This window comes from Balaenoptera borealis (assembly GCF_965194805.1).
Source record: "Balaenoptera borealis genome assembly, contig: HAP1_SCAFFOLD_785, whole genome shotgun sequence".
NCBI classification, from domain to species: domain Eukaryota; kingdom Metazoa; phylum Chordata; class Mammalia; order Artiodactyla; family Balaenopteridae; genus Balaenoptera; species Balaenoptera borealis.
In genome coordinates, this window is record NW_028123416.1 from 160,967 (window position 1) to 233,055 (window position 72,089).

The following is a 72,089-nucleotide window of genomic DNA, read 5'->3' on the forward strand; positions in this document are numbered from 1 at the left end:
ACCCTAATCCTTACCCGTACCCTAAACCGAGCCCTAACCCTAACACTAACCCTAAACCTAACACTCACCCATACCCTACGCCGTACCAGAACCCCTCCCCGAACCCGTACCCTAAGCCGTACCCTAAGCCTAACCCTAAGCCTAACCCTAACCCTAGGCTACCCTTGACTGCTTCTGCCTCCAATAGATTTCCTAAGCACTAGTGTTTTAAGGAACAGCTTAAAAAGAGAATCCTAATGTGATTTCTTTATAATGGGTGTGTTCCTTATCTTATCCTAGTGTCTAAACTCTTCTCCATGGCTGGACCCCCAAATAATATTCCTTTACGTGCTAAGGGGTTTGTAGAGAGTGGGATAGGTTTACTAACTACCCTAACCCTAACGCGTACCCTAACCCTAACCCCTACCCTAACCCTAACTCGTATCCTAATCCTAACCCGTACCCTAAACCGAGCCCTAACCCTAACACTAACCCTAACCCTAACCCTAACCCATACCCTACGCCATACCCGAACCCCTCCCCGAACCCGTACCCTAAGCCGTACCCTAAGCCTAACCCTAAGCCTAACCCTAACCCTAGGCTACCCTTGACTGCTTCTGCCTCCAATAGATTTCCTAAGCACTAGTGTTTTAAGGAACAGCTTAAAAAGAGAATCCTAATGTGATTTCTTTATAATGGGTGTGTTCCTTATCTTATCCTAGTGTCTAAACTCTTCTCTATGGCTGGACCCCCAAATAATATTCCTTTACGTGCTAAGGGGTTTCTAGAGAGTGGGATAGGTTTACTAACTACCCTAACCCTAACGCGTACCCTAACCCTAACCCCTACCCTAACCCTAACACGTACCCTAATCCTAACCCATACCCTAAACCGAGCCCTAACCCTAACACTAACCCTAACCCTAACCCTACCCCATACCCTACGCCGTACCCGAACCCCTCCCCGAACCCGTACCCTAAGCCGTACCCTAACCCTAACCCTAAGCCTAACCCTAACCCTAGGCTACCCTTGACTGCTTCTGCCTCCAATAGATTTCCTAAGCACTAGTGTTTTAAAGAACAGCTGAAAAAGAGAATCCTAATGTGATTTCTTTATAATGGGTGTGTTCCTTATCTTATCCTAGTGTCTAAACTCTTCTCCATGGCTGGACCCCCAAATAATATTCCTTTACGTGCTAAGGGGTTTCTAGAGAGTGGGATAGGTTTACTAACTACCCTAACCCTAACGCGTACCCTAACCCTAACCCCTACCCTAACCCTAACTCGTATCCTAATCCTAACCTGTACCCTAAACCGAGCCCTAACCCTAACACTAACCCTAACCCTAACCCTAACCCATACCCTACGCCGTACCCGAACCCCTCCCCGAACCCGTACCCTAAGCCGTACCCTAAGCCTAACCCTAAGCCTAACCCTAACCCTAGGCTACCCTTGACTGCTTCTGCCTCCAATAGATTTCCTAAGCACTAGTGTTTTAAGGAACAGCTGAAAAAGAGAATCCTAATGTGATTTCTTTATAATGGGTGTGTTCCTTATCTTATCCTAGTGTCTAAACTCTTCTCCATGGCTGGACCCCCAAATAATATTCCTTTACGTGCTAAGGGGTATCTAGAGAGTGGGATAGGTTTATTAACTACCCTAACCCTAACGCGTACCCTAACCCTAACCCCTACCCTAACCCTAACACGTACCCTAATCCTAACCCGTACCCTAAACCGAGCCCTAACCCTAACCCATACCCTACGCCGTACCCGAACCCCTCCCCGAACCCGTACCCTAAGCCGTACCCTAACCCTAACCCTAAGCCTAACCCTAACCCTAGGCTACCCTTGACTGCTTCTGCCTCCAATAGATTTCCTAAGCACTAGTGTTTTAAGGAACAGCTGAAAAAGAGAATCCTAATGTGATTTCTTTATAATGGGTGTGTTCCTTATCTTATCCTAGTGTCTAAACTCTTCTCCATGGCTGGACCCCCAAATAATATTCCTTTACGTGCTAAGGGGTATCTAGAGAGTGGGATAGGTTTAATAACTACCCTAACCCTAATGCGTACCCTAACCCTAACCCCTACCCTAACCCTAACACGTACCCTAATCCTAACCCGTACCCTAAACCGAGCCCTAACCCTAACACTAACCCTAACCCTAACCCTAACCCATACCCTACGCCGTACCCGAACCCCTCCCCGAACCCGTACCCTAAGCCGTACCCTAAGCCTAACCCTAAGCCTAACCCTAACCCTAGGCTACCCTTGACTGCTTCTGCCTCCAATAGATTTCCTAAGCACTAGTGTTTTAAGGAACAGCTGAAAAAGAGAATCCTAATGTGATTTCTTTATAATGGGTGTGTTCCTTATCTTATCCTAGTGTCTAAACTCTTCTCTATGGCTGGACCCCCAAATAATATTCCTTTACGTGCTAAGGGGATCTAGAGAGTGGGATAGGTTTAATAACTACCCTAAACCTAACGCGTACCCTAACCCTAACCCCTACCCTAACCCTAACACGTACCCTAATCCTTACCCGTACCCTAAACCGAGCCCTAACCCTAACACTAACCCTAAACCTAACACTCACCCATACCCTACGCCGTACCCGAACCCCTCCCCGAACCCGTACCCTAAGCCGTACCCTAAGCCTAACCCTAAGCCTAACCCTAACCCTAGGCTACCCTTGACTGCTTCTGCCTCCAATAGATTTCCTAAGCACTAGTGTTTTAAGGAACAGCTGAAAAAGAGAATCCTAATGTGATTTCTTTATAATGGGTGTGTTCCTTATCTTATCCTAGTGTCTAAACTCTTCTCTATGGCTGGACCCCCAAATAATATTCCTTTACGTGCTAAGGGGATCTAGAGAGTGGGATAGGTTTAATAACTACCCTAAACCTAACGCGTACCCTAACCCTAACCCCTACCCTAACCCTAACACGTACCCTAATCCTTACCCGTACCCTAAACCGAGCCCTAACCCTAACACTAACCCTAAACCTAACACTCACCCATACCCTACGCCGTACCCGAACCCCTCCCCGAACCCGTACCCTAAGCCGTACCCTAAGCCTAACCCTAAGCCTAACCCTAACCCTAGGCTACCCTTGACTGCTTCTGCCTCCAATAGATTTCCTAAGCACTAGTGTTTTAAGGAACAGCTGAAAAAGAGAATCCTAATGTGATTTCTTTATAATGGGTGTGTTCCTTATCTTATCCTAGTGTCTAAACTCTTCTCCATGGCTGGACCCCCAAATAATATTCCTTTACGTGCTAAGGGGTTTCTAGAGAGTGGGATAGGTTTACTAACTACCCTAACCCTAACGCGTACCCTAACCCTAACCCCTACCCTAACCCTAACTCGTATCCTAATCCTAACCCGTACCCTAAACCGAGCCCTAACCCTAACACTAACCCTAACCCTAACCCTAACCCATACCCTACGCCGTATCCGAACCCCTCCCCGAACCCGTACCCTAAGCCGTACCCTAAGCCTAACCCTAAGCCTAACCCTAACCCTAGGCTACCCTTGACTGCTTCTGCCTCCAATACATTTCCTAAGCACTAGTGTTTTAAGGAACAGCTTAAAAAGAGAATCCTAATGTGATTTCTTTATAATGGGTGTGTTCCTTATCTTATCCTAGTGTCTAAACTCTTCTCCATGGCTGGACCCCCAAATAATATTCCTTTACGTGCTAAGGGGTTTCTAGAGAGTGGGATAGGTTTACTAACTACCCTAACCCTAACGCGTACCCTAACCCTAACCCCTACCCTAACCCTAACACGTACCCTACTCCTAACCCATACCCTAAACCGAGCCCTAACCCTAACACTAACCCTAACCCTAACCCTAACCCATACCCTACGCCGTACCCGAACCCCTCCCCGAACCCGTACCCTAAGCCGTACCCTAAGCCTAACCCTAAGCCTAACCCTAACCCTAGGCTACCCTTGACTGCTTCTGCCTCCAATAGATTTCCTAAGCACTAGTGTTTTAAGGAACAGCTGAAAAAGAGAATCCTAATGTGATTTCTTTATAATGGGTGTGTTCCTTATCTTATCCTAGTGTCTAAACTCTTCTCCATGGCTGGACCCCCAAATAATATTCCTTTACGTGCTAAGGGGTATCTAGAGAGTGGGATAGGTTTATTAACTACCCTAACCCTAACGCGTACCCTAACCCTAACCCCTACCCTAACCCTAACACGTACCCTAATCCTAACCCGTACCCTAAACCGAGCCCTAACCCTAACCCATACCCTACGCCGTACCCGAACCCCTCCCCGAACCCGTACCCTAAGCCGTACCCTAACCCTAACCCTAAGCCTAACCCTAACCCTAGGCTACCCTTGACTGCTTCTGCCTCCAATAGATTTCCTAAGCACTAGTGTTTTAAGGAACAGCTGAAAAAGAGAATCCTAATGTGATTTCTTTATAATGGGTGTGTTCCTTATCTTATCCTAGTGTCTAAACTCTTCTCCATGGCTGGACCCCCAAATAATATTCCTTTACGTGCTAAGGGGTATCTAGAGAGTGGGATAGGTTTAATAACTACCCTAACCCTAATGCGTACCCTAACCCTAACCCCTACCCTAACCCTAACACGTACCCTAATCCTAACCCGTACCCTAAACCGAGCCCTAACCCTAACACTAACCCTAACCCTAACCCTAACCCATACCCTACGCCGTACCCGAACCCCTCCCCGAACCCGTACCCTAAGCCGTACCCTAAGCCTAACCCTAAGCCTAAACCTAACCCTACGCTACCCTTGACTGCTTCTGCCTCCAATAGATTTTCTAAGCACTAGTGTTTTAAGGAACGGCTTAAAAAGAGAATCCTAATGTGATTTCTTTATAATGGGTGTGTTCCTTATCTTATCCTTGTGTGTAAACTCTTCTCCATGGCTGGACCCCCTAATAATATTCCTTTACGTGCTAAGGGGTATCTAGATAGTGGGATAGGTTTAATAACTACCCTAACCCTAACGCGTTCTCTAACCCTAACCCCTAACCTAACCCTAACACGTACCCTAATCCTAACCCGTACCCTAAACCGAGCCCTAACCCTAAAACTAACCCTAACCCTACCCCTAACCCATACCCTACGCCGTACCCGAACCCCTCCCCGAATCCGTAACCTAAGCCGTACAGTAACCCTAACCCTAAGCCTAACCCTAACCCTAGGCTACCCTTGACTGCTTCTGCCTCCAATAGATTTCCTAAGCACTAGTGTTTGAAGGAACAGCTTAAAAATAGAATCCTAATGTGATTTCTTTATAATGGGTGTGTTCCTTATCTTATCCTAGTGTCTAAACTCTTCTCCATGGCTGGACCCCCTAATAATATTCCTTTACGTGCTAAGGGGTATCTAGAGAGTGGGATAGGTTTAATAACTACCCTAACCCTAATGCGTACTCTAACCCTAACGCCTACCCTAACCTTAACACGTACCCTAATCCTAACCCGTACCCTAAACCAAGCCCTAACCATAACACTAACCCAAACCCTAACCCTAACCCATACCCTACGCCGTACCCGAACCCGTACCCTAAGCCGTACCCTAACCCTAACCCTAAGCCTAACCCTAACCCTAGGCTACCCTTGACTGCTTCTGCCTCCAATAGATTTCCTAAGCACTAGTGTTTTAAGGAACAGCTGAAAAAGAGAATCCTAATGTGATTTCTTTATAATGGGTGCGTTCCTTATCTTATCCGAGTGTCTAAACTCTTCTCCATGGCTGGACCCCCAAATAATATTCCTTTACGTGCTAAGGGGTATCTAGAGAGTGGGATAGGTTTAGTAACTACCCTAACCCTAACGCGTACCCTAACCCTTACCCCTACCCTAACCCTAACACGTACCCTAATCCTAACCCATACCCTAAACCGAGCCCTAACCCTAACACTAACCCTAACCCTAACCCTAACCCATACCATACGCCGTACCCGAACCCCTCCCCGAACCCGTACCCTAAGCCGTACCCTAACCCTAACCCTAAGCCTAACCCTAACCCTAGGCTACCCTTGACTGCTTCTGCCTCCAATAGATTTCCTAAGCACTAGTGTTTTAAGGAACAGCTGAAAAAGAGAATCCTAATGTGATTTCTTTATAATGGGTGTGTTCCTTATCTTATCCTAGTGTCTAAACTCTTCTCTATGGCTGGACCCCCAAATAATATTCCTTTACGTGCTAAGGGGATCTAGAGAGTGGGATAGGTTTAATAACTACCCTAAACCTAACGCGTACCCTAACCCTAACCCCTACCCTAACCCTAAAACGTACCCTAATCCTTACCCGTACCCTAAACCGAGCCCTAACCCTAACACTAATCCTAAACCTAACACTCACCCATACCCTACGCCGTACCAGAACCCCTCCCCGAACCCGTACCCTAAGCCGTACCCTAAGCCTAACCCTAAGCCTAACCCTAACCCTAGGCTACCCTTGACTGCTTCTGCCTCCAATAGATTTCCTAAGCACTAGTGTTTTAAGGAACAGCTTAAAAAGAGAATCCTAATGTGATTTCTTTATAATGGGTGTGTTCCTTATCTTATCCTAGTGTCTAAACTCTTCTCCATGGCTGGACCCCCAAATAATATTCCTTTACGTGCTAAGGGGTTTGTAGAGAGTGGGATAGGTTTACTAACTACCCTAACCCTAACGCGTACCCTAACCCTAACCCCTACCCTAACCCTAACTCGTATCCTAATCCTAACCCGTACCCTAAACCGAGCCCTAACCCTAACACTAACCCTAACCCTAACCCTAACCCATACCCTACGCCGTACCCGAACCCCTCCCCGAACCCGTACCCTAAGCCGTACCCTAAGCCTAACCCTAAGCCTAACCCTAACCCTAGGCTACCCTTGACTGCTTCTGCCTCCAATAGATTTCCTAAGCACTAGTGTTTTAAGGAACAGCTTAAAAAGAGAATCCTAATGTGATTTCTTTATAATGGGTGTGTTCCTTATCTTATCCTAGTGTCTAAACTCTTCTCTATGGCTGGACCCCCAAATAATATTCCTTTACGTGCTAAGGGGTTTCTAGAGAGTGGGATAGGTTTACTAACTACCCTAACCCTAACGCGTACCCTAACCCTAACCCCTACCCTAACCCTAACACGTACCCTAATCCTAACCCATACCCTAAACCGAGCCCTAACCCTAACACTAACCCTAACCCTAACCCTACCCCATACCCTACGCCGTACCCGAACCCCTCCCCGAACCCGTACCCTAAGCCGTACCCTAAGCCTAACCCTAAGCCTAACCCTAACCCTAGGCTACCCTTGACTGCTTCTGCCTCCAATAGATTTCCTAAGCACTAGTGTTTTAAGGAACAGCTTAAAAAGAGAATCCTAATTTGATTTCTTTATAATGGGTGTGTTCCTTATCTTATCCTAGTGTCTAAACTCTTCTCCATGGCTGGACCCCCAAATAATATTCCTTTACGTGCTAAGGGGTATCTAGAGAGTGGGATAGGTTTATTAACTACCCTAACCCTAACGCGTACCCTAACCCTAACACGTACCCTAATCCTAACCCGTACCCTAAACCGAGCCCTAACCCTAACCCATACCCTACGCCGTACCCGAACCCCTCCCCGAACCCGTACCCTAAGCCGTACCCTAAGCCTAACCCTAAGCCTAAACCTAACCCTAGGCTACCCTTGACTGCTTCTGCCTCCAATCGATTTCCTAAGCACTAGTGTTTTAAGGAACAGCTGAAAAAGAGAATCCTAATGTGATTTCTTTATAATGGGTGTGTTCCTTATCTTATCCGAGTGTCTAAACTCTTCTCCATGGCTGGACCCTCAAATAATATTCCTTTACGTGCTAAGGGGTATCTAGAGAGTGGGATAGGTTTAATAACTACCCTAACCCTAACGCGTACCCTAACCCTTACCCCTACCCTAACCCTAACACGTACCCTACTCCTAACCCATACCCTAAACCGAGCCCTAACCCTAACACTAACCCTAACCCTAACCCTAACCCATACCATACGCCGTACCCGAACCCCTCCCCGAACCCGTACCCTAAGCCGTACCCTAAGCCTAACCCTAAGCCTAACCCTAACCCTAGGCTACCCTTGACTGCTTCTGCCTCCAATAGATTTCCTAAGCACTAGTGTTTTAAGGAACAGCTGAAAAAGAGAATCCTAATGTGATTTCTTTATAATGGGTGTGTTCCTTATCTTATCCTAGTGTCTAAACTCTTCTCTATGGCTGGACCCCCAAATAATATTCCTTTACGTGCTAAGGGGATCTAGAGAGTGGGATAGGTTTAATAACTACCCTAAACCTAACGCGTACCCTAACCCTAACCCCTACCCTAACCCTAACACGTACCCTAATCCTTACCCGTACCCTAAACCGAGCCCTAACCCTAACACTAACCCTAAACCTAACACTCACCCATACCCTACGCCGTACCAGAACCCCTCCCCGAACCCGTACCCTAAGCCGTACCCTAAGCCTAACCCTAAGCCTAACCCTAACCCTAGGCTACCCTTGACTGCTTCTGCCTCCAATAGATTTCCTAAGCACTAGTGTTTTAAGGAACAGCTTAAAAAGAGAATCCTAATGTGATTTCTTTATAATGGGTGTGTTCCTTATCTTATCCTAGTGTCTAAACTCTTCTCCATGGCTGGACCCCCAAATAATATTCCTTTACGTGCTAAGGGGTTTGTAGAGAGTGGGATAGGTTTACTAACTACCCTAACCCTAACGCGTACCCTAACCCTAACCCCTACCCTAACCCTAACTCGTATCCTAATCCTAACCCGTACCCTAAACCGAGCCCTAACCCTAACACTAACCCTAACCCTAACCCTAACCCATACCCTACGCCATACCCGAACCCCTCCCCGAACCCGTACCCTAAGCCGTACCCTAAGCCTAACCCTAAGCCTAACCCTAACCCTAGGCTACCCTTGACTGCTTCTGCCTCCAATAGATTTCCTAAGCACTAGTGTTTTAAGGAACAGCTTAAAAAGAGAATCCTAATGTGATTTCTTTATAATGGGTGTGTTCCTTATCTTATCCTAGTGTCTAAACTCTTCTCTATGGCTGGACCCCCAAATAATATTCCTTTACGTGCTAAGGGGTTTCTAGAGAGTGGGATAGGTTTACTAACTACCCTAACCCTAACGCGTACCCTAACCCTAACCCCTACCCTAACCCTAACACGTACCCTAATCCTAACCCATACCCTAAACCGAGCCCTAACCCTAACACTAACCCTAACCCTAACCCTACCCCATACCCTACGCCGTACCCGAACCCCTCCCCGAACCCGTACCCTAAGCCGTACCCTAACCCTAACCCTAAGCCTAACCCTAACCCTAGGCTACCCTTGACTGCTTCTGCCTCCAATAGATTTCCTAAGCACTAGTGTTTTAAGGAACAGCTGAAAAAGAGAATCCTAATGTGATTTCTTTATAATGGGTGTGTTCCTTATCTTATCCTAGTGTCTAAACTCTTCTCTATGGCTGGACCCCCAAATAATATTCCTTTACGTGCTAAGGGGATCTAGAGAGTGGGATAGGTTTAATAACTACCCTAAACCTAACCCGTACCCTAACCCTAACCCCTACCCTAACCCTAACACGTACCCTAATCCTTACCCGTACCCTAAACCGAGCCCTAACCCTAACACTAACCCTAAACCTAACACTCACCCATACCCTACGCCGTACCCGAACCCCTCCCCGAACCCGTACCCTAGGCCGTACCCTAAGCCTAACCCTAAGCCTAACCCTAACCCTAGGCTACCCTTGACTGCTTCTGCCTCCAATAGATTTCCTAAGCACTAGTGTTTTACGGAACAGCTGAAAAAGAGAATCCTAATGTGATTTCTTTATAATGGGTGTGTTCCTTATCTTATCCTAGTGTCTAAACTCTTCTCCATGGCTGGACCCCCAAATAATATTCCTTTACGTGCTAAGGGGTTTGGAGAGAGTGGGATAGGTTTACTAACTACCCTAACCCTAACGCGTACCCTAACCCTAACCCCTACCCTAACCCTAACTCCTATCCTAATCCTAACCCGTACCCTAAACCGAGCCCTAACACTAACACTAACCCTAACCCTAACCCTAACCCATACCCTACGCCGTATCCGAACCCCTCCCCGAACCCGTACCCTAAGCCGTACCCTAAGCCTAACCCTAAGCCTAACCCTAACCCTAGGCTACCCTTGACTGCTTCTGCCTCCAATACATTTCCTAAGCACTAGTGTTTTAAGGAACAGCTTAAAAAGAGAATCCTAATGTGATTTCTTTATAATGGGTGTGTTCCTTATCTTATCCTAGTGTCTAAACTCTTCTCCATGGCTGGACCCCCAAATAATATTCCTTTACGTGCTAAGGGGTTTCTAGAGAGTGGGATAGGTTTACTAACTACCCTAACCCTAACGCGTACCCTAACCCTAACCCCTACCCTAACCCTAACACGTACCCTAATCCTAACCCATACCCTAAACCGAGCCCTAACCCTAACACTAACCCTAACCCTAACCCTAACCCATACCCTACGCCGTACCCGAACCCCTCCCCGAACCCGTACCCTAAGCCGTACCCTAAGCCTAACCCTAAGCCTAACCCTAACCCTAGGCTACCCTTGACTGCTTCTGCCTCCAATAGATTTCCTAAGCACTAGTGTTTTAAGGAACAGCTGAAAAAGAGAATCCTAATGTGATTTCTTTATAATGGGTGTGTTCCTTATCTTATCCTAGTGTCTAAACTCTTCTCCATGGCTGGACCCCCAAATAATATTCCTTTACGTGCTAAGGGGTATCTAGAGAGTGGGATAGGTTTATTAACTACCCTAACCCTAACGCGTACCCTAACCCTAACCCCTACCCTAACCCTAACACGTACCCTAATCCTAACCCGTACCCTAAACCGAGCCCTAACCCTAACCCATACCCTACGCCGTACCCGAACCCCTCCCCGAACCCGTACCCTAAGCCGTACCCTAACCCTAACCCTAAGCCTAACCCTAACCCTAGGCTACCCTTGACTGCTTCTGCCTCCAATAGATTTCCTAAGCACTAGTGTTTTAAGGAACAGCTGAAAAAGAGAATCCTAATGTGATTTCTTTATAATGGGTGTGTTCCTTATCTTATCCTAGTGTCTAAACTCTTCTCCATGGCTGGACCCCCAAATAATATTCCTTTACGTGCTAAGGGGTATCTAGAGAGTGGGATAGGTTTAATAACTACCCTAACCCTAATGCGTACCCTAACCCTAACCCCTACCCTAACCCTAACACGTACCCTAATCCTAACCCGTACCCTAAACCGAGCCCTAACCCTAACACTAACCCTAACCCTAACCCTAACCCATACCCTACGCCGTACCCGAACCCCTCCCCGAACCCGTACCCTAAGCCGTACCCTAAGCCTAACCCTAAGCCTAAACCTAACCCTACGCTACCCTTGACTGCTTCTGCCTCCAATAGATTTTCTAAGCACTAGTGTTTTAAGGAACAGCTTAAAAAGAGAATCCTAATGTGATTTCTTTATAATGGGTGTGTTCCTTATCTTATCCTTGTGTGTAAACTCTTCTCCATGGCTGGACCCCCTAATAATATTCCTTTACGTGCTAAGGGGTATCTAGATAGTGGGATAGGTTTAATAACTACCCTAACCCTAACGCGTTCTCTAACCCTAACCCCTAACCTAACCCTAACACGTAGCCTAATCCTAACCCGTACCCTAAACCGAGCCCTAACCCTAAAACTAACCCTAACCCTACCCCTAACACATACCCTACGCCGTACCCGAACCCCTCCCCGAATCCGTAACCTAAGCCGTACAGTAACCCTAACCCTAAGCCTAACCCTAACCCTAGGCTACCCTTGACTGCTTCTGCCTCCAATAGATTTCCTAAGCACTAGTGTTTGAAGGAACAGCTTAAAAATAGAATCCTAATGTGATTTCTTTATAATGGGTGTGTTCCTTATCTTATCCTAGTGTCTAAACTCTTCTCCATGGCTGGACCCCCTAATAATATTCCTTTACGTGCTAAGGGGTATCTAGAGAGTGGGATAGGTTTAATAACTACCCTAACCCTAATGCGTACTCTAATCCTAACGCCTACCCTAACCTTAACACGTACCCTAATCCTAACCCGTACCCTAATCCAAGCCCTAACCATAACACTAACCCAAACCCTAACCCTAACCCATACCCTACGCCGTACCCGAACCCGTACCCTAAGCCGTACCCTAACCCTAACCCTAAGCCTAACCCTAACCCTAGGCTACCCTTGACTGCTTCTGCCTCCAATAGATTTCCTAAGCACTAGTGTTTTAAGGAACAGCTGAAAAAGAGAATCCTAATGTGATTTCTTTATAATGGGTGCGTTCCTTATCTTATCCGAGTGTCTAAACTCTTCTCCATGGCTGGACCCCCAAATAATATTCCTTTACGTGCTAAGGGGTATCTAGAGAGTGGGATAGGTTTAATAACTACCCTAACCCTAACGCGTACCCTAACCCTTACCCCTACCCTAACCCTAACACGTACCCTAATCCTAACCCATACCCTAAACCGAGCCCTAACCCTAACACTAACCCTAACCCTAACCCTAACCCATACCATACGCTGTACCCGAACCCCTCCCCGAACCCGTACCCTAAGCCGTACCCTAACCCTAACCCTAAGCCTAACCCTAACCCTAGGCTACCCTTGACTGCTTCTGCCTCCAATAGATTTCCTAAGCACTAGTGTTTTAAGGAACAGCTGAAAAAGAGAATCCTAATGTGATTTCTTTATAATGGGTGTGTTCCTTATCTTATCCTAGTGTCTAAACTCTTCTCTATGGCTGGACCCCCAAATAATATTCCTTTACGTGCTAAGGGGATCTAGAGAGTGGGATAGGTTTAATAACTACCCTAAACCTAACGCGTACCCTAACCCTAACCCCTACCCTAACCCTAACACGTACCCTAATCCTTACCTGTACCCTAAACCGAGCCCTAACCCTAACACTAACCCTAAACCTAACACTCACCCATACCCTACGCCGTACCAGAACCCCTCCCCGAACCCGTACCCTAAGCCGTACCCTAAGCCTAACCCTAAGCCTAACCCTAACCCTAGGCTACCCTTGACTGCTTCTGCCTCCAATAGATTTTCTAAGCACTAGTGTTTTAAGGAACGGCTTAAAAAGAGAATCCTAATGTGATTTCTTTATAATGGGTGTGTTCCTTATCTTATCCTTGTGTGTAAACTCTTCTCCATGGCTGGACCCCCTAATAATATTCCTTTACGTGCTAAGGGGTATCTAGATAGTGGGATAGGTTTAATAACTACCCTAACCCTAACGCGTTCTCTAACCCTAACCCCTACCCTAACCCTAACACGTACCCTAATCCTAACCCGTACCCTAAACCGAGCCCTAACCCTAAAACTAACCCTAACCCTACCCCTAACCCATACCCTACGCCATACCCGAACCCCTCACCGAATCCGTAACCTAAGCCGTACAGTAACCCTAACCCTAAGCCTAACCCTAACCCTAGGCTACCCTTGACTGCTTCTGCCTCCAATAGATTTCCTAAGCACTAGTGTTTGAAGGAACAGCTTAAAAATAGAATCCTAATGTGAGTTCTTTATAATGGGTGTGTTCCTTATCTTATCCTAGTGTCTAAACTCTTCTCCATGGCTGGACCCCCTAATAATATTCCTTTACGTGCTAAGGGGTATCTAGAGAGTGGGATAGGTTTAATAACTATCCTAACCCTAATGCGTACTCTAACCCTAACCCCTACCCTAACCTTAACACGTACCCTAATCCTAACCCGTACCCTAAACCGAGCCCTAACCCTAACACTAACCCTAACCCTAACCCTAACCCATACCCTACGCCGTACCCGAACCCGTACCCTAAGCCGTACCCTAACCCTAACCCTAAGCCTAACCCTAACCCTAGGCTACCCTTGACTGCTTCTGCCTCCAATAGATTTCCTAAGCACTAGTGTTTTAAGGAACAGCTGAAAAAGAGAATCCTAATGTGATTTCTTTATAATGGGTGTGTTCCTTATCTTATCCTAGTGTCTAAACTCTTCTCCATGGCTGGACCCCCAAATAATATTCCTTTACGTGCTAAGGGGTATCTAGAGAGTGGGATAGGTTTAATAACGGCCCTAACCCTAACGCGTACCCTAACCCTAACCCCTACCCTAAACCTAACACGTACCCTAATCCTAACCCGTACCCTAAACCGAGCCCTAACCCTAACACTAACCCTAACCCTAACCCTAACCCATACCCTACGCCGTACACAAACCCCTCCCCGAACCCGTACCCTAAGCCGTACCCTAAGCCTAACCCTAACCCTAGGCTACCCTTGACTGCTTCTGCCTCCAATAGATTTCCTAAGCACTAGTGTTTGAAGGAACAGCTTAAAAAGAGAATCCTAATGTGATTTCTTTATAATGGGTGTGTTCCTTATCTTATCCGAGTGTCTAAACTCTTCTCCATGGCTGGACCCCCAAATAATATTCCTTTACGTGCTAAGGGGTATCTAGAGAGTGGGATAGGTTTAATAACTACCCTAACCCTAACGAGTACCCTAATCCTTACCCGTACCCTAAACCGAGCCCTAACCCTAACACTAACCCTAAACCTAACACTCACCCATACCCTACGCCATACCCGAATCCCTCCCCGAACCCGTACCCTAAGCCGTACCCTAAGCCTAACCCTAAGCCTAACCCTAACCCTAGGCTACCCTTGACTGCTTCTGCCTCCAATAGATTTCCTAAGCACTAGTGTTTTAAGGAACAGCTTAAAAAGAGAATCCTAATGTGATTTCTTTATAATGGGTGTGTTCCTTATCTTATCCTAGTGTCTAAACTCTTCTCCATGGCTGGACCCCCAAATAATATTCCTTTACGTGCTAAGGGGTTTGTAGAGAGTGGGATAGGTTTACTAACTACCCTAACCCTAACGCGTACCCTAACCCTAACCCCTACCCTAACCCTAACTCGTATCCTAATCCTAACCCGTACCCTAAACCGAGCCCTAACCCTAACACTAACCCTAACCCTAACCCTAACCCATACCCTACGCCGTACCCGAACCCCTCCCCGAACCCGTACCCTAAGCCGTACCCTAAGCCTAACCCTAAGCCTAACCCTAACCCTAGGCTACCCTTGACTGCTTCTGCCTCCAATAGATTTCCTAAGCACTAGTGTTTTAAGGAACAGCTTAAAAAGAGAATCCTAATGTGATTTCTTTATAATGGGTGTGTTCCTTATCTTATCCTAGTGTCTAAACTCTTCTCCATGGCTGGACCCCCAAATAATATTCCTTTACGTGCTAAGGGGTTTCTAGAGAGTGGGATAGGTTTACTAACTACCCTAACCCTAACGCGTACCCTAACCCTAACCCCTACCCTAACCCTAACACGTACCCTAATCCTAACCCGTACCCTAAACCGAGCCCTAACCCTAACCCATACCCTACGCCGTACCCGAACCCCTCCCCGAACCCGTACCTTAAGCCGTACCCTAACCCTAACCCTAAGCCTAACCCTAACCCTAGGCTACCCTTGACTGCTTCTGCCTCCAATAGATTTCCTAAGCACTAGTGTTTTAAGGAACAGCTGAAAAAGAGAATCCTAATGTGATTTCTTTATAATGGGTGTGTTCCTTATCTTATCCTAGTGTCTAAACTCTTCTCCATGGCTGGACCCCCAAATAATATTCCTTTACGTGCTAAGGGGTATCTAGAGAGTGGGATAGGTTTAATAACTACCCTAACCCTAATGCGTACCCTAACCCTAACCCCTACCCTAACCCTAACACGTACCCTAATCCTAACCCGTACCCTAAACCGAGCCCTAACCCTAACACTAACCCTAACCCTAACCCATACCCTACGCCGTACCCGAACCCCTCCCCGAACCCGTACCCTAAGCCGTACCCTAAGCCTAACCCTAAGCCTAAACCTAACCCTACGCTACCCTTGACTGCTTCTGCCTCCAATAGATTTTCTAAGCACTAGTGTTTTAAGGAACGGCTTAAAAAGAGAATCCTAATGTGATTTCTTTATAATGGGTGTGTTCCTTATCTTATCCTTGTGTGTAAACTCTTCTCCATGGCTGGACCCCCTAACAATATTCCTTTACGTGCTAAGGGGTATCTAGATAGTGGGATAGGTTTAATAACTACCCTAAACCTAACGCGTTCTCTAACCCTAACCCCTAACCTAACCCTAACACGTACCCTAATCCTAACCCGTACCCTAAACCGAGCCCTAACCCTAAAACTAACCCTAACCCTACCCCTAACCCATACCCTACGCCGTACCCGAACCCCTCCCCGAATCCGTAACCTAAGCCGTACAGTAACCCTAACCCTAAGCCTAACCCTAACCCTAGGCTACCCTTGACTGCTTCTGCCTCCAATAGATTTCCTAAGCACTAGTGTTTGAAGGAACAGCTTAAAAATAGAATCCTAATGTGATTTCTTTATAATGGGTGTGTTCCTTATCTTATCCTAGTGTCTAAACTCTTCTCCATGGCTGGACCCCCTAATAATATTCCTTTACGTGCTAAGGGGTATCTAGAGAGTGGGATAGGTTTAATAACTACCCTAACCCTAATGCGTACTCTAACCCTAACGCCTACCCTAACCTTAACACGTACCCTAATCCTAACCCGTACCCTAAACCGAGCCCTAACCATAACACTAACCCTAACCCTAACCCTAACCCATACCCTACGCCGTACCCGAACCCGTACCCTAAGCCGTACCCTAACCCTAACCCTAAGCCTAACCCTAACCCTAGGCTACCCTTGACTGCTTCTGCCTCCAATAGATTTCCTAAGCACTAGTGTTTTAAGGAACAGCTGAAAAAGAGAATCCTAATGTGATTTCTTTATAATGGGTGTGTTCCTTATCTTATCCGAGTGTCTAAACTCTTCTCCATGGCTGAACCCCCAAATAATATTCCTTTACGTGCTAAGGGGTATCTAGAGAGTGGGATAGGTTTAATAACTACCCTAACCCTAACGCGTACCCTAACCCTTACCCCTACCCTAACCCTAACACGTACCCTAATCCTAACCCATACCCTAAACCGAGCCCTAACCCTAACACTAACCCTAACCCTAACCCATACCTTACGCCGTACCCGAACCCCTCCCCGAACCCGTACCCTAAGCCGTACCCTAAGCCTAACCCTAAGCCTAACCCTAACCCTAGGCTACCCTTGACTGCTTCTGCCTCCAATAGATTTTCTAAGCACTAGTGTTTTAAGGAACGGCTTAAAAAGAGAATCCTAATGTGATTTCTTTATAATGGGTGTGTTCCTTATCTTATCCTTGTGTGTAAACTCTTCTCCATGGCTGGACCCCCTAATAATAATCCTTTACGTGCTAAGGGGTATCTAGATAGTGGGATAGGTTTAATAACTACCCTAACCCTAACGCGTTCTCTAACCCTAACCCCTACCCTAACCCTAACACGTACCCTAATCCTAACCCGTACCCTAAACCGAGCCCTAACCCTAAAACTAACCCTAACCCTACCCCTAACCCATACCCTACGCCATACCCGAACCCCTCCCCGAATCCGTAACCTAAGCCGTACAGTAACCCTAAACCTAAGCCTAACCCTAACCCTAGGCTACCCTTGACTGCTTCTGCCTCCAATAGATTTCCTAAGCACTAGTGTTTGAAGGAACAGCTTAAAAATAGAATCCTAATGTGATTTCTTTATAATGGGTGTGTTCCTTATCTTATCCTAGTGTCTAAACTCTTCTCCATGGCTGGACCCCCTAATAATATTCCTTTACGTGCTAAGGGGTATCTAGAGAGTGGGATAGGTTTAATAACTACCCTAACCCTAATGCGTACTCTAACCCTAACCCCTACCCTAACCTTAACACGTACCCTAATCCTAACCCGTACCCTAAACCGAGCCCTAACCCTAACACTAACCCTAACCCTAACCCTAACCCATACCCTACGCCGTACCCGAACCCGTACCCTAAGCCGTACCCTAACCCTAACCCTAAGCCTAACCCTAACCCTAGGCTACCCTTGACTGCTTCTGCCTCCAATAGATTTCCTAAGCACTAGTGTTTTAAGGAACAGCTGAAAAAGAGAATCCTAATGTGATTTCTTTATAATGGGTGTGTTCCTTATCTTATCCTAGTGTCTAAATTCTTCTCCATGGCTGGACCCCCAAATAATATTCCTTTACGTGCTAAGGGGTATCTAGAGAGTGGGATAGGTTTATTAACTACCCTAACCCTAACGCGTACCCTAACCCTAACCCCTACCCTAAACCTAACACGTACCCTAATCCTAACCCGTACCCTAAACCGAGCCCTAACCCTAACACTAACCCTAACCCTAACCCTAACCCATACCCTACGCCGTACACAAACCCCTCCCCGAACCCGTACCCTAAGCCGTACCCTAAGCCTAACCCTAACCCTAGGCTACCCTTGACTGCTTCTGCCTCCAATAGATTTCCTAAGCACTAGTGTTTTAAGGAACAGCTTAAAAAGAGAATCCTAATGTGATTTCTTTATAATGGGTGTGTTCCTTATCTTATCCGAGTGTCTAAACTCTTCTCCATGGCTGGACCCCCAAATAATATTCCTTTACGTGCTAAGGGGTATCTAGAGAGTGGGATAGGTTTAATAACTACCCTAACCCTAACGAGTACCCTAACCCTTACCCTTACCCTACCCCTAACACGTACCCTAATCCTAACCCATACCCTAAACCGAGCCCTAACCCTAACACTAACCCTAACCCTAAACCTAACCCATACCATACGCCGTACCCGAACCCCTCCCCGAACCCGTACCCTAAGCCGTACCCTAACCCTAACCCTAAGCCTAACCCTAACCCTAGGCTACCCTTGACTGCTTCTGCCTCCAATAGATTTCCTAAGCACTAGTGTTTTAAGGAACAGTTTAAAAATAGAATCCTAATGTGATTTCTTTATAATGGGTGTGTTCCTTATCTTATCCTAGTGTCTAAACTCTTCTCTATGGCTGGACCCCCAAATAATATTCCTTTACGTGCTAAGGGGATCTAGAGAGTGGGATAGGTTTAATAACTACCCTAAACCTAACGCGTACCCTAACCCTAACCCCTACCCTAACCCTAACACGTACCCTAATCCTTACCAGTACCCTAAACTGAGCCCTAACCCTAACACTAACCCTAAACCTAACACTCACCCATACCCTACGCCGTACCCGAACCCCTCCCTGAACCCGTACCCTAAGCCGTACCCTAAGCCTAACCCTAAGCCTAACCCTAACCCTAGGCTACCCTTGACTGCTTCTGCCTCCAATAGATTTCCTAAGCACTAGTGTTTTAAGGAACAGCTTAAAAAGAGAATCCTAATGTGATTTCTTTATAATGGGTGTGTTCCTTATCTTATCCTAGTGTCTAAACTCTTCTCCATGGCTGGACCCCCAAATAATATTCCTTTACGTGCTAAGGGGTTTCTAGAGAGTGGGATAGGTTTACTAACTACCCTAACCCTAACGCATACCCTAACACTAACCCCTACCCTAACCCTAACTCGTATCCTAATCCTAACCCGTACCCTAAACCGAGCCCTAACCCTAACACTAACCCTAACCCATACCCTACGCCGTACCCGAACCCCTCCCCGAACCCGTACCCTAAGCCGTACCCTAAGCCTAACCCTAAGCCTAACCCTATCCCTAGGCTACCCTTGACTGCTTCTGCCTCCAATAGATTTCCTAAGCACTAGTGTTTTAAGGAACAGCTTAAAAAGAGAATCCTAATGTGATTTCTTTATAATGGGTGTGTTCCTTATCTTATCCTAGTGTCTAAACTCTTCTCCATGGCTGGACCCCCAAATAATATTCCTTTACGTGCTAAGGGGTTTCTAGAGAGTGGGATAGGTTTACTAACTACCCTAACCCTAACGCGTACCCTAACCCTAACCCCTACCCTAACCCTAACACATACCCTAATCCTAACCCGTACCCTAAACCGAGCCCTAACCCTAACCCATACCCTACGCCGTACCCGAACCCCTCCCCGAACCCGTACCCTAAGCCGTACCCTAACCCTAACCCTAAGCCTAACCCTAACCCTAGGCTACCCTTGACTGCTTCTGCCTCCAATAGATTTCCTAAGCACTAGTGTTTTAAGGAACAGCTGAAAAAGAGAATCCTAATGTGATTTCTTTATAATGGGTGTGTTCCTTATCTTATCCTAGTGTCTAAACTCTTCTCCATGGCTGGACCCCCAAATAATATTCCTTTACGTGCTAAGGGGTATCTAGAGAGTGGGATAGGTTTAATAACTACCCTAACCCTAATGCGTACCCTAACCCTAACCCCTACCCTAACCCTAACACGTACCCTAATCCTAACCCGTACCCTAAACCGAGCCCTAACCCTAACACTAACCCTAACCCTAACCCTAAACCATACCCTACGCCGTACCCGAACCCCTCCCCGAACCCGTACCCTAAGCCTAACCCGTAACCTAAACCGAGCCCTAACCCTAACACTAACCCTAACCCTAACCCTAACCCATACCCTACGCCGTACCCGAACCCCTCCCCGAACCCGTACCCTAAGCCGTACCCTAAGCCTAACCCTAAGCCTAACCCTAACCCTAGGCTACCCTTGACTGCTTCTGCCTCCAATAGATTTCCTAAGCACTAGTGTTTTAAGGAACAGCTTAAAAAGAGAATCCTAATGTGATTTCTTTATAATGGGTGTGTTCCTTATCTTATCCTAGTGTCTAAACTCTTCTCCATGGCTGGACCCCCAAATAATATTCCTTTACGTGCTAAGGGGTATCTAGAGAGTGGGATAGGTTTACTAACTACCCTAACGCTAACGTGTACCCTAACCCTAACCCCTACCCTAACCCTAACACGTACCCTAATCCTAACCCGTACCCTAAACCGAGCCCTAACCCTAACACTAACCCTAACCCTAACCCTAACCCATACCCTACGCCATACCCAAACCCCTCCCCGAACCCGTACCCTAAGCCGTACCCTAAGCCTAACCCTAAGCCTAACCCTAACCCTAGGCTACCCTTGACTACTTCTGCCTCCAATAGATTTCCTACGCACTAGTGTTTTAAGGAACAGCTTAAAAAGAGAATCCTAATGTGATTTCTTTATAATGGGTGTGTTCCTTATCTTATCCTACTGTCTAAACTCTTCTCCATGGCTGGACCCCCAAATAATATTCCTTTACGTGCTAAGGGGTATCTAGAGAGTGGGATAGGTTTACTAACTACCCTAACCCTAACGCGTACCCTAACCCTAACCCCTACCCTAACCCTAACACGTACCCTAATCCTAACCCGTATCCTAAACCGAGCCTTAACCCTAACACTAACCCTAAACCTAACCCTAACCCATACCCTACGCCATACCCGAACCCCTCCCCGAACCCGTACCCTAAGCCGTACCCTAACCCTAACCCTAAGCCTAACCCTAACCCTAGGCTGCCCTTGACTGCCTCTGCCTCCAATAGATTTCCTAAGCACTAGTGTTTTAAGGAACAGCTTATAAAGAGAATCCTAATGTGATTTCTTTATAATGCGTGGGTTCCTTATCTTATCCTTGTGTGTAAACTCTTCTCCATGGCTGGACCCCCTAATAATATTCCTTTACGTGCTAAGGGGTATCTAGATAGTGGGATAGGTTTAATAACTACCCTAACCCTAACGCGTTCTCTAACCCTAACCCCTAACCTAACCCTAACACGTAGCCTAATCCTAACCCGTACCCTAAACCGAGCCCTAACCCTAAAACTAACCCTAACCCTACCCCTAACCCATACCCTACGCCGTACCCGAACCCCTCCCCGAATCCGTAACCTAAGCCGTACAGTAACCCTAACCCTAAGCCTAACCCTAACCCTAGGCTACCCTTGACTGCTTCTGCCTCCAATAGATTTCCTAAGCACTAGTGTTTGAAGGAACAGCTTAAAAATAGAATCCTAATGTGATTTCTTTATAATGGGTGTGTTCCTTATCTTATCCTAGTGTCTAAACTCTTCTCCATGGCTGGACCCCCTAATAATATTCCTTTACGTGCTAAGGGGTATCTAGAGAGTGGGATAGGTTTAATAACTACCCTAACCCTAATGCGTACTCTAACCCTAACGCCTACCCTAACCTTAACACGTACCCTAATCCTAACCCGTACCCTAAACCGAGCCCTAACCATAACACTAACCCAAACCCTAACCCTAACCCATACCCTACGCCGTACCCGAACCCGTACCCTAAGCCGTACCCTAACCCTAACCCTAAGCCTAACCCTAACCCTAGGCTACCCTTGACTGCTTCTGCCTCCAATAGATTTCCTAAGCACTAGTGTTTTAAGGAACAGCTGAAAAAGAGAATCCTAATGTGATTTCTTTATAATGGGTGTGTTCCTTATCTTATCCTTGTGTGTAAACTCTTCTCCATGGCTGGACCCCCAAATAATATTCCTTTACGTGCTAAGGGGTATCTAGAGAGTGGGATAGGTTTAATAACTACCCTAACCCTAACGCGTACCCTAACCCTTACCCCTACCCTAACCCTAACACGTACCCTAATCCTAACCCATACCCTAAACCGAGCCCTAACCCTAACACTAACCCTAACCCTAACCCATACCATACGCCGTACCCGAACCCCTCCCCGAACCCGTACCCTAAGCCGTACCCTAACCCTAACCCTAAGCCTAACCCTAACCCTAGGCTACCCTTGACTGCTTCTGCCTCCAATAGATTTCCTAAGCACTAGTGTTTTAAGGAACAGCTTAAAAAGAGAATCCTAATTTGATTTCTTTATAATGGGTGTGTTCCTTATCTTATCCTAGTGTCTAAACTCTTCTCCATGGCTGGACCCCCAAATAATATTCCTTTACGTGCTAAGGGGTATCTAGAGAGTGGGATAGGTTTATTAACTACCCTAACCCTAACGCGTACCCTAACCCTTACCCCTACCATAACCCTAACACGTACCCTAATCCTAACCCATACCCTAAACCGAGCCCTAACCCTAACACTAACCCTAACCCTACCCCTAACCCATACCCTACGCCATACCCGAACCCCTCCCCGAATCCGTAACCTAAGCCGTACAGTAACCCTAACCCTAAGCCTAACCCTAACCCTAGGCTACCCTTGACTGCTTCTGCCTCCAATAGATTTCCTAAGCACTAGTGTTTGAAGGAACAGCTTAAAAATAGAATCCTAATGTGATTTCTTTATAATGGGTGTGTTCCTTATCTTATCCTAGTGTCTAAACTCTTCTCCATGGCTGGACCCCCTAATAATATTCCTTTACGTGCTAAGGGGTATCTAGAGAGTGGGATAGGTTTAATAACTACCTTAACCCTAATGCGTACTCTAACCCTAACCCCTACCCTAACCTTAACACGTACCCTAATCCTAACCCGTACCCTAAACCGAGCCCTAACCCTAACACTAACCCTAACCCTAACCCTAACCCATACCCTACGCCGTACCCGAACCCGTACCCTAAGCCGTACCCTAACCCTAACCCTAAGCCTAACCCTAACCCTAGGCTACCCTTGACTGCTTCTGCCTCCAATAGATTTCCTAAGCACTAGTGTTTTAAGGAACAGCTGAAAAAGAGAATCCTAATGTGATTTTTTATAATGGGTGTGTTCCTTATCTTATCCGAGTGTCTAAACTCTTCTCCATGGCTGGACCCCCAAATAATATTCCTTTACGTGCTAAGGGGTATGTAGAGAGTGGGATAGGTTTAATAACTACCCTAACCCTAACGCGTACCCTAACCCTTACCCCTACCCTAACCCTAACACGTACCCTAATCCTAACCCATACCCTAAACCGAGCCCTAACCCTAACACTAACCCTAACCCTAACCCATACCATACGCCGTACCCGAACCCCTCCCCGAACCCGTACCCTAAGCCGTACCCTAACACTAACCCTAAGCCTAACCCTAACCCTAGGCTACCCTTGACTGCTTCTGCCTCCAATAGATTTCCTAATCACTAGTGTTTTAAGGAACAGCTGAAAAAGAGAATCCTAATGTGATTTCTTTATAATGGGTGTGTTCCTTATCTTATCCTAGTGTCTAAACTCTTCTCTATGGCTGGACCCCCAAATAATATTCCTTTACGTGCTAAGGGGATCTAGAGAGTGGGATAGGTTTAATAACTACCCTAAACCTAACGCGTACCCTAACCCTAACCCCTACCCTAACCCTAACACGTACCCTAATCCTTACCCGTACCCTAAACCGAGCCCTAACCCTAACACTAACCCTAAACCTAACACTCACCCATACCCTACGCCGTACCCGAACCCCTCCCCGAACCCGTACCCTAAGCCGTACCCTAAGCCTAACCCTAAGCCTAACCCTAACCCTAGGCTACCCTTGACTGCTTCTGCCTCCAATAGATTTCCTAAGCACTAGTGTTTTAAGGAACAGCTTAAAAAGAGAATCCTAATGTGATTTCTTTATAATGGGTGTGTTCCTTATCTTATCCTAGTGTCTAAACTCTTCTCCATGGCTGGACCCCCAAATAATATTCCTTTACGTGATAAGGGGTTTCTAGAGAGTGGGATAGGTTTACTAACTACCCTAACCCTAACGCGTACCCTAACCCTAACCCCTCCCCTAACCCTAACTCGTATCCTAATCCTAACCCGTACCCTAAACCGAGCCCTAACCCTAACACTAACCCTAACCCTAACCCTAACCCATACCCTACGCCGTACCCGAACCCCTCCCCGAACCCGTACCCTAAGCCGTACCCTAACCCTAACCCTAAGCCTAACCGTAACCCTAGGCTACCCTTGACTGCTTCTGCCTCCAATAGATTTCCTAAGCACTAGTGTTTTAAGGAACAGCTGAAAAAGAGAATCCTAATGTGATTTCTTTATAATGGGTGTGTTCCTTATCTTATCCTAGTGTCTAAACTCTTCTCCATGGCTGGACCACCAAATAATATTCCTTTACGTGCTAAGGGGTATCTAGAGAGTGGGATAGGTTTAATAACTACCCTAACCCTAATGCGTACCCTAACCCTAACCCCTACCCTAACCCTAACACGTACCCTAATCCTAACCCGTACCCTAAACCGAGCCCTAACCCTAACACTAACCCTAACCCTAACCCTAACCCATACCCTACGCCGTACCCGAACCCCTCCCCGAACCCGTACCCTAAGCCGTACAGTAACGCTAACCCTAATCCTAACCCTAACCCTAGGCTACCCTTGACTGCTTCTGCCTCCAATAGATTTCCTAAGCACTAGTGTTTGAAGGAACAGCTTAAAAATAGAATCCTAATGTGATTTCTTTATAATGGGTGTGTTCCTTATCTTATCCTAGTGTCTAAACTCTTCTCCATGGCTGGACCCCCTAATAATATTCCTTTACGTGCTAAGGGGTATCTAGAGAGTGGGATAGGTTTAATAACTACCCTCACCCTAATGCGTACTCTAACCCTAACGCCTACCCTAACCTTAACACGTACCCTAATCCTAACCCGTACCCTAAACCGAGCCCTAACCCTAACACTAACCCTAACCCTAACCCTAACCCATACCCTACGCCGTACCCGAACCCGTACCCTAAGCCGTACCCTAACCCTAACCCTAAGCCTAACCCTAACCCTAGGCTACCCTTGACTGCTTCTGCCTCCAATAGATTTCCTAAGCACTAGTGTTTTAAGGAACAGCTTAAAAAGAGAATTCTAATGTGATTTCTTTATAATGGGTGTGTTCCTTATCTTATCCGAGTGTCTAAACTCTTCTCCATGGCTGGACCCCCAAATAATATTCCTTTACGTGCTAAGGGGTATCTAGAGAGTGGGATAGGTTTAATAACTACCCTAACCCTAACGCGTACCCTAACCCTTACCCCTACCCTAACCCTAACTCGTAACCTAATCCTAACCCGTACCCTAAACCGAGCCCTAACCCTAACACTAACCCTAACCCTAACCCTAACCCATACCCTACGCCGTACCCGAACCCCTCCCCGAACCCGTACCCTAAGCCGTACCCTAAGCCTAACCCTAAGCCTAACCCTAACCCTAGGCTACCCTTGACTGCTTCTGCCTCCAATAGATTTCCTAAGCACTAGTGTTTTAAGGAACAGCTTAAAAAGAGAATCCTAATGTGATTTCTTTATAATGGGTGTGTTCCTTATCTTATCCTAGTGTCTAAACTCTTCTCCATGGCTGGACCCCCAAATAATATTCCTTTACGTGCTAAGGGGTTTCTAGAGAGTGGGATAGGTTTACTAACTACCCTAACCCTAACGCGTACCCTAACCCTAACCCCTACCCTAACCCTAACACGTACCCTAATCCTAACCCGTACCCTAAACCGAGCCCTAACCCTAACCCATACCATACGCCGTACCCGAACCCCTCCCCGAACCCGTACCCTAAGCCGTACCCTAACCCTAACCCTAAGCCTAACCGTAACCCTAGGCTACCCTTGACTGCTTCTGCCTCCAATAGATTTCCTAAGCACTAGTGTTTTAAGGAACAGCTGAAAAAGAGAATCCTAATGTGATTTCTTTATAATGGGTGTGTTCCTTATCTTATCCTACTGTCTAAACTCTTCTCCATGGCTGGACCCCCAAATAATATTCCTTTACGTGCTAAGGGGTATCTAGAGAGTGGGATAGGTTTAATAACTAACCTAACCCTAATGCGTACCCTAACCCTAACCCCTACCCTAACCCTAACACGTACCCTAATCCTAACCCGTACCCTAAACCGAGCCCTAACCCTAACACTAACCCTAACCCTAACCCTAACCCATACCCTACGCCGTACCCGAACCCCTCCCCGAACCCGTACCCTAAGCCGTACCCTAAGCCTAACCCTAAGCCTAAACCTAACCCTACGCTACCCTTGACTGCTTCTGCCTCCAATAGATTTTCTAAGCACTAGTGTTTTAAGGAACGGCTTAAAAAGAGAATCCTAATGTGATTTCTTTATAATGGGTGTGTTCCTTATCTTATCCTTGTGTGTAAACTCTTCTCCATGGCTGGACCCCCTAATAATATTCCTTTACGTGCTAAGGGGTATCTAGATAGTGGGATAGGTTTAATAACTACCCTAACCCTAACGCGTTCTCTAACCCTAACCCCTAACCTAACCCTAACACGTACCCTAATCCTAACCCGTACCCTAAACCGAGCCCTAACCCTAAAACTAACCCTAACCCTACCCCTAACCCATACCCTACGCCGTACCCGAACCCCTCCCCGAATCCGTAACCTAAGCCGTACAGTAACCCTAACCCTAAGCCTAACCCTAACCCTAGGCTACCCTTGACTGCTTCTGCCTCCAATAGATTTCCTAAGCACTAGTGTTTGAAGGAACAGCTTAAAAATAGAATCCTAATGTGATTTCTTTATAATGGGTGTGTTCCTTATCTTATCCGAGTGTGTAAACTCTTCTCCATGGCTGGACCCCCAAATAATATTCCTTTACGTGCTAAGGGGTATCTAGAGAGTGGGATAGGTTTACTAACTACCCTAACCCTAACGCGTACCCTAACCCTAACCCCTACCCTAACCTAACACGTACCCTAATCCTAAACCGTACCCTAAGCCGAGCCCTAACCCTAACACTAACCCTAACCCTAACCCTAACCCATACCCTACGCCGTACCCGAACCCGTACCCTAAGCCGTACCCTAACCCTAACCCTAAGCCTAACCCTAACCCTAGGCTACCCTTGACTGCTTCTGCCTCCAATAGATTTCCTAAGCACTAGTGTTTTAAGGAACAGCTTAAAAAGAGAATTCTAATGTGATTTCTTTATAATGGGTGTGTTCCTTATCTTATCCGAGTGTCTAAACTCTTCTCCATGGCTGGACGCCCAAATAATATTCCTTTACGTGCTAAGGGGTATCTAGAGAGTGGGATAGGTTTAATAACTACCCTAACCCTAACGCGTACCCTAACCCTTACCCCTACCCTAACCCTAACTCGTATCCTAATCCTAACCCGTACCCTAAACCGAGCCCTAACCCTAACACTAACCCTAACCCTAACCCTAACCCATACCCTACGCCGTACCCGAACCCCTCCCCGAACCCGTACCCTAAGCCGTACCCTAAGCCTAACCCTAAGCCTAACCCTAACCCTAGGCTACCCTTGACTGCTTCTGCCTCCAATAGATTTCCTAAGCACTAGTGTTTTAAGGAACAGCTTAAAAAGAGAATCCTAATGTGATTTCTTTATAATGGGTGTGTTCCTTATCTTATCCTAGTGTCTAAACTCTTCTCCATGGCTGGACCCCCAAATAATATTCCTTTACGTGCTAAGGGGTTTCTAGAGAGTGGGATAGGTTTACTAACTACCCTAACCCTAACGCGTACCCTAACCCTAACCCCTACCCTAACCCTAACACGTACCCTAATCCTAACCCGTACCCTAAACCGAGCCCTAACCCTAACCCATACCATACGCCATACCCGAACCCCTCCCCGAACCCGTACCCTAAGCCGTACCCTAACCCAAACCCTAAGCCTAACCGTAACCCTAGGCTACCCTTGACTGCTTCTGCCTCCAATAGATTTCCTAAGCACTAGTGTTTTAAGGAACAGCTGAAAAAGAGAATCCTAATGTGATTTCTTTATAATGGGTGTGTTCCTTATCTTATCCTACTGTCTAAACTCTTCTCCATGGCTGGACCCCCAAATAATATTCCTTTACGTGCTAAGGGGTATCTAGAGAGTGGGATAGGTTTAATAACTACCCTAACCCTAATGCGTACCCTAACCCTAACCCCTACCCTAACCCTAACACGTACCCTAATCCTAACCCGTACCCTAAACCGAGCCCTAACCCTAACACTAACCCTAACCCTAACCCTAACCCATACCCTACGCCGTACCCGAACCCCTCCCCGAACCCGTACCCTAAGCCGTACCCTAAGCCTAACCCTAAGCCTAAACTTAACCCTACGGTACCCTTGACTGCTTCTGCCTCCAATAGATTTTCTAAGCACTAGTGTTTTAAGGAACGGCTTAAAAAGAGAATCCTAATGTGATTTCTTTATAATGGGTGTGTTCCTTATCTTATCCTTGTGTGTAAACTCTTCTCCATGGCTGGACCCCCTAATAATATTCCTTTACGTGCTAAGGGGTATCTAGATAGTGGGATAGGTTTAATAACTACCCTAACCCTAACGCGTTCTCTAACCCTAACCCCTAACCTAACCCTAACACGTACCCTAATCCTAACCCGTACCCTAAACCGAGCCCTAACCCTAAAACTAACCCTAACCCTACCCCTAACCCATACCCTACGCCGTACCCGAACCCCTCCCCGAATCCGTAACCTAAGCCGTACAGTAACCCTAACCCTAAGCCTAACCCTAACCCTAGGCTACCCTTGACTGCTTCTGCCTCCAATAGATTTCCTAAGCACTAGTGTTTGAAGGAACAGCTTAAAAATAGAATCCTAATGTGATTTCTTTATAATGGGTGTGTTCCTTATCTTATCCGAGTGTCTAAACTCTTCTCCATGGCTGGACCCCCAAATAATATTCCTTTACGTGCTAAGGGGTATCTAGAGAGTGGGATAGGTTTACTAACTACCCTAACCCTAACGCGTACCCTAACCCTAACCCCTACCCTAACCTAACACGTACCCTAATCCTAAACCGTACCCTAAGCCGAGCCCTAACCCTAACCCTAACCCTAACCCTAACCCTAACCCATACCCTACGCCGTACCCGAACCCCTCCCCGAACCTGTACCCTAAGCCGTACTGTAAGCCTAACCCTAACCCTAGGCTACCCTTGACTGCTTCTGCCTCCAATAGATTTCCTAAGCACTAGTGTTTTAAGGAACAGCTTAAAAAGAGAATCCTAATGTGATTTCTTTATAATGGGTGTGTTCCTTATCTTATCCTAGTGTCTAAACTCTTCTCCATGGCTGGACCCCCAATAATATTCCTTTACGTGCTAAGGGGTATCTAGAGAGTGGGATAGGTTTAATAACTGCCCTAACCCTAACGCGTACCCTAACCCTAGCCCCTACCCTAAACCTAACATGTACCATAATCCTAACCCGTACCCTAAACCGAGCCCTAACCCTAACACTAACCCTAACCCTAACCCTAACCCATACCCTACGCCGTACCCGAACACCTCCCCGAACCCGTACCCTAAGCCGTACCCTAACCCTAACCCTAACCATAGGCTACCCTTGACTGCTTCTGCCTCCAATAGATTTCCTAAGCACTAGTGTTTTAAGGAACAGCTTAAAAAGAGAATCCTAATGTGATTTCTTTATAATGGGTGTGTTCCTTATCTTATCCGAGTGTCTAAACTCTTCTCCATGGCTGGACCCCCAAATAATATTCCTTTACGTGCTAAGGGGTATCTAGAGAGTGGGATAGGTTTAATAACTACCCTAACCCTAACGCGTACCCTAACCCTAACCCCTACCCTAACCCTAACACGTACCCTAAACCTAACCCGTACCCTAAACCGAGCTCTAAAGCTAAAACTAACCCTAACCCTAACCCTAACCCATACCCTACGCCGTACCCGAAGCCCTCCCCGAACCCGTACCCTCAGCCGTACCCTAACCCTAACCCTAAGCCTAACCCTAACCCTAGGCTACCCTTGACTGCTTCTGCCTCCAATAGATTTCCTAATCACTAGTGTTTTAAGGAACAGCTTAAAAAGAGAATCCTAATGTGATTTCTTTATAATGGGTGTGTTCCTTATCTTATCCTAGTGTCTAAACTCTTCTCCATGGCTGGACCCCCAAATAATATTCCTTTACGTTCTAAGGGGTATGTAGAGAGTGGGATAGGTTTAATAACTACCCTAACCCTAACGCGTACCCTAACCCTAACCCCTACCCTAACCCTAACTCGTATCCTAATCCTAACCCGTACCCTAAACCGAGCCCTAACCCTAACACTAACCCTAACCCTAACCCATACCCTACGCCGTACCCGAACCCCTCCCCGAACCCGTACCCTAAGCCGTACCCTAAGCCTAACCCTAAGCCTAACCCTAACCCTAGGCTACCCTTGACTGCTTCTGCCTCCAATAGATTTCCTAAGCACTAGTGTTTTAAGGGACAGCTTAAACAGAGAATCCTAATGTGATTTCTTTATAATGGGTGTGATCCTTATCTTATCCTAGTGTCTAAACTCTTCTCCATGGCTGGACCCCCAAATAATATTCCTTTACGTGCTAAGGGGTATCTAGAGAGTGGGATAGGTTTACTAACTACCCTAACCCTAACGCGTACCCTAACCCTAACACGTACCCTAATCCTAACCCGTACCCTAAACCGAGCCCTAACCCTAACACTAACCCTAACCCTAACCCTAACCCATACCCTACGCCGTACCCGAACCCCTCCCCGAACCCGTACCCTAAGCCGTACCCTAAGCCTAACCCTAAGCCTAACCCTAACCCTAGGCTACCCTTGACTGCTTCTGCCTCCAATAGATTTCCTAAGCACTAGTGTTTTAAGGAACAGCTTAAAAAGAGAATCCTAATGTGATTTCTTTATAATGGGTGTGTTCCTTATCTTATCCTAGTTTCTAAACTCTTCTCCATGGCTGGACCCCCAAATAATATTCCTTTACCTGCTAAGGGGAATCTAGAGAGTGGGATAGGTTAAATAACTACCCTAACCCTAACGCGTACCCTAACCCTAACCCCTACCCTAACCCTAACACGTACCCTAATCCTAACCCGTACCCTAAACCGAGCCCTAACCCTAACACTAACCCTAACCCTAACCCTAACCTATACCCTACGCCGTACCCGAACCCCTCCCCGAACCCGTACCCTAAGCCGTACCCTAAGCCTAACCCTAACTCTAGGCTACCCTTGACTGCTTCTGCCTCCAATAGATTTCCTAAGCACTAGTGTTTTAAGGAACAGCTTAAAAAGAGAATCCTAATGTGATTTCTTTATAATGGGTGCGTTCATTATCTTATCCTAGTGTCTAAACTCTTCTCCATGGCTGGACCCCCAAATAATATTCCTTTACGTGCTAAGGGGTATCTAGAGAGTGGGATAGGTTTACTAACTACCCTAACCCTAACGCGTACCCTAACCCTTACCACTACCCTAACCCTAACACGTACCCTAATCCTAACCCGTACCCTAAACCGAGCTCTAACCCTAACACTAACCCTAACCCTAACCCATACCCTACGCCGTTTCCGAACCCCTCCCCGAAACCGTACCCTAAGCCGTACCCTAAGCCTAACACTAACCCTAGGCTACCCTTGACTGCTTCTGCCTCCAATAGATTTCCTAAGCACTAGTGTTTTAAGGAACAGCTGAAAAAGAGAATCCTAATGTGATTTCTTTATAATGGGTGTGTTCCTTATCTTATCCTAGTGTCTAAACTCTTCTCCATGGCTGGACCCCCAAATAATATTCCTTTACGTGCTAAGGGGTATCAAGAGAGTGGGATAAGTTTAATAACTACCATAACGCTAACGCGTACCCTAACCCTAACCCCTACCCTAACCCTAACACGTACCCTAATCCTAACCCGTACCCTAAACCGAGCCCTAACCCTAACCCTAACCCTAACCCATACCCTACACCGAACCCGAACCCCTCCCCGAACCCGTACCCTAAGCCTAACCCGTAACCTAAACCGAGCCCTAACCCTAACACTAACCCTAACCCTAACCCTAACCCATACCCTACGCCGTACCCGAACCCCTCCCCGAACCCGTACCCTAAGCCGTACCCTAAGCCTAACCCTAAGCCTAACCCTAACCCTAGGCTACCCTTGACTGCTTCTGCCTCCAATAGATTTCCTAAGCACTAGTGTTTTAAGGAACAGCTTAAAAAGAGAATCCTAATGTGATTTCTTTATAATGGGTGTGTTCCTTATCTTATCCTAGTGTCTAAACTCTTCTCCATGGCTGGACCCCCAAATAATATTCCTTTACGTGCTAAGGGGTATCTAGAGAGTGGGATAGGTTTACTAACTACCCTAACGCTAACGTGTACCCTAACCCTAACCCCTACCCTAACCCTAACACGTACCCTAATCCTAACCCGTACCCTAAACCGAGCCCTAACCCTAACACTAACCCTAACCCTAACCCTAACCCATACCCTACGCCATACCCAAACCCCTCCCCGAACCCGTACCCTAAGCCGTACCCTAAGCCTAACCCTAAGCCTAACCCTAACCCTAGGCTACCCTTGACTGCTTCTGCCTCCAATAGATTTCCTACGCACTAGTGTTTTAAGGAACAGCTTAAAAAGAGAATCCTAATGTGATTTCTTTATAATGGGTGTGTTCCTTATCTTATCCTACTGTCTAAACTCTTCTCCATGGCTGGACCCCCAAATAATATTCCTTTACGTGCTAAGGGGTATCTAGAGAGTGGGATAGGTTTACTAACTACCCTAACCCTAACGCGTACCCTAACCCTAACCCCTACCCTAACCCTAACACGTACCCTAATCCTAACCCGTACCCTAAACCGAGCCCTAACCCTAACACTAACCCTAACCCTAACCCTAACCTATACCCTACGCCGTACCCGAACCCCTCCCCGAACCCGTACCCTAAGCCGTACCCTAAGCCTAACCCTAAGCCTAACCCTAACTCTAGGCTACCCTTGACTGCTTCTGCCTCCAATAGATTTCCTAAGCACTAGTGTTTTAAGGAACAGCTTAAAAAGAGAATCCTAATGTGATTTCTTTATAATGGGTGCGTTCATTATCTTATCCTAGTGTCTAAACTCTTCTCCATGGCTGGACCCCCAAATAATATTCCTTTACGTGCTAAGGGGTATCTAGAGAGTGGGATAGGTTTACTAACTACCCTAACCCTAACGCGTACCCTAACCCTTACCACTACCCTAACCCTAACACGTACCCTAATCCTAACCCGTACCCTAAACCGAGCTCTAACCCTAACACTAACCCTAACCCTAACCCTAACCCATACCCTACGCCGTTTCCGAACCCCTCCCCGAAACCGTACCCTAAGCCGTACCCTAAGCCTAACACTAACCCTAGGCTACCCTTGACTGCTTCTCCCTCCAATAGATTTCCTAAGCACTAGTGTTTTAAGGAACAGCTGAAAAAGAGAATCCTAATGTGATTTCTTTATAATGGGTGTGTTCCTTATCTTATCCTAGTGTCTAAACTCTTCTCCATGGCTGGACCCCCAAATAATATTCCTTTACGTGCTAAGGGGTATCAAGAGAGTGGGATAAGTTTAATAACTACCATAACGCTAACGCGTACCCTAACCCTAACCCCTACCCTAACCCTAACACGTACCCTAATCCTAACCCGTACCCTAAACCGAGCCCTAACCCTAACCCTAACCCTAACCCATACCCTACACCGAACCCGAACCCCTCCCCGAACCCGTACCCTAAGCCTAACCCGTAACCTAAACCGAGCCCTAACCCTAACACTAACCCTAACCCTAACCCTAACCCATACCCTACGCCGTACCCGAACCCCTCCCCGAACCCGTACCCTAAGCCGTACCCTAAGCCTAACCCTAAGCCTAACCCTAAACCTAGGCTACCCTTGACTGCTTCTGCCTCCAATAGATTTCCTAAGCACTAGTGTTTTAAGGAACAGCTTAAAAAGAGAATCCTAATGTGATTTCTTTATAATGGGTGTGTTCCTTATCTTATCCTAGTGTCTAAACTCTTCTCCATGGCTGGACCCCCAAATAATATTCCTTTACGTGCTAAGGGGTATCTAGAGAGTGGGATAAGTTTACTAACTACCCTAACGCTAACGTGTACCCTAACCCTAACCCCTACCCTAACCCTAACACGTACCCTAATCCTAACCCGTACCCTAAACCGAGCCCTAACCCTAACACTAACCCTAACCCTAACCCTAACCCATACCCTACGCCATACCCAAACCCCTCCCCGAACCCGTACCCTAAGCCGTACCCTAAGCCTAACCCTAAGCCTAACCCTAACCCTAGGCTACCCTTGACTGCTTCTGCCTCCAATAGATTTCCTACGCACTAGTGTTTTAAGGAACAGCTTAAAAAGAGAATCCTAATGTGATTTCTTTATAATGGGTGTGTTCCTTATCTTATCCTACTGTCTAAACTCTTCTCGATGGCTGGACCCCCAAATAATATTCCTTTACGTGCTAAGGGGTATCTAGAGAGTGGGATAGGTTTACTAACTACCCTAACCCTAACGCGTACCCTAACCCTAACCCCTACCCTAACCCTAACACGTACCCTAATCCTAACCCGTATCCTAAACCGAGCCTTAACCCTAACACTAACCCTAAACCTAACCCTAACCCATACCCTACGCCATACCCGAACCCCTCCCCGAACCCGTACCCTAAGCCGTACCCTAACCCTAACCCTAAGCCTAACCCTAACCCTAGGCTGCCCTTGACTGCCTCTGCCTCCAATAGATTTCCTAAGCACTAGTGTTTTAAGGAACAGCTTATAAAGAGAATCCTAATGTGATTTCTTTATAATGCGTGGGTTCCTTATTTTCTCCTAGTGTCTAAACTCTTCTCCATGGCTGGACCTCCAAATAATATCACTTTACGTGCTAAGGGGTATCTAGAGAGTGGGATAGGTTTAATAACTACCCTAACCCTAACGCGTACCCTAACCCTAACCCCTACCCTAACCCTAACACGTACCCTAATCCTAACCCGTACCCTAAACCGAGCCCTAACCCTAACACGAACCCTAACCCTAACCCTAACCCATACCCTACGCCGTATCCGAACCCCTCCCCGAACCCGTACCCTAAGCCCTACCCTAACCCTAACCCTAACCCTAACCCTAACCCTAAACATAACTACCCTAACCCTTACGCGTACCCTAACCCTAACCCCTACCGTAACCGTAACACGTACTCTAATCCTAACCCGTACCCTAAACCGAGCCCTAACCCTAACACGAACCCTAACCCTAACCCTAACCCATACCCTACGCCGTACCCGAACCCCTCCCCGAACCCGTACCCTAAGCCGTACCCTAACCCTAACCCTAAGCCTAACCCTAACCCTAGGCTACCCTTGACTGCTTCTGCCTCCAATAGATTTCCTAAGCACTAGTGTTTGAAGGAACAGCTTAAAAAGAGAATCCTAATGTCATTTCTTTATAATGGGAGTGTTCCTTATCTTATCCTAGTGTCTAAACTCTTCTCCATGGCTGGACCCCCAAATAATATTCCTTTACGTACTAAGGGGTATCTAGAGAGTGGGATAGGTTTAATAACTACCCTAACCCTAACGCATACCCTAACCCTAACCCCTACCCTAACCCTAACACGTACCCTAATCCTAACCCGTACCCTAAACCGAGCCCTAATCCTAACACTAACCCTAACCCTAACCCGTACCCTACGCCATACCCGAACCCATCCCCGAACCCCTACCCTAAGCCGTACCCTAACCCTAACCCAAAGCCTAACCCTAACCCTAGGCTACCCTTGACTGCTTCTGCCTCCAATAGATTTCCTAAGGAATAGTGTTTTAAGGAACAGCTTAAAAAGAGAATCCTAATGTGATTTCTTTATAATGGGTGTGTTCCTTATCTTATTCTAGTGTCTAAACTCTTCTCCATGGCTGGACCCCCAAATACTATTCCTTTACGTGTTAAGGGGTATCTAGAGAGTGGGATAGGTTTAATAACTACCCTAACCCTAACGCGTACCCTAACCGTAACCCCTACACTAACCCTAAAACGTACACTACTACTACCCCGTACCCTAAACCGAGCCCTAACCCTAACACTAAACCTAACCCTAACCCACACCCTACGCCGTACCCGAACCCCTCAACGAACCCGTACCCTAAGCCGTACCCTAAGCCTAACCCTAAGCCTAACCCTAACCCTAGGCTACCCTTGACTGCTTCTGCCTCCAATAGATTTCCTAAGCACTAGTGTTTTAAGGAACAGCTGAAAAAGACAATCCTAATGTGATTTCTTTATAATGGGTGTGTTCCTTAACTTATCCTAGTGTCTAAACTCTTCTCCATGGCTGGATCCCCAAATAATATTCCTTTACGTGCTAAGGGGTATCTAGAGAGTGGGATAGGTTTACTAACTACCCTAACCCTAACGCGTACCCTAACCCTAACCCCTACCCTAACCCTAACACGTACCCTAATCCTAACCCGTACCCTAAACCGAGCCCTAACCCTAACAATAACCCTAACCCATACCCTACGCCATACCCGAACCCCTCCCCGAACCCGTACCCTAAGCCGTACCCTAACCCTAACCCTAAGCCTAACCCAAACCCTAGGCTACCCTTGACTGCTTCTGCCTCCATTTGATTTCCTAAGCACTAGTTTTTTAAGGAACAGCTTAAAAACAGAATCCTAATATGATTTCTTTCTAATGGGTGTGTTCCTTATCTTATCCTCGTGTCTAAACTCTTCTCCATTGCTGGACCCCCAAATAATAATCCTTTACGTGCTAAGGGGTATCTAGAGAGTGGGATAGGTTTAATAACTACCCTAACCCTAACGCGTATCCTAACCCTAACGCGTATCCTAACCCTAACCCCTACCCTAACCCTAACACGTACCCTAATCCTAACCCGTACCCTAAACGGAGCCCTAACCCAAACACTAACCCTAACCGTAACCCTAACGCATACCCTACGCCATACCTGAAACCCTTCCCGAACCCGTACCCTAAGTCATACCCTACCCCTAAGCCTAACCCTAACTCTAAGCTACCCTTGACTGTTTCTGCCTCCAATAGATTTCCTAAGCACTTGTGTTTGAAGGAACAGTTTCAAAAGAGAATCCTAATGTGATTTCTTTATAAAGTGAGAGTTCCTTACCTTATCCTAGTGTCTAAACTCTTCTCCATGGCTGGACCCCCAAATAATATTGCTTTACGTGCTATGGGGAATCTAGAGAGTGGGATAGGTTTAATAACTACCCTAACCCTAACGCGTACCCTAACCCTAACCCCTACCCTAACCCTAACACCTACCCTAATCCTAACCCGTACCCTAAACCGAGACCTAATCCTAACACTAACCCTAACCCTGACCCTAACCCATACACTACGCCGTACCCGAAGCCCTCCCCGAACCCGTACCCTAAGCCGTACCCTAAACCTAACCCTAAGCCTAACCCTAACCCTAGGCTACCCTTGACTGCTTCTGCCTCCAATAGATTTCCTAAGCACTAGTGTTTTAAGGAACAGCTTAAAAAGAGAATCCTAATGTGATTTCTTTATAATGGGTGTGTTCCTTATCTTATCCTAGTGTCTAAACTCTTCTCCATGGCTGGACCCCCAAATAATATTCCTTTACGTGCTAAGGGGTATCTAGAGAGTGGGATAGGTTTAATAACTACCCTAAACCTAACGCGTACCCTAACCCTTACCCCTAACCTAACCCCAACACGTACCCTACTCCTACCCCGTACCCTAAACCGAGCCCTAACCCTAACACTAACCCTAACCCTAACCCTAACCCATACCCTACGCCGTACCCAAACCCCTCCCCGAACCTATACCCTAAGCCGTACCCTAAACCTAACCCTAAGCCTAACCCTAACCCTAGGCTGCCCTTGACTGCCTCTGCCTCCAATAGATTTCCTAAGCACTAGTGTTTTAAGGAACAGCTTATAAAGAGAATCCTAATGTGATTTTTTTATAATGGGTGTGTTCCTTATTTATCCTAGTGTCTAAACTCTTCTCTCTGGCTGGACCCCCAAATAATATTCCTTTACGTGTTAAGGGGTATCTAGAGAGTGGGATAGGTTTAATAACTACCCTAACCCTAACGCGTACCCTAACCGTAACCCCTACACTAACCCTAAAACGTACCCTACTCCTACACCGTACCCTAAACCGAGCCCTAACCCTAACACTAACCCTAACCCTAACCCGTACCCTACGCCGTACCCGAACCCCTCCCCGAACCCCTACCCTAAGCCGTACCCTAACCCTAACCCTAAGCCTAACCCTAACCCTAGGCTACCCTTGACTGCTTCTGCCTCCAATAGATTTCCTAAGCAATAGTGTTTTAAGGAACAGCTTAAAAAGAGAATCCTAATGTGATTTCTTTATAATGGGTGTGTTCCTTATCTTATCCTAGTGTCTAAACTCTTCTCCATGGCTGGACTCCCAAATAATATTCCTTTCCGTGCTAAGGGGTATCTAGAGAGTGCGATAGGTTTAATAACTACCCTAACCCTTACGCGTACCCTAACCCTAACCCCTACCCTAACCCTAACACGTACCCTAATCCTAACCCGTACCCTAAACCGAGCCCTAACCCTAACATTAACCCTAACCCTAACCCTAAGCCATACCCTCCGCCGTACATGAACCCCTCCGCGAAACCGTACCCTAAGCCGTACCCTAACCCTATCCCTAACCCTAACCCTAAGCTACCCTTGACTGCTTCTGCCTCCAATAGATTTCCTAAGCACTAGTGTTTGAAGGAACAGCTTAAAAAGAGAATCCTAAGGTGATTTCTTTATAAAAGGTGTGTTCCTTATCTTTTCCTAGTGTCTAAACTCTTCTCCATGGCTGGACCCCCAAATAATATCCCTTTACGTGCTAAGGGGTATCTAGAGAGTGAGATAGGTTTAATAACTACCCTAACCCTAACGCGTACCCTAACCCTAACCCCTACCCTAACCCTAACACGTACCCTAATCCTAACCCGTACCCTAAACCGAGCCCTAACCCTAACACGAAACCTAACCCTAACCCTAACCCATACCCTACGCCGTACCAGATCCCCTCCCCGAACCCGTACCCTAAGCCGTACCCTAACCCTAACCCTAAGCCTAACCCTAACCCTAGGCTACCCTTGACTGCTTCTGCCTCCAATAGATTTCCTAAGCACTAGTGTTTGAAGGAACAGCTTAAAAAGAGAATCCTAATGAGATTTCTTTATAATGGGTGTGTTCCTTATCTTATCCTAGTGTCTAAACTCTTCTCCATGGCTGGACCCCCAAATAATATCCCTTTACGTGCTAAGGGGTATCTAGAGAGTGGGATAGGTTTAATAACTACCCTAACCCTAACGCGTACCCTAACCCTAATCCCTACCCTAACCCTAACACGTAACCTAATCCTAAACCGTACCCTAAACTGAGCCCTAACCCTAACACGAACCCTAACCCTAACCCTAACCCATACCCTACGCCGTACCCGAACCCCTCCCTGAACCCGTACCCTAAGCCGTACCCTAACCCTAACCCTAACCCTAACCCTAACCCTAAACCTAACTACCCTAACCCTTACGCGTACCCTAACCCTAACCCCTACCGTAACCGTAACACGTACTCTAATCCTAACCCGTACCCTAAACCGAGCCCTAACCCTAACACGAACCCTAACCCTAACCCTAACCCATACCCTACGCCGTACCCGAACCCCTCCCCGAACCCGTACCCTAAGCCGTACCCTAACCCTAACCCTAAGCCTAACCCTAACCCTAGGCTACCCTTGACTGCTTCTGCCTCCAATAGATTTCCTAAGCACTAGTGTTTGAAGGAACAGCTTAAAAAGAGAATCCTAATGTCATTTCTTTATAATGGGAGTGTTCCTTATCTTATCCTAGTGTCTAAACTCTTCTCCATGGCTGGACCCCCAAATAATATTCCTTTACGTACTAAGGGGTATCTAGAGAGTGGGATAGGTTTAATAACTACCCTAACCCTAACGCATACCCTAACCCTAACCCCTACCGTAACCGTAACACGTACTCTAATCCTAACCCGTACCCTAAACCGAGCCCTAACCCTAACACTAACCCTAACCCTAACCCATACCCTACGCCGTACCCGAACCCCTCCACGAACCCGTACCCTAAGCCGTACCCTAACCCTAACCCTAAGCCTAACCCTAACCCTAGGCTACCCTTGACTGCTTCTGCCTCCAATAGATTTCCTAAGCACTAGTGTTTTAAGGAACAGCTGAAAAAGACAATCCTAATGTGATTTCTTTATAATGGGTGTGTTCCTTAACTTATCCTAGTGTCTAAACTCTTCTCCATGGCTGGACCCCCAAATAATATTCCTTTACGTGCTAAGGGGAATCTAGAGAGTGGGATAGGTTTAATAACTACCCTAACCCTAACGCGTACCCTAACCCTAACCCCTACCCTAACCCTAACACGTACCCTAATCCTAACCCGTACCCTAAACCGAGCCCTAACCCTAACACTAACCCTAACCCATACCCTACGCCATACCCGAACCCCTCCCCGAACCCGTACCCTAAGCCGTACCCTAACCCTAACCCTAAGCCTAACCCTAACCCTAGGCTACCCTTGACTGCTTCTGCCTCCAATTGATTTCCTAAGCACTAGTTTTTTAAGGAACAGCTTAAAAACAGAATCCTAATATGATTTCTTTCTAATGGGTGTGTTCCTTATCTTATCCTCGTGTCTAAACTCTTCTCCATTGCTGGACCCCCAAATAATAATCCTTTACGTGCTAAGGGGTATCTAGAGAGTGGGATAGGTTTAATATCTACCCTAACCCTAACGCGTACCCTAACCCTAACCCCTACCCTAACCCTAACACCTACCCTAATCCTAAACCGTACCCTAAACCGAGCCCTAACCCTAACACTACCCCTAACCCTAACCCGTACTCTATGCCGTACCCGAACCCCTCCCCGAACCCATACCCTAAGCCGTACCGTAAGCCTAACCCTAAGCCTAACCTTAACCCTAGGCTACCCTTGACTGCTTCTGCCTCCAATAGATTTCCTAAGCACTAGTTTTTAAGGAACAGCTGAAAAAGAGAATCCTAATGTGATTTCTTTATAATGGGTGTGTTCCTTATCTTATCCTAGTGTCTAAACTCTTCTCCATGGCTGGACCCCCAAATAATATTCCTTTACGTGCTAAGGGATATCTAGAGAGTGGGATAGGTTTAGTAACTACCCTAACCCTAATGCGTATCCTAACCCTAACCCCTACCCTAACCCTAACACGTACCCTAATCTTAACCCGTACCCTAAACCGAGCCCTAACCCAAACACTAACCCTAACCGTAACCCTAATGCATACCCTACGCCATACCTGAAACCCTTCCCGAACCCGTACCCTAAGTCGTACCCTAACCGTAACCTTAACCCTACCTCTAAGCTACCCTTGACTGCTTCTGCCTCCAATAGATTTCCTAAGCACTAGTGTTTTAAGGAACAGTTTCAAAAGAGAATCCTAATGTGATTTCTTTATAATGTGAGTGTTCCTTACCTTATCCTAGTGTCTAAACTCTTCTCCATGGCTGGACCCCCAAATAATATTGCTTGACGTGCCATGGGGAATCTAGAGAGTGGGATAGGTTTAATAACTACCCTAACCCTAACGCGTACCCTTACCCTAACCCCTACCCTAACCCTAACACCTACCCTAATCCTAAACCGTACCCTAAACCGAGCCCTAACCCTAACACGAACCCTAACCCTAACCCATACCCTACGCCGTACCCGAACCCCTCCCCGAACCCGTACCCTAAGCCGTACCCTAACCCTAACCCTAAGCCTAACCCTAACCCTAGGCTACCCTTGACTGCTTCTGCCTCCAATAGATTTCCTAAGCACTAGTGTTTGAAGGAACAGCTTAAAAAGAGAATCCTAATGTCATTTCTTTATAATGGGAGTGTTCCTTATCTTATCCTAGTGTCTAAACTCTTCTCCATGGCTGGACCCCCAAATAATATTCCTTTACGTACTAAGGGGTATCTAGAGAGTGGGATAGGTTTAATAACTACCCTAACCCTAACGCATACCCTAACCCTAACCCCTACCCTAACCCTAACACGTACCCTAATCCTAACCCGTACCCTAAACCGAGCCCTAATCCTAACACTAACCCTAACCCTAAACCGTACCCTACGTCGTACCCGAACCCCTCCCCGAACCCCTACCCTAAGCCGTACCCTAACCCTAACCCAAAGCCTAACCCTATCCCTAGGCTACCCTTGACTGCTTCTGCCTCCAATAGATTTCCTAAGGAATAGTGTTTTAAGGAACAGCTTAAAAAGAGAATCCTAATGTGATTTCTTTATAATGGGTGTGTTCCTTATCTTATCCTAGTGTCTAAACTCTTCTCCATGGCTGGACCCCCAAATAATATTCCTTTACGTGCTAAGGGGTATGTAGAGAGTGGGATAGGTTTACTAACTACCCTAACCCTAACGCGTACCCTAACCCTAACCCCTACACTAACCCTAACACGTACCCTAATCCTAACCCGTACCCTAAACCGAGCCCTAAACCTAACACTAACCCTAACCAATACCCTACGCCATACCCGAAACCCTCCCCGAACCCGTACCCTAAGCCGTACCCTAACCCTAACCCTAAGCCTAACCCTAACCCTAGGCTACCCTTGACTGCTTCTGCCTCCAATTGATTTCCTAAGCACTAGTTTTTTAAGGAACAGCTTAAAAACAGAATCCTAATATGATTTCTTTCTAATGGGTGTGTTCCTTATCTTATCCTCGTGTCTAAACTCTTCTCCATTGCTGGACCCCCAAATAATAATCCTTTACGTGCTAAGGGGTATCTAGAGAGTGGGATAGGTTTAATATCTACCCTAACCCTAACGCGTACCCTAACCCTAACCCCTACCCTAACCCTAACACCTACCCTAATCCTAAACCGTACCCTAAACCGAGCCCTAACCCTAACACGAACCCTAACCCTAACCCATACCCTACGCCGTACCCGAACCCCTCCCCGAACCCGTACCCTAAGCCGTACCCTAACCCTAACCCTAAGCCTAACCCTAACCCTACGCTACCCTTGACTGCTTCTGCCTCCAATACATTTCCTAAGCACTAGTGTTTTAAGGAACAGCTTAAAAAGAGAATCCTAATGTGATTTCTTTATAATGGGTGTGTTCCTTATCTTATCCTAGTGTCTAAACTCTTCTCCATGGCTGGACTACCAACTAATATTCCTTTACGTGCTAAGGGGTATCTAGAGAGTGCGATAGGTTTAATAACTACCCTAACCCTAACGCATACCCTAACCCTAACCCCTACCCTAACCCTAACACGTACCCTAATCCTAACCCGTACCCTAAACCGAGCCCTAACCCTAACACTAACCCTAAACCTAACCCTAAGCCATACCCTACGCCGTACATGAACCCCTCCGCGAAACCGTACCCTAAGCCGTACCCTAACCCTATCCCTAACCCTAACCCTAAGCTACCCTTGACTGCTTCTGCCTCCAATAGATTTCCTAAGCACTAGTGTTTTAAGGAATAGTTTAAAAAGAGAATCCTAATGTGATTTCTTTATAATGTGAGTGTTCCTTACCTTATCCTAGTATCTAAACTCTTCTCCATGGCTGGACCCCCAAATAATATTCCTTTACGTGCTAAGGGGTATCTAGAGAGTGGGATAGGTTTAATAACTACCCTAACCCTAACGCGTATCCTAACCCTAACGCGTATCCTAACCCTAACCCCTACCCTAACCCTAACACGTACCCTAATCCTAACCCGTACCCTAAACGGAGCCCTAACCCAAACACTAACCCTAACCGTAACCCTAACGCATACCCTACGCCATACCTGAAACCCTTCCCGAACCCGTACCCTAAGTCATACCCTAACCCTAACCCTAACCCTAACTCTAAGCTACCCTTGACTGCTTCTGCCTCCAATAGATTTCCTAAGCACTTGTGTTTGAAGGAACAGTTTCAAAAGAGAATCCTAATGTGATTTCTTTATAAAGTGAGAGTTCCTTACCTTATCCTAGTGTCTAAACTCTTCTCCATGGCTGGACCCCCAAATAATATTGCTTTACGTGCTATGGGGAATCTAGAGAGTGGGATAGGTTTAATAACTACCCTAACCCTAACGCGTACCCTAACCCTAACCCCTACCCTAACCCTAACACCTACCCTAATCCTAACCCGTACCCTAAACCGAGACCTAATCCTAACACTAACCCTAACCCTGACCCTAACCCATACACTACGCCGTACCCGAAGCCCTCCCCGAACCCGTACCCTAAGCCGTACCCTAACCCTAACCCTAAGCCTAACCCTAACCCTAGGCTACCCTTGACTGCTTCTGCCTCCAATAGATTTCCTAAGCACTAGTGTTTTAAGGAACAGCTTAAAAAGAGAATCCTAATGTAATTTCTTTATAATGGGTGTGTTCCTTATCTTATCCTAGTGTCTAAACTCTTCTCCATGGCTGGACCCCCAAATAATATTCCTTTACGTGCTAAGGGGTATCTAGAGAGTGGGATAGGTTTAATAACTACCCTAACGCTAACGCGTACCCTAACCCTAACCCCTACCCTAACCCTAACACGTACCCTAATCCTAACCCGTACCCTAAACCGAGCCCTAACCCTAACACTAACCCTAACCCTAACCCGTACCCTACGCCGTACCCGAACCCCTCCCCGAACCCCTACCCTAAGCCGTACCCTAACCCTAACCCTAAGCCTAACCCTAACCCTAGGCTACCCTTGACTGCTTCTGCCTCCAATAGATTTCCTAAGCAATAGTGTTTTAAGGAACAGCTTAAAAAGAGAATCCTAATGTGATTTCTTTATAATGGGTGTGTTCCTTATCTTATCCTAGTGTCTAAACTCTTCTCCATGGCTGGACTCCCAAATAATATTCCTTTACGTGCTAAGGGGTATCTAGAGAGTGCGATAGGTTTAATAACTACCCTAACCCTAACGCGTACCCTAACCCTAACCCCTACCCTAACCCTAACACGTACCCTAATCCTAACCCGTACCCTAAAGCGAGCCCTAACCCTAACACTATCCCTAACCCTAACCCTAAGCCATACCCTCCGCCGTACATGAACCCCTCCGCGAAACCGTACCCTAAGCCGTACCCTAACCCTATCCCTAACCCTAACCCTAAGCTACCCTTGACTGCTTCTGCCTCCAATAGATTTCCTAAGCACTAGTGTTTTAAGGAATAGTTTAAAAAGAGAATCCTAATGTGATTTCTTTATAATGTGAGTGTTCCTTACCTTATCCTAGTATCTAAACTCTTCTCCATGGCTGGACCCCCAAATACTATTCCTTTACGTGCTAAGGGGTATCTAGAGAGTGGGATAGGTTTAATAACTACCCTAACCCTAACGCGTATCCTAACCCTAACGCGTATCCTAACCCTAACCCCTACCCTAACCCTAACACGTACCCTAATCCTAACCCGTACCCTAAACGGAGCCCTAACCCAAACACTAACCCTAACCCTAACGCATACCCTACGCCATACCTGAAACCCTTCCCGAACCCGTACCCTAAGTCATACCCTAACCCTAACCCTAACCCTAACTCTAAGCTACCCTTGACTGCTTCTGCCTCCAATAGATTTCCTAAGCACTTGTGTTTGAAGGAACAGTTTCAAAAGAGAATCCTAATGTGATTTCTTTATAAAGTGAGAGTTCCTTACCTTATCCTAGTGTCTAAACTCTTCTGCATGGCTGGACCACCAAATAATATTGCTTTACGTGCTAAGGGGTATCTAGAGAGTGGGATAGGTTTAATAACTACCCTAACCCTTACGCGTACCCTTACCCTAACACCTACCCTAACCCTAACAGCTACCCTAATCCTAACCCGTACCCTAAACCGAGCCCTAATCCTAACAATAAACCTAACCCTAACCCATACCCTACACCGTACCCGAACCCCTCCCCGAACCCGCACCCTAAGCCGTACCCTAAGCCGTACCCTAACCCTAACCCTAAGCCTAACCCTAACCCTAGGCTACCCTTGACTGCTTCTGCCTCCAATAGATTTCCTAAGCACTAGTGTTTTAAGGAACAGCTTAAAAAGAGAATCCTAATGTGATTTCTTAATAATGGGTGTGTTCCTTATCTTATCCTAGTGTCTAAACTCTTCTCCATGGCTGGATCCCCAAATAATATTCCTTTACGCGCTAAGGGGTATCTAGAGAGTGGGATAGGTTTAATAACTACCCTAAACCTAATGCATACCCTAACCCTTACCCCTACCCTAACCCCAACACGTACCCTACTCCTACCCCGTACCCTAAACCGAGCCCTAACCCTAACACTAACCCTAACCCTAACCCTAACCCATACCGTACGCCGTACCCGAACCCCTCCCCGAACCTATACCCTAAGCCGTACCCTAACCCTAACCCTAAGCCTAACCCTAACCCTAGGCTGCCCTTGACTGCCTCTGCCTCCAATAGATTTCCTAAGCACTAGTGTTTTAAGGAACAGCTGAAAAAGAGAATCCTAATGTGATTTCTTTATAATGGGTGTGTTCCTTATCTTATCCTAGTGTCTAAACTCTTCTCCATGGCTGGACCCCCAAATAATATTCCTTTACGTGTTAAGGGGTATCTAGAGAGTGGGATAGGTTTAATAACTACCCTAACCCTAACGCGTACCCTAACCGTAACCCCTACACTAACCCTAAAACGTACACTACTACTACCCCGTACCCTAAACCGAGCCCTAACCCTAACACTAACCCTAACCCTAACCCATACCCTACGCCGTACCCGAACCCCTCCCCGAACCCGTACCCTAAGCCGTACCCTAACCCTAACCCTAAGCCTAACCCTAACCCTAGGCTACCCTTGACTGCTTCTGCCTCCAATAGATTTCCTAAGCACTAGTGTTTTAAGGAACAGCTTAAAAAGACAATCCTAATGTGATTTCTTTATAATGGGTGTGTTCCTTAACTTATCCTAGTGTCTAAACTCTTCTCCATGGCTGGACCCCCAAATAATATTCCTTTACGTGCTAAGGGGTATCTAGAGAGTGGGATAGGTTTAATAACTACCCTAACCCTAACGCGTACCCTAACCCTAACCCCTACCCTAACCCTAACACGTACCCTAATCCTAACCCGTACCCTAAACCGAGCCCTAACCCTAACACTAACCCTAACCCATACCCTACGCCATACCCGAACCCCTCCCCGAACCCGTACCCTAAGCCGTACCCTAACCCTAACCCTAAGCCTAACCCTAACCCTAGGCTACCCTTGACTGCTTCTGCCTCCAATAGATTTCCTAAGCACTAGTGTTTTAAGGAACAGCTTAAAAAGAGAATCCTAATGTGATTTCTTTATAATGGGTGTGTTCCTTATCTTATCCTAGTGTCTAAACTCTTCTCCATGGCTGGACCCCCAAATAATATTCCTTTACGTGCTAAGGGGTATCTAGAGAGTGGGATAGGTTTAATAACTACCCTAAACCTAATGCGTACCCTAACCCTTACCCCTACCCTAACCCCAACTCGTACCCTACTCCTACCCCGTACCCTAAACCGAGCCCTAACCCTAACACTAAGCCTAACCCTAACCCTAACCCATACCCTACGCCGTACCCGAACCCCTCCCCGAACCTATACCCTAAGCCGTACCCTAACCCTAACCCTAAGCCTAACCCTAACCCTAGGCTGCCCTTGACTGCCTCTGCCTCCAATAGATTTCCTAAGCACTAGTGTTTGAAGGAACAGCTTAAAAAGAGAATCCTAATGTGATTTTTTTATAATGGGTGTGTTCCTTATTTATCCTAGTGTCTAAACTCTTCTCCATGGCTGGACCCCCAAATAATATTCCTTTACGTGTTAAGGGGTATCTAGAGAGTGGGATAGGTTTAGTAACTACCCTAACCCTAAAGCGTACCCTAACCCTAACCCCTACCCTAACCCTAACACGTACCCTAATCCTAACCCGTACCCTAAACCGAGCCCTAACACTAACACTAACCCTAACCCGTACCCTACGCCGTACCCGAACCCCTCCCCGAACCCGTACCCTAAGCCGTACCCTAACCCTAACCCTAAGCCTAACCCTAACCCTAGGCTACCCTTGACTGCTTCTGCCTCCAATAGATTTCCTAAGCACTAGTGTTTTAAGGAACAGCTTAAAAAGAGAATCTTAATGTGATTTCTTTATAATGGGTGTGTTCCTTATCTTATCCTAGTATCTAAACTCTTCTCCATGGCTGCACCCCCAAATAATATTCCTTTACGTGCTAAGGGGTATCTAGAGAGTGGGATAGGTTTAATAACTACCCTAACCCTAACGCGTACCCTAACCCTAACCCCTACCCTAACCCTAACACGTACCCTAATCCTAACCCGTACCCTAAACCGAGCCCTAACACTAACCCTAACCCTTACCCTCACCCATACCCTACGCCGTATCCGAACCCCTCCCCGTACCCATACCCTAAGCCATACCCTAACCCTAACCCTCACCCTAACCGTAACCCTAAGCTACCCTTGACTGCTTCTGCCTCCAATAGATTTCCTACGCACTAGTGTTTTAAGGAACAGCTTAAAAAGAGAATCCTAATGTGATTTCTTTATAATGGGTGTGTTCCTTATCTTATTCTAGTGTCTATACTCTTCTTCATGGCTTGACCCCCAAATAATATTCCTTTACGTGCTAAGGGGTATCTAGAGAGTGGGATAGGTTTAATAACTACCCTATCCCTAACGCGTACCCTAACCCTAACACGTACCCTAATCCTAACCCGTACCCTAAACCGAGCCCTAACCCTGACACTAACCCTAACCCTAACCCATACCCTACGCCGTAACTGAATCCGTACTCTAAGCTGTACCCTAACCCTAACCCTAACCTTAATCTCCCCTTGACTGCTTCTGCCTCCCATAGATTTTCTAAGCACTAGTGTTTTAAGGAACAGGTTAAAAGAGAATCCTAATGTGATTTCTTTATAATGGTGTGTTCCTTATCTTATCCTAGTGTCTAAACTCTTCTCGTTGGTTGCACCCCCAAATAATATTCCTTTACGTGCTAAGGGGTATCTAGAGAGTGGGATAGATTTAATAACTACCCTAACCCTAACGCGTACCCTAACCCTAACCCCTACCCTAACACTAACACGTACCCTAATCCTAACCCATACCCTAAACCGAGCCCTAACCCTAACCCTAACCCATACCCTACACCGTACCCAAACCCGTACCCTAAGCTACCCTTGACTGCTTCATCAAGCCTCTTAGATAGCCTCAACCACCGGAGGGCCAACAGCAGAAGCAAGAAAAACTACAATTCTGCAGCCTGTGGACCAAAAACCACAGTTACAGGAAGATAGACAAGATGAAAAGGCAGAGGGCTATGTACCAGATGAATGAACAAGGACAAACCCCAGAAAAACAACTAAATGAAGTGGAGATAGGGAACCTTCCAGATAAAGAATTCAGAATAATGATAGTGAAGATGATCCAGGACCTCGGAATAAGAATAGAGGCAAAGATTGAGAAGATGCAAGAAATGATTAACAAAGACCTAGAAGAATTAAAGAACAAACAAACAGAGATGACCAATACAATAACTGAAATGAAAACTACACTAGAAGGAATCAATAGCAGAATAACTGAGGCAGAAGAACGGATAAGTGACCTGGAAGACAGAATGGTGGAATTCACTGCTGCGGAACAGACTAAAGAAAAAAGAATGAAAAGAAATGAAGACAGCCTAAGAGACCTCTGGGACAACATTAAACGCAACAACATTCGCATTATACGGGTCCCAGAAGGTGAAGAGAGAGAGAAAGGACCAGAGAAAATATTTGAAGAGATTATAGTTGAAAACTTCCCTAACATGGGAAAGGAAATAGCCACCCAAGTTCAGGAAGCGCAGAGAGTCCCATACAGGATAAACCCAAGGAGAAACACGCCGAGACACATAGTAATCAAAGTGGCAAAAATTAAAGACAAAGAAAAATTATTGAAAGCAGCAAGGGAAAAATGACAAATAACATACAAGGGAACTCCCATAAGGTTAACAGCTGATTTCTCAGCAGAAACTCTGCAAGCCAGAAGGGAGTGGCATGATATACTTAAAGTGATGAAAGGGAAGAACCTACAACCAAGATTACTCTACCCGGCAAGGATCTCATTTAGATTTGATGGAGAAATCAAAAGCTTTACAGACAAGCAAAAGCTAAGAGAATTCAGCACCACCAAACCAGCTCTACAACAAATGCTAAAGGAACTTCTTTAAGTGGGAAACACAAGAGAAGAAAAGGACCTACAAAAACAAACCCAAAACAATTAAGAAAATGGTCATAGGAACATACATATTGATAATTACCTTAAACGTGAATGTATTAAATGCCCCAACCAAAAGACATAGACTGGCTGAATGGATACAAAAACAAGACCCATATATATGCTGTCTACAAGAGACCCACTTTAGACCTAGGGACACATACAGACTGAAAGTGAGGGGATGGAAAAAGATATTCCATGCAAATGGAAATCAAAAGAAAGCTGGAGTAGCTATACTCATATCAGATAAAATAGACTTTAAAATAAAGAATGTTTCAAGAGACAAGGAAGGACACTACATAATGATCAAGGGATCAATCCAAGAAGAAGATATAACAATTATAAATATATATGCACCCAACATAGGAGCACCTCAATACATAAGGCAACTGCTAACAGCTATAAAAGAGGAAATTGACAGTAACACAATCATAGTGGGGGACTTTAACACCTCACTTACACCAATGGACAGATCATCCAAAATGAAAATAAATAAGGAAACAGAAGCTTTAAATGACACAATAGACCAGATAGATTTAATTGATATATATAGGACATTCCATCCAAAAACAGCAGATTACACGTTCTTCTCAAGTGCGCATGGAACATTCTCCAGGATAGATCACATCTTGGGTCACAAATCAAGCCTCAGTAAATTTAAGAAAATTGAAATCATATCAAGCATCTTTTCTGACCACAACGCTATGAGATTAGAAATGAATTACAGGGCAAAAAACGTAAAAAAGACAAACACATGGAGGCTTAACAATACGTTACTAAATAACCAAGAGATCACTGAAGAAATCAAAGAGGAAATAAAAAAATACCTAGAGACAAATGACAATGAAAACACGACGACCCAAAACCTATGGGATGCAGCGAAAGCAGTTCTAAGAGGGAAGTTTATAGCTATACAAGCCTACCTAAAGAAACAAGAAAAATCTCAAGTAAACAATCTAACCTTACACCTAAAGAAACTAGAGAAAGAAGAACAAACAAAACCCAAAGTTAGCAGAAGGAAAGAAATCATAAAGATCAGAGCAGAAATAAATGAAATAGAAACAAAGAAAACAATAGCAAAGATCAATAAAACTAAAAATTGGTTCTTTGAGAAGATAAACAAAATTGATAATCCATTAGCCAGACTCATCAAGAAAAAGAGGGAGAGGACTCAAATCAATATTTTCAGAAATGAAAAAGGAGAAGTTACAAAAGACACTGCAGAAATACAACGCATCCTAAGAGACTACTACAAGCAACTTTATGCCAATAAAATGGACAACCTGGAAGAAATGGACAAATTTTTAGAAAGGTATAACCTTCCAAGACTGAACCAGGAAGAAACAGAAAATATGAACAGACCAATCACAAGTAATGAAATTGAAACTGTGATTAAAAATCTTCCAACAAACAAAAGTCCAGGACCAGATGGCTTCACAGGTGAATTCTATCAAACATTTAGAGAAGAGCTAACACTCATCCTTCTCAAACTCTTCCAAAAAATTGCAGAGGAAGGAACACTCCCAAACTCATTCTATGAGGCCACCATCACCCTGATACCAAAACCAGACAAAGACACTACAAAAAAAAGAAAATTACAGACCAATATCACTGATGAATATAGATGCAAAAATCCTCAACAAAATACTAGCAAACAGAATCCAACAACACATTAAAAGGATCATACACCACGATCAAGTGGGATTTATCCTAGGGATGCAAGGATTCTTCAATATACGCAAATCAATCAATGTGATACACCATATTAACAAATTGAAGAATAAAAACCATATGATCATCTCAATAGATGCAGAAAAAGCTTTTGACAAAATTCAACACCCATTTATGATAAAAACTCTCCAGAAAGTGGGCGTAGAGGGAACCTACCTCAACATAATAAAGGCCATATATGACAAAACCACAGCAAACATCATTCTCAATGGTGAAAAACTGAAAGCATTTCCTCTAAGATCAGGAAGGAGACAAGGATGTCCACTCTCACCACTATTATTCAACATAGTTCTGGAAGTCCTAGCCACGGCAATCAGAGAAGAAAAAGAAATAAAAGGAATACAAATTGGAAAAGAAGAAGTAAAACTGTCAGTGTTTGTGGATGACATGATACTATACATAGAGAATCCTAAAACTGCCACCAGAAAACTGCTAGAGCTAATTAATGAATATGGTAAAGTTGCAGGATACAAAATTAATGCACAGAAATCTCTTGCATTCCTATACACTAATGATGAAAAATCTGAAAGAGAAATTATGGAAACACTCCCATTTACCATTGCAACAAAAAGAATAAAATACCTAGGAATAAACCTACCTAGGGAGACAAAAGACCTGTATGCAGAAAACTATAAGACACTGATGAAAGAAATTAAAGATGATACCAACAGATGGAGAGATATACCATGTTCTTGGATTGGAAGAATCAACATTGTGAAAATGAATATACTACCCAAAGCAATCTACAGATTCAATGCAATCCCTATCAAATTACCAATGGCATTTTTTATGGAGCTAGAACAAATCATCTTAAAATTTGTATGGAGACACAAAAGACCCCAAATAGCCAAAGCAGTCTTGAGGCAAAAAAAAATGGAGCTGGAGGAATCAGACTCCCTGACTTCAGACTATACTACAAAGCTACAGTAATCAAGACAATATGGTACTGGCACAAAAACAGAAACATAGATCAATGGAACAAGATAGAAAGCCCAGTGATTAACCCACGCACCTATGGTCAACTAATCTATGACAAAGGAGGCAAAGATATACAATGGAGAAAAGACAGTCTCTTCAATAAGTGGTGCTGGGAAAACTGGACAGCTACATGTAAAAGAATGGAATTAGAATACTCCCTAACACCATACACAAAAATAAACTCAAAATGGATTAGAGACCTAAATATAAGACTGGACACTATAAAACTCTTAGAGGAAAACATAGGAAGAACACTCTTTGACATAAATCACAGCAAGATCTTTTTTGATCCACCTCCTAGAGTAATGGAAATAAAAACAAAAATAAACAAATGGGACCTAATGAAACTTCAAAGCTTTTGCACAGCAAAGGAAACCATAAACAAGACGAAAAGACAACCCTCAGAATGGGAGAAAATATTTGCAAACGAATCAACGGACAAAGGATTAATCTCCAAAATATATAAACAGCTCATTCAGCTCAATATTAAAGAAACAAACACCCCAATCCAAAAATGGGCAGAAGACCTAAATAGACATTTCTCCAAAGAAGACATACAGACGGCCACGAAGTACATGAAAAGATGTTCAACATCACTAATTATTAGAGAAATGCAAATCAAAACTACAATGAGGTATCACCTCACTCCTGTTAGAATGGGCATCATCAGAAAATCTACAAACAACAAATGCTGGAGAGGGTGTGGAGAAAAGGGAACCCTCTTGCACTGTTGGTGGGAATGTAAATTGATACAGCCACTATGGAGAACAATATGGAGGTTCCTTAAAAAACTAAAAATAGAATTACCATATGACCCAGCAATCCCACTACCGGGCGTATACCCAGAGAAAACCGTAATTCAAAAAGACACATGCACCCGAACGTTCATTGCAACAGTATTTACAATAGCCAGGTCATGGAAGCAACCTAAATGCCCATCAACAGACGAATGCATAAAGAAGATGTGGTACATATATACAATGGAATATTACTCAGCCATAAAAAGGAACGAAATTGAGTCATTTGTGGAGAAGTGGATGGATCTAGAGACTGTCATACAGAGTGAAGTAAGTCAGAAAGAGAAAAACAAATATCGTATATTAATGCATGTATGTGGAACCTAGAAAAATGGTACAGATGAGCCAGTTTGCAGGGCAGAAGTTGAGACACAGATGTAGAGAATGGACATATGGACACCAAGGGGGGAAAACTGAAGTGGGGTGGGGATGGTGGTGTGCTGAATTGGGCGATTGGGATTGACATGTATACACTGATGTGTATAAAACTGATGCCTAATAAGAACCTGCAGTATAAAAAAACAAACAAACAAAACAACTAATACTAAACTTTCATTGGGTTATTTGTATGGAAATATGTTAATATAAATGTTTCAGACATTACATGAAATTTCTAAAAATCTTATATTTGTATTTGTATGGAAATATGTTAATATAAATGTTTCAGACATTACATGAAATTTCTAAAAATCTTATAAAAAAAAATAAAGATATTTCATTTCTTACCCAGTTTGGCATTATGATATGAAATTTATCAGAGACCTGTGTTTGCCAAAATGTCCTTCACATAGATCTTCTTGAAGATGGAGCACTTTTGCAATGTGTTAGAGCACAACAATAACTATCTATAAATCACATAAAGACTTAAAAGGTCACTGTTAAACATTTGATCACAATGTAAATGACAAAAGAAACAATTATTGCTCTTACATGCAACATTTAAAAATAACTAGAATTATGACTGATAACATTTTACCAGGACATACTAGATTTTTAGGAATTCCATGTAATTTAACATACTAATCAAACAGTTCTCTCTGAGATGGCTCAAGGGCCTTCTAAAGCATCTCAAAGTTAGCTGGAGATCAAAAGTACTGTTAAAATTGGCCAAACAACACTTACTCACTGAACCAAAGTAAAGAGATTTCAAACAAAAATACAGATCACAGACACAGGCAAAGGAACTCACAAGCTGTCCACAATCAAAAGCAGCATTCCAAGAAAACTTTGGAGGGAGAAACCAAATCCAGGCTTGCCCTAACCCACTTCCAACAAAATCCAGCTTAGAAAATCCTGGTCATGCACAACTCTTTCCTCAGTGTTCTCTTTTCACAAATATTCATCACCTTCTGTACCCATCTTACTTTGCCCCTTATTTTTTTCCGCATTCAGACACAGCCAGGTCTAGTACAAAGTGACTTTCTTTTCTCTTTGTACCATCAGCCTGTTACCTAGCTGCTCACTTTGTTTATTATGTAGCTTCAAAAATGCTTGAACATATGGAACTTCTTTTGTCTTTCTCTTCCTGTGACAAAATAACTCTAGCTGAAGGATAGTATAGTCATTTAGGCTACCTTTCAAAGACCACCTTTCCTCCTTTTTCAAGAATGTATCCATACATTGGCCAGACAAAATTACAATAGAATTTCATTCTTTTCTTAGTCTTAGGTTTACAACTATAGGTTGACCAGTCTGCCAGGATTTTGCCCACTGGCTATCAGATGGAACTGAAGAAGCAGCACTTCTTATGTTTGAACCATAGAACACTCACACGCAGACTAAGAATAAAACAAAATCCGCACCACCAATGGAAGCCTCAAACCAAAGGAACCAAAAACTAAACAGAAACCAAAAACCAAACAGCACAAGACTAAAATCAGCTTCCAAGTCTCAACTTAGCTTGTGACCTCTGTTCAAGTGATGCACCTTCCAAATGAGATTTCCTGGAATGAAAAGTCACCTAAATGGGAACCAAGCTTCCCCCAAATGTACAGGGCTAAAAGGACCTCAGAGTGCATACCAGGGGAGTTACCACACGCTGACTGAGGTGTTGCAACATCCCAAATGCTATTTTTCTGGTTCCCCAAAATAATCTCTTGGAGTAGGACATTCGGGGCAGTCCAGGACGGAGGAAGAGAGGAATGTCCTCAAGGCAAGGGTGGCCTCAGCAGCTGCTAGGGTGGTCCCTCTTCCACCATCTACTCCTGCCCCAGAGTTCCAACTGCTGGGATGACTGGGCCTCAGCCTTTCCAGGCAAGGGTCCCACGTGGTCTGGGCTCTAAAGGAATTCTCCAACCCTACACTCTCTCGAAAGAGGCTGGCATGGAGAAAATCTCAGTGTCCAATCAAGTCAGGGGACCCACAGGGGCCATCCCCAAGTCAGCCCCACACTGGGTACTAAATTTGATGTCGAAAACTCGACCTCTGTGCACCAGTGCCGAATCGAATCTCAGAGAGAGAGGATTGGAGGAAGTAGAAAAGAATAGCTTTACTGCTTTGGCAGCCAAAGGGGGACACAGAAAACTCGTGCCCTCAAAAACCATGCGTCCCAATGCACGAGGATCTGGTGAGGAGTTTTACAGCAATGGTTTAAGGACACAGTTTCTCCTAAGGATTAGTGTGTGTACAGGGCCTTAACTCCCTTTAATCTGGCCTCAGATGGTCTCTTGATGAGCTTCTCTGGAATGAAGAACACTAAAATCTTCTATTTTGTGGGGGTTGTAGTTTGGTAAAGAGCCCAAAGATACTCTTACGTACATCCCTTGAGGCAGGACCAGGATCCTGCCCCAAGGCTGCACTACTGTTTCTTGATGGTTCCTCCCTTGTATCTGCATCCCCTCCCTTCCCTGATTAGCAACTGTTCGAATCTGCCCTTTGGAACTCAGGGAAGGTTATGGAACCTGGAGTCTATTCCCAACAAACAGGAAACAGGAGACACGGGAAAGGCTTTCGTGCCCAGGAGCCCCACAGGGCCCTGCTCGATTTCACTACGAGGCCCTGACCCTGACACTAACTATGGCCCTGAGCTGTCTAGAATGGCATGAGCTTTCCCTAAATATGAATTTCTCTCTCCCCCTAACTAAGGTCCTGATGCTGTCTCTAAGGACTGAGGCTGTCCCTAACAAAGGCCCTGATTATGTCCCTAACTATTGGCCTGAACTGTCTCTAACTAAAGCCTTGACACTGACCTTAATTAAGGTCCTTATGCTGTTCCTGAGGCCCTGAGGATGTCCTTAGCAAAGGCCCTCAGCTTATCTTTAACTGAGGCCCTGACACTCTCCCTAACTAAGGACTGAGGCTGTCTCTAACTAAGGCCCTGATTCTGTCTTTAACTAATGGCCTCACTCTTTCCCTAACAAAGGCCCTGACACAGTCCCTAACTAAAGCCCTGACACGGTCCCTAATAACATGAGCTGTCCCTCATTAATGCCCTGATGAGGCCCATAAATGATGTACCGAAGATGGCACTAAGGTCCTGATGATGTCACTAATGACCTAAAATGTCTCTTACTAAGGCCCTCAAGTTACCTCTAACTGAAGCCCTAAAGATGTCCATAACTAAGTCCCTGACACTATCTCTAAGACCCTCAAGTTATCTTTAACTGAGGCCATGACAGTGTCCCTAACAAAGAACTTGACGCTGTCTCTAACTAAGGCCCTGAGTCTGTCTTTACCTAATGGCCTCACTCTTTCCCCAACTACTCCCTGACGCTGCCCCTAACTAAGGCCCTGACAGTAGGCCTAATTGCCTGAGCTCTCTTTCACTAATACCCTGACCCTGTGCATAACTTATGCCCTGATGATGTCCCTAACGAAAAGCCTGAAGTGTCTCTTACTAAGGTCCTCAAGTTTTCTCTGAGGCCCTGACACTCTCCCTAATTAAGGCCTTGACACTGTCTTTAAGTAATGGCCTGATGCAGTTCCTACCTGAGATGCTGATGCTCTCACTAAGACCCTGAAGTCTCTACCTGAGAAGCTGACACTGTCTGTAACTAATTTCCTGACTTTTTCCTTAACTAACATCCTAATTTTGTCCCTAAATAACACCCTGACACCGGTCCTAACTACGGCCCTGATGCTGACCCTATCTAAGGCCCTGATGATGTCCCTAATAGACTTAGATGTCCCTCACTGTGGTCCTGATCCTGTCCATTACTAAGGTCCTGAATATGTGCCTAAGTACGTCTCTGACCCTGTCCTAAGGCCCTGACCCTCTTCCTAACTAAGGGCCTTGACGCTGTCTCTACACAAGGCCCTGACACTGCCCCTAAATAACGGCCTGACACTGGTCCCAAGTATGGACCTGATCCTGTCCATAACTAAGCCCCTGAAGATGTCCCTCATTAAGTCTCTGACACTGCCCTTAATAAGTCCCTGACACTGTCCCTAGCTAATGGCCTAAGTTATAACTTACAAAGTCCCTAACACTATCCCCAAGACGCTGACACCCTCCCTAACTTAGGCTTTGATGCTGCCCCTTAGTGCCTAAGCGGTGACAAAATAACACCCTGATTCTATTACTAAGGCCCTGAATATATCCCTAAGAATGTCTCTGAAGTGTCCCTAACTAATGGCCTAACCTGTCTCTTACTAAGGCCCTCAAGTTATCTCTGAGGGCCTGACAACACTGTCCCTAACTAAGGCCCTGTTGCTGGCCCTAACTAACGTCCTGATGCTGAACCTAACTGAGGCCCTGATGCTCTTCCTAACTAAGGCCTTGATGCCGATTCTACCTGAGGTGCTAAAACTGTCTGTGACTAATGACCTGACTCTTTCCCTAACTAACACCCTGATGCTATCCCTAATTGAGGCCCTGAAGATGTCCCTAGTACCTTTAGGTGTTCCTCAGTATCACCCTGATCCTGTCCATAACTAAGGCCCTGAATATGTCCCTAGGTAAGTCTCTGACGCCGTCCCTAACTAAGGCCCTGATGCTGTCTCTACCTCAGAACCTGACATTCTAATGTCCTGACTCTCCCTAACTAACATCCTGACGCTGCCCCTAAGTGAGACCCTGACACTCTTCTTAACTAAGGACTTGCCACTGTCCCTACCTAAAACCCTGACACTGTCTGTAACTAATGACCGGACTCTTTCCCTAACTAACACCCTAGATTTGGCCCTAACTAACACCCTGACACTTGTTCTAATTATGGCCATGATGCTGGCTCTAAGGCCCTGAAGATATCCCTAAGTAACAGCCTGAATTGTGTCTAACTAAGGCTCTCACGTTATCTCTAACTTAGGCCCTGACGCTGTCCCTTATAGTCTAAGCTGTCATTAAATAATGCCCCGATCCTGTCCATAACTAAGGCCCTGAGTATGTCCCTAAGTACATCTCTGACGATGTCCCTAACAGCCTGAACTGTCTCTTCAAGTTATCTCTGAGGCTCTGACACTGGCCCTTACTAAGGCCTCACCCCGGGGTTGTCCCAGGCTGCTGGGCAGTTTTCTCTTGTCCGCATCTCTAGCCAGCTGCCTGCCATTGGCCACTCTAAGGTTCTGCGATGCAGTGGTCCCACGTGGGATGTGCCTGTGTAGGCTCACCTGTGGGAGGAGAGTCATGGCCACTCCGCCCTCCAGGGGACTGCGGCTCAGGGTAGGAATCTCTCAGCCAGCGTCTGGACACAGGGTTCTGTGTCCTTGTTTGTTGTAAATCCCTTGGAGTTACCTCTAACATTTTTTAAATGGATCTCCCCCTCAGCATATTTATGATTTAAATTATTTACCACATTAAAATTCAGGAATGACATTATTAGAATGAGCAGGAAGACACAGGATGCCCCCCCAATGATCTATTACTTGGAGGATTTAAAATTCTAATGAGAAAACACTCACTCTCCTCATCTTCTTGGGTGTCAGCACAAGGCGGGAATCAGCTGCATTCTTTATTTATCCCTCTGGTTTTCCAGAACCTTTCCTTCAAGGAGAAATCTCTGGGCTCTGCGGGAACTGTGAGTGGTGACCATCAGGTAAATCTGAGACTGAAAAGCAAGAGGAAAAGAGAGAGGGGAGGAGATGAGGATCGGTGATGGGGAGAAGCAGGGGCATCCACGTTCAATCTCAGGCTGAGAGTCTGGGTTAGTCGCCAACGAAGCTAAGGACCACCAGGATCTGGCCCCACTGGCCTTGTCACCTGGTATGGGGATTGGGGACAGCCAAACAACCATGGCCACTTTCAAAGAAATAAAGAAGGTGGGAGGGCACCCCGAGAGCCAGATTGAAAATGGTCATGCTGTGAAATAATAAGATGCCCTTTTCAGAAAAGTGAAGATGGTTCTCTTGGTTCTCAAAGACTTGCAAATACTCTGTGTCCTTCTAGAGGCATGCTGAAGGCTTCAGCCTTTGAGGGCAGTAATGGGAGTGCATCTGGGCTCAAGACCATCCAGCGCTCACTCCTTGAGGGTGCAGAGGATGACCAGTGTCCACCCCTCGGGTGCTGTGGGACCTGATATCCCCTGATCACCGAGGACGGGCGGGGCCACACAGACACTCCACTGGACCACCGGGGGCTTGGCTGGTGGGCTACAGTCCTTTATCAGATACATGGTTTACAAACATCTTGTGCCATTTTGCATGGTGGATTATCTTATTCCTTGCTCCTTTTATACACAACCGTTTTTCATTTTGAGGAAGTCCAATTCATCTATTTTGTCTTTTGTTGTTTGTGCTTTTGGTAGATCTAAGAAATCATGACTAAATCCAAGGTCATGAAGATTTACTCTCATGTTTTCTTCTACGAGTTTTATAATTTTGGTTCTTGCATCTAGGCCTTTGGTCCATTTTGCGTTGATTTTTGTATACAGGGTGAGGGGAGGTAAGGATCCAAGTTTATTCTTCTGCATGTGGGTATCCAGTCGTTCCAGAACCTGTGCTAACTGTTTGGGAGAAAATACATGCAAATGATGCGACCAACAAGGGCCTAATTCTAAAATATACAAATAGCTCATACAACTCAAAAAAGAAAAAAAATCAAAAAATAAGCAGAAGGTCTAAATAGACATTTCTCCAAAGACATACAGATGGCCAATAGGCACATGAAAAGATGCTCCACATCGCTAGTTATTAGAGAATGCAAATCAAAACTACAGTGAGTTATCACCTCATAGTGGTCAGAATGGCCATCATTAAAATGTCTATAAATAAATGCTGGAGGGGGTGTGGAGAAAAGGGAACCCTCCTACACTACTGGTGGGAATGTAAATTGATGCAGCCACTATGGAAAACAGTATGGAGGTTCCTCAAAAACTAAAAATAGAATTACCATATGAACCAGCAATCCCACTCCTGGACACATATCCAGACAAAACTATAATTCGAAAAGATACATGCACCCCAGTATTCACAGCAGCTCTATTCACAATAGCCAAGACATGGAAGCAACCTGAATGTCCCTCAACAGATGAATGGATATAGAAGATGTGATACATATATACAATGGAATATTACTTAGCCATAAAACAGAATGAAATAATGCCATCTGCAGCTACATGGAAGGGCCTAGAGATTATCATACAAAGTGAAGTAAGGCAGACAGAGAACGACAAATACCATATGATATCACTTATATGTGGATTATAAAATGAGACCCAAATGAACCTATCTACAGAACAAAAACCGACTCACAAATATAGAAAACAGACTTGTGGTTGTCAAGGGGAAGACAGGGGAGAGGGATGGATTGGGTGTTTGGGATTAGTAGATGCAAACTATTATATATAGGATGGATAAACAAGGTCTTACTGTACAGCACAGGGAACTATATTCAATACACTGTAATAAACCATAATGGAAAAAAATATGAAAAATATGTATATATGTATGTATATATATATATATGAATCACTTTGCTGTACAGCAGAAATTAACACAACATTGTAAGTCAACTATACTTCAGTATCAATTAGTTTGAAGGCACTTTTATAAATTAGGCCTTATTTCTCTTGTCCTTTCATCCTGGGACAAATGTATAACAGAAACTAACCTGGATTACTCCAGGATGAATTCATATCACACAGAACTTTAATTGTTGAACAAACCATTAATACCAGTTACACCATGGGATGTCCTGATCCAATATGAAGTTTGTAAACCTTGTATCAAGCCTGCAGAATGCACTAAATTTGGAAATTCAAACTGCAATGAAGCCAACTATCCCATGACTTCTCCACAACTAGTTATACAACATCAATTGGAAACCATATACAATCAAATGAATGTAGACAGAAACAACTATAGCCTTCCTTTTTTTCCTTTTAGATGAAGACGGTATTTAAGGTGATGTCTTGGGCCGTTCCAGGATGTTACTCAATTTCCTTGGTATCTCCCATGCACACAGGAGGTACACGTTAGTTAACTTGTTTGTGCAACTATATGAAGGTAGTTAATACCACAAAACTGTATACATAAAAAGAATTAAATGTTAAAGTCATGTTTTGTATTTTTAATGACAATGAAAAAAAGTGTAGTGCTGATATTTGTTACAAAAATGAACATTAAAAACATTCTTAGTGAAAAAAAGCCATACAGAAAAGGCAACCTAGATCCCATGCTCATCTTGTCTGCTTCAAATCCATCAAGGCTGTCCAAATGAGGGGGAAACTCAGTAATGGTTCCAGAAAAAGAAAACTGGATCAGGATGGAAAAAGACATTTTCATACAGTTGGGACAGCAGGTGAAAGTTGAAGTGGGGCTGAGTATTAAATTATAATGTAGACATCAGGATTTCCTCATTTAGGGGTTATGTGCTGGTTCCTTGGGCAAAACACACTGAGCATTTTGTGTGAGGTGGCAAATGTGAGTACTTTTGGCCATTACTGAAACTTTTCTGTACATTTTAAATTACTGGTAAGTAAATTACTTTTCTAGACAACCGTGTCAGTATCATGCCAGAAAATCAGACAAGACAGACATCAAATTTTGTTATAGAGGCCAAGACTTACCCAGACCAAGTTCAACCAAAGTTGTGATACTTATTTCCCTTGTAGGAGTCCACATGGTATTAAGAGGCACCGTGGGAAGAGTATATTAGTAGCTACCATGTCTTGGGTCCTGTGGATTACCTGGGGTGCAGTAGAAACTGTGAGATTTTAGTATTGCAATTTTTCACATTACTTCAAAAAATATGTTAAAAAATAAATTCAGTAAAGTTGCAAAATATGGAATCAGTATACACAAATCAGTTTTGTTTCTATACACTAATAATGAACACCAACAAGAAAAATTAAGAAAACAATCCCATTTACAATTCCATCAAAAAGAACAAACTATTTAGGAATAAATTTAGCCAAGGGCATGAAAGACCTATACTCAGAAAACTATAAAGCACTGATAAAGAAATTGAAGACACAATAGAAAACAATATTCCATGCTCATGCATCAGAAAAATTACAATTATTAAAATGTTTATTCTATCCAAAGCCATCAACAAACAGTGCCAGGAAAACTAGACACCAGACCCCAAAGAACGACACTGGTCACCATCTACACTGCACATAAAACTAACTAAAAGTGCACAGTATTCCACATTAAACCCTTTCTCTCCTGAGTCCCCTGAAGAAGCACCCCACCCACCCAGCAGTCAGCTGCACAGGAAGATTCTCCACACTTGCTCGTTTTTTCCTCTTGTGGAGTCTCCTCACCAGTGGTTCCTGAGAAAACCCAACTGCTGTCAGTGTGGACAATGCCTCATGGTCCAGAAGCCTAAGCCCTGACAGGAGACAAAGCTCCTGTCTGCTTGTCACAGAGCAAAGTCTGTGGGCAGGGTGCACCTGTGCCCCCAGGGTCAGACAGGTGGGTTCAGCGCTCCCTGTGGGACGTCAGAGAAGAGCCGGGAGCGCCGCACTCACAAACCCAGAGGCCTCATCCGGAAGGCAGTTCTGCTGTATATACTAAGTTTGGAAATCCAAACTGAAATGGAGCCAAGTATCTCACTGTATCTTCTCAAAAGATGGTTAAGGAGCAATTAATTACAAACCATATGTAATGAAATGAATTTAGACACAAACTTTACAACTTAAACCAAAATTCACTCAAAATTGCCCATAGACAAATTTAAATTACCAAACTATAAAAAGTCCTAGAAAAAAAAATAATCTACATGACTTTGGGTCTGGTGACCTTATTCAGAAAACCGGAAGACAAACCACAAACTGCAAGAAACTATTTCCAAAGCACATATCTGATAAAGGATTTGTACTCAAATTATGCCAACGCCATTAAAATTTGGTAAAGATTGAAACACACACCTGGCCCAAGAAGATAAACAGGCAGTAAATAAGCATACAAGAATATACTCAAGATGCTGGCGGAATGCATGTACAACCAACTTTGGAAGACAGTTTGGCAATTTTTTCCAAATCTAAAAAGTCTCACCTTAGGATCCAAGAAGTGTACCTCTTGTATTTAGACAACTGCTTTAAAAAACTGTGTTCAAACCCAAACTAGCATCAAGTAATGTACAGCAGCTCTATCCATAATGGCTAAAAACTTAAAGATATCAGGATGTCCTTCTGTAGGTGAATTCATAAACAAATTAGGGCACATACATGTCAAGGAGAGCAGAATACACCACCCCAAAATATGCCCATTTGACAAAAGGATTATTTTGGACTGATTAATAAGAAAGAGCAGACCCAGGAGAATCTTTCAAAGCCAAGTAGAAAATGCCCTTTTATGAGGTAAATTTACATTTATTAAGGATATCTCCATTTGTAAGGGTTTGTCCCTCTCTGGACCAGGAATTGAATGATGACTAAATATCAAGAAAAGCTTGTTGGGACTTCCCTGCTGGTCCAGTGGCTAAGGCTCCATGCTCCCAATGCAGGGGGCCAGGGTTCAACTCCTGGTCATGGAACTAGATCCCGCATGCTGCAACTAAGAGCCCACATGCCGCAACTAAAGATTCCACAGGCCGCAACTAAGACCTGGCACAGCCAAATAAATAAATGTTTTTTATAAAAAAAAACCTTGTCAATGAAATAGGCCTGGATGTAAATCTGTGTAACAACCATACCCTTCTTTACTGTGCTTTGCCTAATAACCTCCTTTAAATGGCTTCTTCCATTCCCTAACATCTTTCTTTTGTTCTCAGCAGAAGATAGCATTTAAGGTAACGGCTTGGGCCAATTCAGGGAGTGACTCAGTTTTCCTAGGTATCTTTCAAGTATACAGGAGGTATGCATGGTATATATTAAACTTCTGATTGTTTTCTCTAGTTCCTCTCTTTTTCATTACAAGGGAGATCTCAATAAAGAACATAGAAGGGTAGAGGGAAAATTATTTTTCCTCTAATATACATGCAATGCAATAGTATTCAGAGATATAAAGGAATGGACCATCAACCCGTGCAAAAAAAAAAAATAGATACATCTAACTTACATTGCTAAGTGAAAGAATCCAGTCTGAAGTGCTACACACTGTATGGCCTCATTTATATGACATTCTAGAAAAGGCAAAACTGACACGGTAAACAATGTATAGAATATGTGGCTGAAATAGTCCATATGATACTTTAGTGGTGAATACCTGTCACTATGCATTTGTCTATACCCACAGATTTTTACAACCCAACAAGTAAATTACAATCTATTCAAACTTAGCTGCTTAGGATATGGGAGTGTCAAAGACTGGAATACAGAATGTAACAAAGAATCTGATTCAGAAATGTATGAAAAAACTCACTGTTGGTAGTGGGACAAATGGGTTGACCTAAGTTAACTTTGGAAATGTACAGAATCTGTAGGCCAAAGACAAAATGTGTCATACATACACAGTGGACTCTATGTTCTTTCCATGAGGGGTAGTAGCTAATACTACTGAAACTACTATATCAGTAATTGAATGGAACAAGCACTGAATTTAATAAATGACAAATGGTGGAAGCCAGGTTTCTTACCACTGGAGTGTGAAGTTACAGTCAAACAAAGGGAGAAGGTTACAATATCCATGTCATAACAGATCCGGTTGGAGATATCAGTATAAACTCTCTTTAGCCTGCACATAGTTCCACATGGAAATCTTTATAATTATGTGTGTATGCATAGGCTGGGATACATGCACATATTTCCATGCACTGTCAGCTGAGCATATTTAGCTCCCACATGTACGTTTTTAATACCATTCTCTAATAAAAGGAACAAGGGCTCTTTGAAGAAAGGGCTGATACTAGGACTGAGACAGTAAATATATGAAGCAGGATAATCTTAAAATATCAGAAAGTAAAGAAGTACCAAAAATTTTTAAAACCCACAAAAGAGAAATTATGTAAAATGAAAACAGGAGCAAATGGAAAAAGCTCTCAACAGTCAAAGCAAGAATTAACTAAGCAGTCTTAAAATGTAGCACTGGATTATAACCAAAAGTTTACAATAATTATTCACGTGCCCAAACTGGTAAAAATAAATTACATAGTTTTTGATGAACGGTGTTAAAAAGAAATCTCCTATGCAGAAAGCTTCTAAGCAATTTATATAGCCACTCAGCTGTCCATCAAGGATGTGAAGCTAACCCCTCTCTCCTCAAGTGTGGGTTCTGCATTATGACTTCCTCCTAAATAAGACACACAGGATGGACATAGGAAAAAATTAACTTCACTGTGGGAACACTTGACAAACACTACCTCAGCTAGGTGACCAAAGTTGAGAATATAAGTGAGAAGTTCCCTTGAGAGACTGTCCTCTTGACATACAGTGAAGAGGAAGCACTTCACCTCTGTGATCTGCTTTTTCAAAGCCAAGTCTAACCACAACAAAAACACCAAGCAAATCCCAGTGCCCGGCAGTCTATAAAATACCTGACCAGTCCTCCTCCACACTGTCAAGGTCATGGAAACAAGGAGAGTCTGAGCAACTGTCAAAGCCCAGAAGAGACTAAATAGATATGATGACCCCATGTCCTTTGAGATCCTGGAACAAGGAAAGGTATAACAAAGGGAACATGAATAGGGACTTCGGTTAATAATAGAGTATCAATATTTGTTCATTATTTGTCATGATTCTGTAGAAAATTAGACAGGAAAAATTAAACGTCAAATAAGAGAAACCTACGGTAACAAACTGGAAATCTAGACGAAACGGGTGATTTCTTTGTAAAAACACATTACCAAAATGAACACTAAATTAAGGAAAATACAAAAAGACCAATTAATCACTGAGGAACCTCTTCCCCATACTGGTTATCCTATCACTGTCCCAGGGTTTCCCTCTCCCGGGACAGGGAAGGAACAGAGGCAGAGCTGTTTGGCAGCTCCACTAATATCTGGCCCCACCCAGAATCTTCATCTCCCCCAGCCATGCCTACCCAGTGAGGACACCTGAGGAAGGATCAGGGATTATTGATTCAGATATATCAACTACGAATTTTTCTTTTCCCAACGACTGAACACACTTACTGAAGTAAAATAAGTTAGTATTTATTGTAAGGGTAGAAATAAATTAATACTTGCAAGTGGCAAGTTAAAGAATGGGTTTGGACCTGGTAGGTCCAGTGGCTCACACTATCTCAGTGTGACCTTGCTTCTCTCCAAAACTTTGTCCTGCTCAGTGCCTTTGGGGGACCCCATTCACAGGCACAGGCTCTCTCATTGCCCTTGGGCCAACAGCAATTCTAGGCTGACAACCACTCACCATCCATTTTCCAAGAAAGAGTTTCTCCTTTTCTTGGGTTCCAAGAAAGTCATGGTTTTAAATGCCTTTGATCTGGCTTGGGTTGCATTCTCATCCTTGACCCATCACCAGGAGATGGAAAATGGGACTGACTAGATGTGGGTTGTAAACCCATCTTCAAGCTGGGTGGAACATGGGGTCATCCTTCTGCAACTGTTTGGACTGGAAGCAGGTGAGATGTAATTCCCAAAGGAAAACTGAGGCACTTGGGCCTGAGAACAGATGCTGGCTGGCAGAAAGCAACAGATTCTAAGTCAATGACAGCTCACTGCACAGCAAAGAATCTGACACAAAAGGAAGAAAGGGGTTCAACTCAGGGTCAGGGGCTGCAGCTACTCATCCAGTGCTCTTACTGTCCTCCCAAGACTGCAAGAAGTTCTTTCACTTGCTGACAAGTCAGAATCGTTGGTGGTGGTAAACTCAAGTCTCTTTCCTTGGGCATCAGGTCCTCACATCTCAGAGGTGGGCCCAAAACAGCCCATGTGCCCTCAGAAGACACACAGACCTCATTCCTGCCCCTGAGAGGTGGGAGCCCTTGAGTTATGCCATCTCCCTGGCCATATTAATTGCCCATCCCTGAAAAACAATACTGCTCATTTTCCAGTTTCTTCTCTCTCATTTACTAAGTGAAGAAACCAAATGCTAGGGTGGTAAGGAAACTCTTGTGCAATGAAGTAATGGGAGGCTCAAGAATTATTCCAAGCCATGGCACCCATAATTGGCAGGCTTTCCAGAGGCCACATGGATGCATATGGCTCTCCAAGACAATGCAGTGTCAGTGTGAACCTTCCATTGGGAGGTCCAGGTGCTCCCATATCTTTGATTCTTAATGAATATGAATGTCAAAAGTTTCTAACGACTGAAAGGACAAAGGATTTCAGGGCCATGGTCTCCTGTATGGTTGTTGTGTCAGGGACACATTCCAATGTTTAGAGGATTATTACTTCTCTTGGCAGCCTATGAGGCTGTGAGGGGGAGGCCTTTTTCTCAACCACATGGATGTTGGTAGTTGAAACTTCTCAAAGGAATGTCTACACTGCCTAGGTAGCTGTTGAATTGCCCGGCATCACGGTCAGCTCTGTAACTATACATGAGGGCCTGGCAATGCCCAGGCTGGACTGAGCTAGAGGACCACAGATGCCTGCCTGGATAGTCAGAGGTCAAGGGCTGTCCTGCCTGAGACCTGATCATCTATTCATGCCCACTCAGATGGGACAAAGGATGCCTCCAGTGTCAGGAGGGCCCCACCAGCCCTTAAGAAGGCAACATCTGGGGGCTGGCAGGTCACTGCACCCAGTCCTGTATAAATCCACACATGTCCAATGAGTGCCCTGCTGTCTGGGCTGTGCTGGAACCTGGGGCTGCCCAGGCAGAGTAGGGCCAGCATCACCCTTCCCAGGTAGGAGGGCAGAAGGAAACCATGCATGACTTCTGACACCCTCCCCAATCCTTGACAGAGGTTGAGTTGAGTAAGACACAGTCCGAGACAAGAACAGACATTTCATTCTTCTCTCAGAGCCCAGGACTAAGGGAAGGGAGGCCAGAAAAACAGTTATTGACCTCAGCTCCCTGACTCCTGTCTGACCCTGGGCAAGTCCTATCCATTCTGGAGGCTTCAGAGAGAAGGATAGGGGAGGGCAATGAGGGCCAATTGTGCTTAAACATAACTCTAACCTTTACCCTAAGAACCCTAACTTCTAACCTTAACCCCCTAACAACCCTAGCCCCAGACCCCTAGACCCTCGCCCCTGACCCCTAAACTCTAATCCCCGACCCTGACCCTTTAACCACAACCCTCTACCATGACTCTCCAACAATGACCCATAACCCTAAACCATGGCCCCTGAACCCTCACACTGACTCAATCCAAGACCTAAAGCCTGGCCTAGTGGGTGCCGAGGGATGACTGTATGAACTCTCAAATAAACCAAGGAATTAAATCTTCTTGACCATGAATTTAGCAATGGTTTCTTAGATTTGACAGTAAAGCATAAGAAATGAAAGGAAAAAATAGACAAATTGGATTTCCTCAAAATTACAAACCTTTGTGCATCAAAAGAGGCTATCCAGAAAGTAAAAAGACGGCCCACAGAATGGAAGACAATATTGGCACGTTGTATACCTGATAAGACTCTTTACCTAGAATATACCCAGGACTTTTACAACTCATCAACAAAAAGACAAACAATAAAATTTTTGAAACAGACAAATGGCTTGCATGGACTGCTCTTCAGGCAAGACATACAAATGGTCAACAAGGACATGAAAAGATGTCAAACATCAGTAGTCATGATGAAAATGCAAATTAAAGCCACAATGTGATGCCCCTTCACACACACTAGAATAAAAATAAATTTTTAAATATATAAATAAAAATAACAAATGTTGGAAACAATGTAGAGAAATTAGAACCCTTAAAAGTTACTTGTGGAGATGTACAATGGTGCAGTCTATATGTACAAAACTTTAGCATTTACTCAAAAATATAAAATATAATTACCATGTGGTTCAACAACTCCACTCCTAGACATATTCCCAAAAAATTGAAAACAGGTGTTCAAACAAAAACTTGTTCACCAATTATTCATAGCAGCACTGTTCACAGTAGCCCAAGGTAGAAAAGATTTAAATGTCCATCAGCAGGTAAACAGATAAGCAAAATAAGGTAGACCCATAAGCTGCATTATTCTGTCATATAAAGGAATAAAGTAAAATTATACAGCCACTGTGGAAAACTGTATGGTGGCTCCTCAAAAACATGGAAAATGTATGATCCCTTGATTCCACTCCAGGGTGTACACCCAAAATATTAGAAAGCAAGGACTGGAACAGATATCTGTACCCCATATTCATAGCAACATTATTCACAATAGCCAAAAGGTGGAAGCAACACAACACATCCTTCAACAGATGAATGGATAAGTACAGTGTAGTATATACACAATGGAATATGACTCAACCTTTAAAACTAAGGTAATTTTCACACATGCTACAATGTGATGAACCTTGAAGTTATTATGCTAAGTGAAACAAGCCAGACACAGAAAGGACAAACGTTCTATGATTCCACTAGTATGAGGTATCCAGATAAGTCAAATTCAAAGACAAAGTAGAATAAGGTTGCCAGAGGTTGAGGTGAGTTAGTGTTTAATGACTATGGTTTCACATGGGGAAAATAAAGTTCTGGAGATGGATGGTGAGGATATTTTTTAGAACAATGTGAATGTAGTTAACGCCATAGCACTGTACACTTAAAAATGGTTTAAATGGGGCCTCCCTGGTGGCACAGTGGTTAAGAATCCGCCTGCCAATGCAGGGGACACGGGTTCAAGCGCTGGTCCTGGAAGATCCCACATGCTGTGGAGCAACTAAGCCCATGCGCCACAAATACTGAGCCTGCGCTCTAGAGCCCGTGCTCCGCAAGAGAAGCCACCGCAATGAGAAGCCTGCACACAGCAACTAAGAGTAGCCCCCGCTCGCCGCAACTAGAGAAAGCCTGCACACAGCAACAAACACCCGACACAGCCAAAAAATAAAATAAAATAAATTTTTTAAAAAAGCTTTAAAAAATGGTTTAAGTGGTAAATGTTATCTGTTTTTAATCACAATGGAAAAATGAATGAAATAATGATCAATGTTACAATGTGGATAAACACTGAAAACATCCTAAGTGAAAGAAGCCACACAGAAAAACCACCCAGATCATGCTCATCTTGTACACTTTAAATCCAGCAAGGTTTTTAAAGTGAGGAAAAGCCCCAGTGATGGTTCCAAGAAAAGAAAACTGGATTCGGATGGAAAAATACGTTTCCACAAAGCTGGGGCAGCTGGTGAAAGTTGAAGCAGGTCTGGGGATAGGATTATAATGTGGAAACCATAATTATTCCCCATTTGGGGGTTA

At 44.9% G+C, this 72,089-nt stretch overlaps 1 long non-coding RNA gene across 1 annotated transcript; it reads right to left on the reverse strand.

Annotated features, from left to right (window-relative positions):
* Nucleotides 1-29,898: 29,898 nt before the first annotated feature.
* On the reverse strand, nt 29,899-40,417 carry LOC309621646. The gene is made up of 2 exons (XR_014240122.1): nt 39,371-40,417; nt 29,899-30,200 (listed from the first exon to the last, which is right to left on the reverse strand). It is a non-coding gene; the product is annotated as an uncharacterized lncRNA (long non-coding RNA).
* Between the last annotated feature and the right edge of the window lie 31,672 nt (nt 40,418-72,089).